The following is a 72,089-nucleotide window of genomic DNA, read 5'->3' as shown; positions in this document are numbered from 1 at the left end:
GGTGTATGTCCAAAGGAAATGAAATCAGTATCAGGAAGAAATATTTGCACTCCCATGTTCATTGTATCATGATTCACAATAGTCAAGATATGGAGAAAAACCTAGGTGTCCAATGAGGAATGAATGAATAAAGAAAATGTGACTATCTATCTATCTATCTATCTATCATAAACACAATATTTTTCAGTCTTAAAAAAGAAGGAAATTCTATATTTGTGACAACATGGATGAACCTGGATGACATAATGCTAAATGAAATAAGCCAGGCACAGAAAGACAAATACTGCATGATCCCACTTGTATGTGGAATCTTAAAAACTTGAACTCAGAGAAACAGAGATTAGAATGGTAGTTGTCAAGGACTGGGGGTATGGTGGGGTTTTAGTCCCCATTTAAAATGAGGAGATTTTAGTCAAATGGTACAAAATTTCAGTAGTATAGGATGAATAATTTCTGGAGATCTAATGTACAGCATATTGACTATAGTTAATAATACTATATAGTATACTTGAAATTTGCTAAGAGCATAGTTCTTACATGTTCTCACCACACACAAAAAAACTGATAACTGCATGAGGAGTTGATTATGTTAATTAGCTTAATTGTGGTGATCATTTCAAAATGTATGTATACACATATGTATATACATCTATACATACATATATATACATATATATCACATTGTACACTGAAAATATATACAACTTCTATTTGTCAATATCACCTCAATAAAGCCGGGAAAAAAAACTGAAGCTCAAGAATAGAAAAAAATATTCTAATAGAGGACCTAATAGTTTTACATTAGTTCAAGTGGGCCCAGAAAATTTGATTTTAAGGAAATAAAAGAATATTTAGAGGTGATCATGAAACAATCATCAGTAATGTTTATGTAACTGTGCCAGCTGCAAGTGTATATATTTTTTCATTTATTTAATTATTTGGCTGCGTTGGATCTTCGTTGTGGCGCGTTGGCTTTCTCCCCGTTGCGGCGCACGGGCTTCTCATTGCAGTGGCTCCTCTTGTTGCAGAGCACGGGCTCTAGGTGCGCAGGCTTCAGTAGTTGTGGCACACGGGCTTAGTTGCTCCACAGCATGTGAGATCTTCCCAGACCAGGGATTAAACCAGTGTCCCCTGCACTGGCAGGCGGATTCTTAACCACTGCACCACCAGGGAAGTCCCTGAAAATGGTTTTGACTGCAAGAAATACAATGCTCAAAGAAGGTGATTTGTGAAATAAAGATGTTTAACAACTTTGCAGATAGGAAGTTTTAGGCCTGATGTCATAACTCAACAAAATTATTAATGTCCTAGGTTCTCACTGTTTTTCCATTTTGCCATCCTCAGCATATTAGCTTTTATTAAAATAAATGCTTGTCACTTCTTAGCTACATAATGAAAAGCACAACTCCAAGCTGTCATATCGCCACAGAACTTTGTTCAAGGTAGGAGTGTGTTTATCTTGCTCTCTTTATATCCATGGAGCAAAATCCTTACCAGAGCCACCTTGACCCCAAGCAGATGTCTCCTTAAATATCTTCTTCTGTAACTCAATCACCTCATCATCTCTAAAAAAATCTGTGACAGAGTAAATGTGGTAACGAAGCTTCATTTAGATATTCATGCTTCATCCCCTGGGGAGTAGGGAAGGATGCACTTTCCTTGAGCATTTTAGCTCCTGAGAATATTGGGGTTCTATAAACAAATGAGGAAAGAGTATTAGGTAGGCCCAACAGTATCATTTTCCAGAGTATTCATGAAAGACAGATTTGTCAGAACACAAAGATAAACAGTGTGTGTTTTTTTTCTTAATTCTTTTTGTAAAGTTTCATTAGGGAAAATTCAAACATATTAAAGCAAAGTGAATAAATAAACGAAACCACCCCCTGTACCAATCTATCAGCTTTGATAATTTTCTATATTCTGCCAGTTTTTTTTCACCTATACACTTATCTATTTTGTGGAAGTATTTAAAGGAAATCCAAAAACTGAAATATTCCATCCTTAAATACTTATTTTTTTAATGACTATCAGATGAGGATGTTCAAGAAGTCTAACAAGACTTTTATCACATTAAAAACACATACTAAAGTATATAATTAAGGTTGTACAAAACTTCCTAATGGTCACAAAAATGCCTTTAACTTTTTATTTCAAAATAATTTTAGACCTACAGAAAAGTTGCAAAATTAGGACAGAAAAGTTCCTGTCTTTTATTCAGCTTCCCTTAATGTTAAAATCTTACATAACCATCATGCAATTATCAAAATTGAGAAATTAACATTAGTAAAATACTATGAACTGAACTTCAGACTTCATTCGGAATTCCTTAATTTTTCTACCTATTTCCATTTTCTGTTCCAGGATACCACATGCATTTATTTGTTACATCTCATTAGTCTCCTCTGATCTATGACATTTTATACAAGTTAGTATCTTCTTTTAGAACAAAAAAAGAGATTTTCTATAAAAGGCAGTATAATTTGAAAGATAGTTTGAACAACCCTATAATAAGATCATTATTTAAACTTGTTGCGGGCTTCCCTGGTGGCGCTGTGGTTAAGAATCCACCTGCCAATGCAGGGGACACGGGTTCGAGCCCTGGTCTGGGAAGATCCCGCATGCCGCGGAGCAACTAAGCCCGTGAGCCACAACTACTGAGCCTGCGCGTCTGGAGCCTGTGCTCCGCAACAAGAGAGGCCACAATACTGAGAGACCCGCGCACCGCGATGAAGAGTGGTCCCCGCTTGCCACAACTAGAGAAAGCCCTCGCACAGAAACGAAGACCCAACATAGCTAAAAATAAATTAATTAATTAATAAACTTGTTGCAATCATTTACTTCTTATAATTTTATTCATTCCACAAATATTTATTGAACTATAATATAGTATCTTTCACATATTGGGGATACGGCAACAGACAGACAAAACTCCCTGCCCTCATGGAGCTTACATTCTAAGATCACTAGTAATAAAACCCTAAACTAAAATAAATGTGTGCATATTTGGGGACAGCAAGGAATCAAAGAACCAAGAAAAGTCATTCTATACCATAGAGATTTTCAGATGAGAAGAATCCTTGCATAACTGGAAAGGTGGAAGTAACTCAAGTGAGTATAAAGCTGATGGATATCTGGTGATCCACAGGAAAAATGAAGGAACTCCTTGAAAACAGCCCCAATTTATGAAATGACCTCTGCATCTTTATTAAGATAAGAATTTTATATGACTGTACTACATTTAAAGTCAACCTAGAGGTGTCTCCCAAAATGAAAACACGGTTTACTAGTTTCCATTGCCAAAACTCCAAACCTTAAATCCCAGAGCAATTTCCCCTTTTTATTTTAATCAATAACTTGGATGGTAAGATAGACTGTATTATTGTTCAACAATATCTGGTGCCCCTTCCTGGGGAAAGATTATACTTCCTTGCATCCTTTAAAATAAACTTGGCCAGTGGCTTTGGCTAATAAAATGTGAGCAGAAGTAACAAGAGCCACTTTGTAGGTAGAAACATTAAGGAAGATTTTAAAAGTTAAGAGCATCTCACTGTTTTTTTTTTTCTTTTAAGCTTGCAATGTTTGTCTTTATTTTGTTCTTTATATTTTGAAAGTGAAAAGAAATAGTATTGAGTCAATTTCTTTTTGCTTTTTTAAATATTTGTTCTATGTATTTACAAGCCTTAAAGTTGCTCTAAAGTCTTCTTTCTTTTTAACAGAGTCAGCAGTTCTAGATACTGCTCTGGCACCCTGGGTCCCAGAGTATGGACCACAAAGATGTAGGAGAATGGGTTCATCTCTCCATTTACTTAGGTCTTTGATACACCTCAGCAATATTGGGGGGAGTTTTTAGTGTGCATGTGATTAATAAGCTTATCCACTATATTTGCTTTTTTGTAGAGTCCTTATGATATATTTTTTAACACAGATCATGACTCCTGTTAACAGAGATGGCTTTACTTCTTCCTTTCCAAATAGGATGACTTCTGTATCTTTTCCTTGCCCTATTTTATTCTAAGATGGCATGCAGAAGAATGAAATTGAACATTTCACACCACATATAAAAATCAACACAAAATGGATAAAAGACTTAAACATAAGATCTGAAATTGTAAAACTGCTAGAAGAAAACATAGGGGAAAATCTTCTTTACATTGGTCTGGGCCAATATGGATATGGCCCTTTTTGGATATGAACCCAACAGCATTAAACAATACAATGTTTAATGGAAGTGGTAAGAGCAGATATCATCACCTTGCTTCTGATTATAAGGAGAAAGGGTGCATTTTTTAACTAAATATAATTTAAAATTTCTGTATTTTTCTTTGAATTTAGATCAGTTTTGGTTTCACGTATTTTGAAGCTGTGTTATTAGGTGAATACATATTTAGGAGTTCTATATCCTTTTCATCAATTGACCCCTTTATCAGTATGAAATGTCTATTCCTTGTTATAAAGCTTACTTTATCTGACACTAATATAGCCATTCTGGCTATCTTTTGATTAGTCTTACGTGACATATCATTTTCCATTATTTTTCCTTTAATATATTAGTGTATTTACATTTAGAGTGGTTTTCTTGTAGCTGGTTGGAACTTGCTTTTATATCCAATCTAACAATGAATAACGGAGGGCATTTCAGACTACTAGTTGCCCCACATCTACAATGTTTTTCCCTTTTCCACAGTGAACTAATAAAGGTTACCAAAAAATGGGTTTGCTGAGTAGCTAGCCAGTCTCTGCCATGCTTAATAACAGAGATCTAGGCAGGTTATGGCCATGCAGATAAGAATTACATTTCCCAGTTTCCATGAAACTAGGGGTGACCATATGAGAACGTTCAGACTAATGTGAACAAAAGTAATGGGAAAAATGTCCTGTTATCATCATTTGAAAGACAGAGAGCTTATCCTCATCTTTGCTCCTTCTCCTTCAGATAAGCTGAAATGTGTTCATAGCAGTGGCACAGGTTTAACCATACAGATGGGGGAAACATCCAAGAAGAGAGCAACAGGAACACAAACAGGAACCCCAGTCCTTAAATGACGTAGGGGAAGCAGAGCTACTTTCCTGCCCTAGACTGCCACCCACCTCTACACTATTAGTTAAAGGGGACTAATACTCAACATCAGTATTGCCTGAGGCACTGCATTTTTCTCTCATTTAAAAACCATATGATTTCTAGTTATAGTGACTATCAATGAGATGATGCAAGAATCTAAAAACTTAATCTACCCTGTTCCTTTAGACTCACTTATCGAAACAAAATACACAACCTCTACAGTTTTAGTGCCCCGACCTCCAGACAGGGATAGCAAATAGTTCCATACCTTATCACTGAATCAAAAGAAAAACTGAGATCTTTGTGGACTCTCTCATTTTGGAAATAGTTTCCATATCATTTAAATTACCTTTACAACTTTTATTCATCTGAAACCAAGTAACAAGGTTATGTTACCACTGACCAGGTTCTTTCTATACCACACACTTAATATTCTTCTAACAAATATTTAAAATTAATTTTCCATTAAAGCAAAATAAATGAATGTAGCAGTTGTATGTCTTATTGAGGTGAGGCACAGTGGAAAAAGAGGCAGGAAAAAAAACAGAAAAGAGGGGGTGACTGAACTCACAACGATAACGATAAACATGCAACTTCATTCATAAGTTGTACCAAATTAGGACAACCAACATTCCAACTATAAATGGGCAAGTAAATCTGTCAGGGAGGATGGATAGGTAGGGTATACATATACAGACTTTGACTAAGTACTGCCAGATTGCTCTAAGAATGGTTGCAATAGTCAGACTTTGCACCAGCAGAGGTCCTATATCCCCCCACTCCTGCCCACACCCGCCATTCTCCAGTTTTCTACTTTTTTTCCAGTCCAATAGGTGTAAAGTGATACCTCAGTATTGTTGTAACATGTATTTCCCACTTATGAGTTAGAGTGTGTCTTCATATTTTTGTGAGCTTTTTGGATTTCTTCTTTGACAAATAAATTAGTCTGTTTTTTCCACTGGGGTCATATTTTATATAATTTTTAAGAGATTTTTGTATATTTTAGATCTTAATCCCTTATTGATTCTAGACATTAAAAATATTTTCTCTCATTCTGATAGTTATCAATTTCTTTACTATGGTATTCTTTGTTAAATAGAAATTTTAGTTTTGGTATGATTAAAAGAATCGATTTGGTTTGTGATCTTGAAGAAGTTGTTTTTCCCTTCTAGGTCGCAGAGATATGCGCCCTCCCTTAGTTTTATTATCTTTAGTATTTTACTTTTCCTAATTAAGACATCTGACATTAATTCATTGGACATTCACCTGTGAGTACTGGGTTAGGTTGGAATCCATTTTTAATCTTCTTCATATCATAAACCAGTTCTCCCAAAACTTTCTACTAAACAATATATTTTTTTTCTCATTGATTTGTTAGCACTGAATGATATTCCATTGTCTGGATGTATCACAGTTTATCTGTCCAATCATCTGCTTAAAAACATCTTGGTTGTTTCCAAGTTTTGGCAATTATAAACAAATCTGCTATAAACATCCATGTGCAGGTTTTATGTGGAGATAAGATTTGATGTCATTTGTTTAAATACCAAGGAGTGCAATTGCTGGATTGTATGGCAAGAGTATGCTTAGTTTTGTAGGAAAAAAAAGAAAGAAAAAAGAAATTGTCTTCCAAAGTGGCTGTACTGTTTTGCATTCCAACCAGCAGTGAATAAGAGTTCCTGTTGCTCCACATCCTCCCTAGGATTTGATGATCTCAGCATTCTGGATTTTCTCCAGTTCTAACAGTTGTGTAGTAATATCTCATGGCCATTTTAATTTGCAATTTCTTAACGATATATGATATCGAGCATCTTTTCATAATTTGCCATTTGTGTATCCTCTTTGGTCTATTCAGATCTTTTGCCCATTTTTATTTTTACTTTATTTTTATTTATTATTATTTTTTGCGGTACACGGGCCTCTCACTGTTGTGGCCTCTCCCATTGTGGAACACAGGCTCCGGACGCGCAGGCTCAGCGGCCATGGCTCACGGGCCCAGCCGCTCCACGGCATGTGGGATCTTCCCGGACCAGGGCACAAACCCGTGTCCCCTGCATCAGCAGGCGGACTCTCAACCACTGCGCCACCAGGGAAGCTCTTTTGCCCATTTTTAAATTGGATTTCTTATTGTTGAGTTTTTAGAGTCCTTTGTTTATTTTGGATAATTTTCCTTTATCAAAATGTGTTTTGCAACTATTTTCTCCTAGGCTGTAACTTGTCTTCTTGTTCTGACAGTGTCTTTTGCAGAGGAGAGTCATTATTTTTAGTCTTACTCTTTTTCTCCTTTCATTCTGGGACTCCAATGATATGAATGGTAGCTATTTAGTTTTTGTCCCACAGTCCCAGACTCCACTAACTTTCTTTATTCCATTTTCTCTGTTACTTAAATCAGGTAAATCTTATCGAATATGTCCGTAAGTTCACTTATTTTATCCTCTGACATCTCCACTCCACTACTGAACCCATCCAGAGAATTATGTATTAAGTTATTGTATTATTCAGTTCAATAATTTCCATTTAGTTCCTTTTTGATATTTTCTTTGCTGAGATTTTCTGTTTTTTTTTTTTTTTCCATTCATTACAAGAGAACTCTTAATTGCTTGTTTAAGTGCTTTTATCACAGCTACTTTAAGATCTTTGTCTGGTAATTCCAACGTTTGATTTGTTTCTTTTTTGACATCTGTTGACTGTCTTTTCTCATCCATAGTATGATATTCCCCTGGTTCTTGATATGGTTTTTATTGTATTCTAGACTTTCAGACATTATAAGACACTGGAATAAATAAGTATATGTGTATATGTTGTACTCATATTTATAGCAGACCTTTTCCATGTTGAAACATACACAAGGGCCAAGCAGGCATTTGGGATCAGCTTCTTGCTTGGCCTCACCATCTTACCTCACACAAGTGGGGTGTCTACTAGTGCAGCATTACCATCTCCAACCAGGGGTACAAACTCAACTCCCCGCTGGGCTCCCTGCCACTAGGGGAAGAGAGAGGGAGAAGCTGAATACAGACTAGCCTTACTTCTTACCACTTCTTTTTGCCTCACTGATCCTGGGTGAAGGTAGATACTCACCCTCCCCACTGAGACCTACTGATCTGGAGGAGAGGAGTGAGTAGCCGGCTTTGCACCACCTTGTTCGGGGTCTTTGATGCCAGGTTGCAGTGGAGGCTTACTTCACCACTGGATCACACTGACACTACCTGGCTGCAGTGCTGGAGGGACTGCTGCCTACTTCTGCTGGGTGTGGAATAGACATCAGTGCTCTGCTCAGCCCCACTGCCATCACCCCAGCGAAGGAATGGAAACACCTCCTGCTTCAGCTGGTTGAGGAGGGAAGGTCAGCTGCCTACTTGATCCTGTCAGCACTCGGTGGGGTGGGGGGGGGGCATTCAGAGCATCACTGGATTCTGTGAGGCAGGTGTGGCTTGAAAGATCAACCTCACCTTCCACTTATCTGGAACCATGGGGGCAGGGGCAGTTGTTCTGTTGATGTTTGAGTAGATATTGCCAAAAACGTTTTCTTTTTTAGGCTACCCTTTTCTTGGAAATTTTTAAAAATATCTGTATCCTTAGATGGCTCTAGGTTGGAGGTTTCTGCAACACCCTAACCAGATGTCAGGATGAAGCAATAAAGAAACCCAGGGAATTCACCCCCAAGGAGTCTCTCAAGTCCTGAGTTTCCTAAGCAACCTGTTTGAATAGAAAATTCTAAGTTCTTTATTTTGAAAACTTAAGAAATATTACCCCTTTGAAATTTTGTACCCAGTGGTGTTATTGAAATGCTTGATGTTCATCTGAAACTTATTCCTTTGTAGGTCTTTTCATTCTCCCTGAAAATATTTAGAATTTTCCCTTTGACTTTGATATTCTTAAAATTCACTATACTAGGTGTGAATTTTCCTTTCTCCTGTTTTGTACTCTCTGCATACTTGCAATCACAAGTCTTTCACATGTATTTTTCAATCCTGGGAAATTTTATGTAAATTGTTTCTTCAAAATTCTTTTTTTACTTTTATTTTTCTCTTTTTCTGAAGCTTCTGTGTGGATTTATGTATTTCTATTTCTGGCCTCACTCTCTCTTAGCAATTGTTGTATGTTTTCTATAACTTTATATGATCATGCTGCTTTTTGGGAGAGTTTCTTAATTTGATCTCTCAACTCATTCATTCACCAGCTACATCTATCTTACTATTAGTGCTCAGGGATACCTTTATTTTCCAGCTACCCTATCTCAGACCATGATCTTTAACCCCGATACCCGCTCCATTATTCTCATTTGCTTTCTATGTCTGTCCTGCCTTCAACGTAACTCACCCACATCATGTGCATCCTTTTATTTTATGCCTTATTATTCTATTAATCCTAATTTCTTTATGTAATATTTTGTTGTTTTAGTCCTTTATATGACACATCCAGCTCTTCCAAGATATCTAAACCTCTCCTTGAACAATTGATGCTTATGAAAATTTACATATCTATCTTCTCCTGTCTAGTATCTTTATAGACAAATCTGATGGAAGGGTTGCTATTAGCCAGTTTTTCATACATTTTCCATTCATGGATGTTTAGTCACCACTGATACTGTAAGACAGTGGTTTGTTGTTCTATCCTCACACAAATTCAATCACCTGTATACATTTTACTTATGGAAATGGTTTGCTTAAAAATGGCTGTAGAAAAAAAAGAATGGCTGTAGGATAGGAAGCATGGGGCATTAAGACTCCTAAATATTTTAATCTATACTTGTAGTTATTTTCAATAATGCTCTTGAAAAGATATTTGTCTTTCAAAGACTTATTTGTGCTTGATTCTCACTGTCATCTTTCTAAAAATGAATGCTTTTAGGTTTTATCCACTTCATTGTATAAGGTGTAGGATAAATTATATGCATCTAGAACATAACAGACACTCAATACATATTATTACAATGTTTATGTTAGTTATGGTTATATTATTTTCAGGAATTCAATTTTGCTTTACTTAGGTTATTACCCTACAATTAAATATTTTCAATATTTAAATTATCTAAATAATAATATATATGCTAAATTTTTGCTCATAAATAATTAGAACAAAGACAGTACTTCCTTGTTTATTATGGAGGCATGTTTCCCTGGAAGTAAACCTTCATCCTACTCTTGCTAGAACTGTGTTTCGTCTAAGTGTAAATAACCTGTAAAAAAGTCAATACTGTTGATACTTCTATCTAAAGACTGTTTTCATTGTATTGCTTTGCTTTTAAAATCCATGGAAGCAATCGTTGTGTGGCTATGAATTACACAAGAACATTTCTCGCTTTGATTCATCATTCTAAAATTTTTTAACTTTTTTATTTTTATGGAAAATAATTCTCAAAACCTTTCCCCTTGTTTTTTCCTGAACTTTTCCATTTCTCCTCTTTCACCCTGCCCAAGTTTTCACATCTATATCTGTTTCTCCTTTCCAGTCAAGTGCTCCAACCAGCGGGCAAGGCTGCCAGTAAGCAAAGATTTACTCAGCGTGCGACGACGTGGAAGAATATTTGGCTGCTGCGTGCCCAGGCTAGCTTTCTCTGGCAGTGCTACACTGAAGGCTACTGTCAAACAGAATGTCCTATTAACCAAAAGAGCTGGGTAAGAGCCATTAGAACCAGCAGAAATTATCTGTGGGTTGGTCTAATTTTTTTTTTTTCACTGTGGAGGAACATTCCTTCTTTCCTTTCGGAATTGTTATATTTCTTCAATTGCCAAAAGGAAAATGTTTAAATGGTTTAAACAAGATGACTCGTATAAAGCAGAAAAGACAATTTAACACATGCAATAAAGTTTATATTTAGCAATACCTGTTAATAAAGAGCACATGAATGATTTCCTAATTTATATTCTTATTTTCAAATGTTTGCAAAGTTTCACATTTACTGTATTACATGTGAGATGCTATAATTTCAACACTTTTCATCTGTGGTACTGTAAGGAAATAGAGTGTGTGCAGATAAAAAGAAAAAATACATACATAAAAAATAAATTATTGGTCTTGTGATCAGACATAAATTGTTCTTAATATGCATATACTATGTGTGTGTATTCTTGTACATAAATCAAAATGTACAAGTATTTATAAACTCTATCCTATGAATAAAAAAATTAATGATTAAAATATGGCAGTATTCAATGAAATCCTGATTTATAATGTAACAAGTCTCTTAAAGGCAGTAAAATCAATACATCAAAGTAGAACTTACATTGTAATGGACTAATATCCTCTTAAATAATCTTAGTTGGGTCCATACCAGATCACATGCATCACTACTTCTTTTTTACACAAAGCAGTTAGAAGGTCAAGCATTTTGGTTAATAACACTATTTCAACAAGGAAAGGTATAGTGATAAATTCTCCTAGAGTAATGTACACAAGACACACATGACACACTTACCTTTGTTGCATCTATCCTACACAAGCCTTCAGGGCAACTGAACCATATGTTCCTCTTTGACATCACAGACAAATAAACCTGTCCAGACTATTATTCTCTTCTGTATTCTCACTGTTTTTATTTTTCTATTGTTTATTCTACTTTATCAACTTTAGGTATTCCAGACTCTGGCCTAATTTATCAACCACCTAGTTTCCCACCATTTTTTGATCTTCCAGATCTTGGGTTCCCCCAATGACCTGACACTATCAAAGCTCTCAACTCTTAACTTCTTGTCAGCAAAATGACTCATTGACTTTTGATCCTAAGTGTCTGCCCTACTTATGTGACTGCACTAGCCCTGTATTTCAATATAGCATCAACCAAATGAATGAAGGATTATCTCCAAGCACTGAGGATATTTAAAACAGTCTCTAATCTGTATCTGTTAACTCTGTGAAAAAAACCAAATATACCAAGGGTCATTTGTCTTCCAATCATTTATAAAAGTAGCCTCTTCTAATTCTCTGCCCTTCTAATTCTTTTCTCCAAACATACCTTCTGCTCAATTTTTATCTACACTATTTCATTTAACCATTTCTGGGTGAAATATTTCTAATGATTTTAGACTATATGATAAGCATAAAATAAAATCTGAACTAAGATCCAATATAAATCCTTAAACTACATAATACTTTTTTTGGTACATGAGTCAAGACCAGAAATCTTCTCAAAGACTCAACATCAGTTTCAAAAATTATGTGGTAGAAATGTCTCCTTATTAAGTTGATAGATATTTCAAATAAAGTAGTAAATGACAGAAATATTTAGTTTCCCCTTTTGGAATGTATAATTGTAACACTTTTCTATGTCTTTGTGATTATCGATGGTTTGTTTTTTTTGATGTAAAAAATTTCACAGGCTCTAGATTGAGAAAAAAGTGGTATTTTTGAACCTCCTGTGACAATATAATATTCTGATATAAGTAACAGTTAAAATGTGTATGTCACTCTACTATTTCAATAATTTCACTATTTCAGTAAATGCATGGAAAATTTCAGAATCAGCTCCATAGGTTGTTAATATTTTTTTAATAAACAAAATTAATAGCAATCATATTTAAAGCAGAAGTGTCTTATTTTATTTTCAAATCATTTTGGAGTTCACTAAAATCATTTAACATCTCTGCTTTTGCTTTCCCCATTTGTAAAATGGAAAAATAAACATCTATTTCATGGACTTTTTGTCAAACTCAAATTAAATATTATATGTGAAAAAAGCTTGTAAATTTTAAGACACTACTGGAATTTGAGGAATTATTATTTGACATGTTCATCAGACTAACAAAAATCAAATTAAGATCATTTTCCTCTACTAAAGGATGTAAAAGAAAAATGTTAATATTAAATGAGTTTTATGGTATTTATTGCTTTCATAAAATGTAGGTTGGAATCATAAATTAAAAGGTACAAGCTGCAAAGTTTTAGAATTTGTGTATATTCCAGTGCAATGCATATTTATAGCAGATAGAATGGGAACCAGGAACTAAGTGAAAACATTCTCTAAACTCAGTGCACAGCTCAATGTTGAAAGATACTGGTTATGTTATTCTTTCTTGGTGGAGACTACAACTTGCTGCCTATTTATATCAAATACCTCTTTGTGATATGTTTTATACATTTATGTCTACTAAATCCTACTTAGAAGGATTAGAGTTATTTTGTAACAAGACAGAAAGAGAAAAGGATGATCTCTCCCAGAAGCATTCTGCTGGGCAGTGAGGATGTGTACAGTGGGAGCAGGAATGTCACCACATCACGAAGTGCGTATGACATATGACCTCACATTATAGGCTCTGGGGATATCATTGATCCGGTTTAATAAAAAGAAGAAAAATTATGGTAGCAGGAACTGTAACTATAACCAAAAGCATAAGGCATCCAATATTATACCTGTGTCTCAAACTGGACTATTAACTGACAAAAAATGACTTTTACACTTCCTATGAAAATATAAACATGTGAGACTCGCTGGCAATTTTTAAAAAACACAAGTAGTAAGCCATAAGCCATACCAAACATTAAAATATGTTACAAAGCAAATTAACAAGGCATGTTAGTATTGGCTGATAGATAGCTAGATCAATAGATCAGAAGATACAGCCAATAATTATAGCATTATTTATGGAAGTTTAGTTCAAATAAGACAGCATTTTCAAATTTATGTGGGAAAGATGAATTATTCAAACAACAGTGCTAGGAAAAATGGATAGCCATTTGGAAAAATATAGTTGGATTTCTCATTCCTCAGTCCTTATACCAAAATAAATGTTAGATTTATCCAATATTTAAACATAATAAATAAAAACTTTAAAGTGCTTGAAGAAAACGTTGAAGTTTTTTTTTTTTAATGTATGCTTGAAGTAAGAATGGCTCCTCTAAGCAGAATGACATCCGAAATCATTAAGGAAAAGATTTAAAAAATTTAACAACAGGGGCTTCCCTGGTGGCGCAGTGGTTGAGAATCTGCCTGCTAATGCAGGGGACATGGGTTTGAGCCCTGGTCTGGGAAGATCCCACATGCCGCGGAGCACCTAGTCCCGTGAGCCACAACTACTGAGCCTGCGCGTCTGGAGCCTGTGCTCCGCAACAAGAGAGGCCGCGATAGGGAGAGGCCCGCGCACTGCAATGAAGAGTGGCCCCCGCTTGCCACAACTAAAGAAAGCCCTCGCACAGAAACGAAGACCCAACACAGCCAAAAATAAATTAATTAATTTAAAAAAAAATTTAACAACATACACATACAAGTTTAAAAATGAAAAGAAAAATGGCTGGTCAAAATATTTTAAATTAATAAGGAGGTGTTAATTTCTTAATTAGACAGAATAGCATAATGGTTAAGAGTTCACATGCATGTATGCACAAATCCATAAATACAAAGACATGCAGATCTGTGACTGTAAATCCATATGAGGCTTGGTTGAATTTATAAAGGGAAACTTTATAAATTCAAAGTAACATCCTTTTCATGATATATCTTTAGAACATCTGAATTTTTTTATTGTTGCCATGGGCTTCATTACCTCTTCCAAATAAAATACAGCTTATAAAAACAAACATTTGTAGCTTTTTGGTTACAGCCAGTGTAGAATAGCCTGTTTTGGACTAGCCTTCCAGCACAGAACAACTATAAAAGCTGAAAAAAATCTATAAAACATGGATTTGGAAAGCATCAAATATAGGCAGGGCTTGAAGGGGTAAAACCCTTGTGAGAAGGGAATTGTATAATGAAATGTCAGACAAGGGAGATGATAGAGCAGAAGCAGAAAGTGTAAGTCTTACTGTGTTGAGAAGACTGAGGCCAGATGTTGGTGCTGCCATACTGGCTGGGATTTAATAGGCAAACACCAGTGGAGAAGGAAACCTCAGAGAGAGGGCTTAAAAATTAGTATACACATCTCCCCTAAATCATTGTCTGACCTGCTGTGCACTCACAGGGTAACACTCAAAAATGTTTTTAAAACTTACTAGAAGTAGCATCTGGGAGGTTAAAATGCTAAAGCAGACATGGCAGTAGCCACATGATTTAGGGAGAAAAGCTGGAGTTCAAACCCAGTCAAAATTAAGGGTGGCTTTCGTTACTACCCCGTGCTTTAATTTGAGACCCCAGAAAGGCTATGCTCTAATAGTGAGGGCTTTGGGAATGAAGACAAAAATAAAATAACTAGCCCTAACAAAGACGAAAACCAAGCCTTAATAGGACCAAGGTGATCCAATAGTGCTGCGGTTGTTTTGCAAAAGAAAATTTAGCCCACCTGGAGGAAGATAACATCATTTAGAATTTCTACAATTTTCCTCCAATTCAAACATATGAAGCATGCAAAAAGAAAAGAAACAAATGACCCCAAATCAAAGAAAAATAAAAAAGGAAAGAGAAATCTACAGGTGATTTAGGTATTTTAGTTACCAATTGGTTATCAGTCTGATTGCCAAAAAATAAAGATAAAATTTTAAGAGCGGCCAAAGAAAATCACACTTTGCATTCAAAAGGACAAAAATTAAACTTAAAGCTTAATGGTCATCATTACTATAGAAGGCAGAAGACCATGGAATATCTTTAAAGTGATCAAAAGGAAAAAGACAAGTTACTCAGAAATCTCTCTCTAGCAAAAATGTCCTCTAAAACTGAAGATGGAATAAAGACGTATCAGATAAATACAAGCTGAGCAAATACATGAGCAGTTGGCCTACACTACGGTATATTATGTTTTCTCATATTAAATAAAATATGACAATATATGGAAACACAGAACTTCTGAAGTAAACAAACCCTGGAAAAAGTAAATGTAAATAAATACTGACTACTTCAATGAACAACAACGTCTTATAAGGCAGATCACAAATGTAGAAGTAAAAATTATGATAACACGAGCACAAAAGGTAGGAGTGGTGGTAAATGAATTAAAGTGTTTGAAGGCACTTGCATTTAGAAGTGACAAATGTGCTAATTTAAGATAGACAGTAAAATAGTAAAAAATGCATATTACAGTCCCTATAAATTACTACTATGAGAAAAATAAATGAATATAGAGCTAAAAAGTTAATGGAAAAGTAAAAACAAAATGGAATAATTAAATATACCTGACTCATCCAAAAGAAGACAGGAAAGGAGGAACAAAGGAATAAAAAACAGATGACCAAAATGGAAAATATATATCAAGTGTAGGGGATTTCAGAGCTGACCAAGGAACAATATACAACCACAAGGTGGCAGGAGCACACACAAACTTTACTGGTCAAAGCTCTGACAGGTTTTCACGGGGTTGGGGAGTCCCTCACAACACGAGGCCAATTAGAGGCTAAAACGTGGGGCAGAAAAACAGGAAACTTACTTGTCTAGGTGATGTCGCTTATCCAGGTGGGGAGCTTGTTGGCCTAGTTATTGAAGCCTCCTCTGCAGTAGATGACTTTATAGGGCATTTGCTTATGATAAAAGTATCTTCATACCTTGTACCCATTCTGAAAAGTATATTTGCATAAAGAGATTAGGCTGTGTATACAGCTAATAAAAGATGCTGGCTGTGGGAGAGAAATAACTAATAAGAGGCCAGAATCTAGAGCCATATTTTAGGAGTTCAAATCCTGGCTCCAATATTTACTTTATGGGTGATTTTGAGGAAGTTATTGAACTCTTATCATCTATAAATGAACATGATAATAATGGCCCTCTCCTCACTGGACTGTAGTGTGGACTGTGTGAGTTTCCATATAAACTGTTTAGGACAATGCCTGGCACGTAATAAGCACTCTATGAAAATGGCTATTACTAGTACTATTTATAAAATCATTTGATAGGCCTCTTAGTATTTCACACAGCAATACCAGTTGTCTGGTGGTTTTTTAATGTCTTACAGACTTAGTGTATATGTTGTGAATTTTTTTTTTGTTTTTTTTTTTACTTTTTAAAAAAGAGATTCTGATGCAACAAACAAATATGCTTCTAAATTGATACATTAAATTACTGAATTAGGTTTATTCCTTATTAGTGTGGTACTCACCCTTACTGGTAGAGTGTTTGTAGTATAATCACTGACTGTTGATACTTTCTGAAGTGTGCAAGGATGTATTCAAAGCATTTAGGCATCGGGACTCTAACATTGGGTTTGTGTGCTTGTTCCTGGCTTTATCTCAGGGAAATATAGAAAATATGATTGGAAGTCTGAAGAACTTACTTAAAATTATTCACGGCTCTATAAGACTTAGGCCAAGTCAGTGCATATTCAGTTTTTCCACCTGCAAACTGAGATGATGAATGGTAGTTAGATGAACACTAAGACATTTATCTAACACACCATCATTCTATAAAAAATGTAAATTTACACACACATAAATTCATACACAACATAGACAGAGGTTGCCCAACTATAGTTCTCAAAGGAAGCTAAGATTTTTTTTTTTTGTCGATTAAAACTGTATCAAAGTTATAGAACAATTTCCAGCACATCTGCTCTGGATACATTATCATAATTATTTCCTTACATTGCACATCTCAGCAGTGCCAGAGCAATGAGCCAAGTAGGAGCAAAAATTTTATTATTAAGCAGTGACAACAGTTCCCAATTCTTTTCTTCTCTGATGTTTGATAACTGAAGTCAATTAAAGACTTCCAGTGGAATTCTTTAAGTTAAAAGGGGATCCCCTGGTGGCGCAGTGGCTGGGAGTCCGCCTGCCAATGCGGGGGACGCGGGTTCGTGCCCCGGTCCGGGAGGGTCCCGCATGCAGTGGAGCGGCTGGGCCCGTGAGCCATGGCCGCTGGGCCTGCGCGTCCGGAGCCTGTCGGGAGAGGCCGCAGCGGTGAGAGGCCCGCGTACCGAAAAAAAAAAAAAAAAAAAGGTTATTTGTATTTAACAGCTATAGATGAACACTCACCTCCCGGCTAAGTGCAAATACAGGATTTGGCTTATTTTTATGACTGCAAGGTGGGGCCAAGGTCCAGCCCGCTGCGCAGCCGGGTCTGGGCAGTGGCGGGAGAGGCCAGGCCGCAGGCTGGGAGTTCCGGAGCAGCAAGGCGCTGCCAAGGTCCAGCCCGCCCCAAAACAGAGACGCCTGTTCCCCTGAAGCCGATCTAAGGAACTCCTCAGTCTTGATGTCCAGGGCCCCGTGGGAAAGTCCTCTGCTGCTGAGAGATGCCTCGGAGGCCTGACTCCCACAGAGGCCGCCCTGTGTACCTTGCCGGCACAGGGCCACGGAGCGTCTAGCTCCAAGGACCTTACCTGCTCCACGTCGGGAGTGCAGTGGGGGAAACAGCTGACCCCAGGAAGATGGGCTGCGAGGCTGGACCGGCCCTGTTCACACAGCCCTTCAGCTCCTGGACGCCTGAGAGCAGGTGCTCCGTGAGGCTGTGGGGGGGGGGGGGGGGGCGAGCGAACTGCCAAACTGCGCATGCGCATCCTGCGACTCGGCATCCGGGCTCTTTCGGATCGGTCCCAGATCGACGCCTTGTAGGGATGGGCTAGGCTCATCTGGCCGGGGACTCCGGGCCAGATCTCAGGGGAACTCCTTAGTTTTGCCATCCCAGGCAGTACCGGGAAGTCGGCTGGTGAGAGACACGTGGGAGGCCTGACTCTGGCTCTGTGTACCTTCACGGCGCAGAGCCTTGAATCTGGCTGCAAGGAAGTTCTTCGCTCCTCTTCTAGAGTGCAGTTGGGGGAGCCGCTAGCCCTAGGAAGATGGCCGCTGGGCAAGGTCGGCCCAGGTTCACAAATGTTCATAGGATCCCCTGGAGTGTTTGCTTAATACCAGCCTGACTCAAAAAAGAGCAATGAGAGAAGAATAAATGGAACCTTTTCCAGAGCTCACCAGGACCCAGGAAACAAGTTCTGAGCATCCGGAGTGGCTATTCCTTGCGTATCAGTGGGAGCACTTCATAGAGACCCCAAAAAGGTTAGACCTCAGTATGAGACTAAACAATCTCTACATAGTGATAAAGAGAAAATCTTGAAAGCTGCCAGAGGAAAAAGAACCATTATGTAGAGACGGATACAAATAGAATGATTGCAAAGCTCTCTTCAGAAAATACATAAGCCAGAAGGCAATGACATGACATCTTTAAGATGCTAAAAGCAAACAACTGTCAACACAGAATCTTATATCCAGTGAAAATAGTTTTTAAAAATTAAAGCAAAATTAGGACTTTTGAAGAACACTTGTAATAAAACACAAAACAAAACAAATTAAGCTGCACTCCATCAAATTTAAATTTTCTGCTCTCCAAAAAACATCATTAAAGTAGCAAATACATATTTACATATATACTGCTTAAAATACATATCCTTATATGTATATGGATGTATATGACAAAAGCCTTATATCCAGGATATATAAAAAACTATTATAATTCAATAATAAAAAGACAACCAGTCATTTAAAAATGGGCAAAGGGTTTGAATAGACACTTCACAGAGTAGATATATAAATGGCACATGAAAAAATGCTCAACATTATTATTCATGAGGTAAATGCAAAGTAAAACCACCATAAATGAGAGAGGATTACACATGTATTGAACAGCTAAAATTAGAAAGATTAAATGTAATCAAGTTTGCCAAACATGTAGAGCAACCAAGAGCTCTCCTACATTACTTGTGGGACTGTAAGATGGTACAACCACTTTGAAAAAAAGGTGAGCAAAAATATTTTAAACACATATTTGCTATATAACCCAGCAATTCTTCTACCTATGTATCTAAAAGAAATGAAAATATGTGTATAGGCAAAGCCTTGTACATGAATATTCGTAGCAGCTTTATTCAATATTACCTAAAACATGGAACATTCATCTGCAATAGATGAATGGATGAGTAAATTGATGGAAATTCATACAACAGAGTACTATTCAATGTTTAAAAAAGAAAAATTACTGATAAATATAACAACATGAGTAAATCTTAAAAACATTAAACATGCAGAGCAAAAGAAGGCACAAAGCAGTACATACTATATAGATAATTATATTTATATGAACCCCTAGAGGTGTTCAATCTAATCCTGATAAAAAGCACAACAGTGATAGCCAAATCTGAGGGCATTTGGAGGATTGACTGGAAATAAGCAACACAAAATTGGGGGGGGGTTATGGAAATGTTTTATATCTCCTTATAATGGTAGTAAATACAAATGTATAAATTTGTCAACACTAATGTAGTTGAATTGTGTTCTCCAAAATTCACATGTTTAAATCCCAATCCCCAGTACCTCAGAATGTGACCTTATTTGGAAATAGAGTCATTGCTGATGTAATCAGTTAAGATGAGGTCATATTGGATGACTTGTGTACTTACACAAAAGGGAAATTTGGACTCAGGCACACACATAAAGAGGATAACGTGTGTATATTGGGTTTATGCCACATGCCAAGGGAATACATAAAAATGTCAGCAAACCAACAGAAGATAGAAGAGAGGCATGGAACACATCATTCCCTAGAGCATTCAGAGGGAGCCTGGCTGTACCAATACCTTGATCTGGGACTTCTAGCCTCCAGAACTGTGAGACAATAAATTCCTGTTGTTTAAACCACTCATTTTGTGCTACTTCATTAGAGCAGGACTAGGAAACTAATACAACTCATCAAAGTGTATAATAAATGCATACACATTCTTGAATGTAAATTATACCTTAATAAATTTGATTTAAAGTGATTGAATCTAGTTCATTAATATCTGAAATAAAGTCCGTAACTTTATTTAAATAACTTCTGAGAGTTCACATGGAGATAAGTTACTTAACCTTTTAGAATCTACACTCTAATACATAAATTTGGGAAAATAATCTTGCCTCACAAGTTGTGAGAAATCAAATAATATACATGAAATCTAAAGCAGTGTTTCTAACACATTGTTGGTGCTCAATACATGTCATCCCTTCTCCTAGAATAAATGAAAGCAGAAAGCTTCAGGAGGGGCTATTATCTGTTCATTTATTCATGTTTTTCATTGTATTGTTCCTAACCAAGTTGTTCCCATACGGCTTTAAAAAAAAAAATCTTGGTTTTAGCATAAGTTAAGAGCTCAGTCAGGCTGGGATTTTAACACTCCTAATGTTATTTTAAATCAATCCATACACTTTTAAATATTTATTCCTGATTTCTATTTCATCTTACATACACATCCCTTTTTAAAAGTGAGCTTATCAGATACAGCCCTGTGTAGGCCCTCTGTTTTCATCTTCATCAGCATAGTCATAAATATAGTCGACAATTAGAGTTTTAATTAGAAGGTATTTTTTAGTAGTCGCTGAAAAATTAGTTTTCACAATTTAATGATCTAGTACAAAGATATTTGCTTATCAGCATTGTTTTACACTCATTATTTTGCAGAACATGACAGGGATCGGAGAACAAGAAAAAAAGAGAATATCTAACTGGTAGGCATAATAGTAGAGTTCTAAAAAGTTTGTCTTTTAAAAATCTCAAAAGTATAATTTAGCCTTTAATTCCAGCAAATTAGTGAAAGAGGTTCAGGTAATTTGACTAAACTATTTCTTCAACTCCTAAATATTATGGTGCCAGGGTTGAAATACCACATCAGATAAGTGTTTTAAATCCACCTGAACAATGTAATTCTTTGTGCAATAAATTAGCTTAAACCCTAAATCTTGAAGTTTGGTATGTTTGCAAAAATCATTGCTGTTTCTTTTTTAGCTCACCATGTTCTTCAAGTGAGTTTATATTTAAGAACATAGTAGAAATGCTAGAGAAAAGTCAAGACTTCAAGTTACAATATTGAATAGAAAAATAGACACTATAGCATGCAAATTATCAACAGATTTAGGAAAGAAAAAAATTTTGATTACTCTGCTTTACTTGAAATGCCCACATTATTTTTATTAGATGCATAACATTAAAGTAATAGTTAACATGTGGTCTGTTAACCTTTGAAAGCTGAAATAATGATGTTAATATTGATACTATTATATAAGCATTGAACTCTGTTTTAAGTCCACATTTAGAATGTTTATCAATAAACTATTTTAACTAGCTATAATATTTTATTTCTGCTGTGACAACATGCACAATGTTTACTTATGTCATCAAGAATAAAATTAGGAATTGTTGGACTATTCATTCAACAATACTGACCCACTATTTTTAGAGGATAAAAATTACTGTGTCTCTGGGGTACAGAGATAGATAAGAGTATTACCATTATCCAGGAGCTTATCCTTAAATTTAAAGAACTAAATATAATATAAGGTAAAATTTAAAAATTAATATGGTTAAGTTAAAAAGGCATATTAGAGAGCATTATTTTATTCTTACCAGGAGAGTTGCAGAAAAATTCCTGGAGGATTTCACATTTAGTTAAATGCTGAAGGATCAGTAGTGTATTATGACAGATGCATAGTTTCCCCATGGTAAATAACAACAAAAATGATTATAAAGATATTAGTAATGAAAACTAACGTATATTGACCATATATTGTGTGTTTAATGTTCTTTTAAGTAGGTTATACATAATATCTCAATTAATTCTTAGAGCAATCCCTATGAGGTATTATTTGTCCCATTTTTCAGGTGAGGTAATTGAAGCATAGAAAGTTATGTAACTTACTCCAGGCCACACCCTGTAGAACAGCAGAGATAAGCAATATGGAGCAAGACTATGGAGGGTCTTAAATGCTTTTATAAGATGATTTGGTTTTCTTAAATAACGGATTTATGGAAGAGAGTAATTCCAGTAAAAATTAATGATGCACTGAAAAAGAATGGAGAGGAACAAAATGAAAAGGCTCCACTTGGAGACATGGCAATAGTACAGAAAACTGATGATGAATAGCTAAACGAGAGACAAATATAACAATTCTTATACTGACAGAATTAATGGGGCGTCCCTACTCGGGGTGGGGGGGAGGAGCGAGGAACAGAAGATGAATCTCACTATATGTGTTTACATTTCAATCACAGTATTTAGGAAGGTGTCTGTCTTTTGGAAAAAAATATGATCCCACAAAATTTGCTTTAAGTTTTGACATTTTTAATATATAAATGGTTACTTTTTGATTACCTACATTTTGAACCAATTCCCAGCCAATACTTGATAACTGATCATGATGTTAGTTTCTTCACCAATTGCCTCTCCAGCAGCTGTTTATGTGAGCCCCTCTTTTCTTTCCTTTTTTGGTATGATCCAGATCTCTTGCTTTCTCTGATCCCTCCTGTAATTTATCTCTCTTTTATCTGTTCCTAAACACCTACTCATTTCCTTTCTAAAAATATTTGAAGTATTTGTTGCCCATTTTTCATAATCACTTTGTATCTTTCAGATTCCTTCCTTCTAGTTTATAAATAAATCTCTCTTTTTTGAAATTTCCCTTAATATAATGTTTCTAAATATATATTGTCTGTCTCATCTTTCACAAACAAATAACTAAATAATCAGGGTGACTCTGAAACATCTGATATAAGGGGTGTTGTTTAGATTAATGTCAAAACCCAAATTCAAAAGACTTACAATAATTTTGTTAACTGAAAATGATTTCTAAATCAAAATAAGAATACAAAGGGGACTAAAAAAAATACTTTGAAACATGATTAATTTTAATATGTTTACAAGGAAAGAGTAAATTCACCAGCAGAAAAAAAATTACCAAAATTAACATTTTACAGTTTTTTAGTCTTAAAGCACAATACATTTTTCATACAAACAAATATATCACCATTATAGATACCATAATATGGCAACATTTATACACAAGGCCATTTACCATTAAGAAAATCAGTGGCAATGGTGATGCAATACATCAGTTCATGTTTGTTAAACTTTTTGCTATTATACTTCCTGGCCCGCAGGAGTATTTGCCAGGATACAATATAAATGTGTGACCCCACTTTGAACAATACATAGAAAGCTCTGGTTGCCCATGCTTAATCCTACATTTATTATATGATCACTAGAAATGTTTTCGTACCACTACTCTGACGTAATTCCATTTACTATTAAGACCGTTCCCAAGAAATCAAACATTTTAACAGATTCACTTGGATATTAAGGAATTATTTTATACAAAATAAGTGCAATATCAGGACTTAATATTCTATATGCCTAAACTTAATAAAAGAGAAAAACTATACAGGTATTATGTGGAAAATAATTTGATATTACATGGAGTAGGTAATCATAGCATTGAACTTGGGAAAATGCAGTATGTGTTTTTTTCATTTTTAGAGTTACTATTTTTATTATTGTTTTTAAATGCACCAGATGATTTTCTGAGGAACATTCACATTCAATGTTTAGTTTCATTTTACTAGTGGCATATACAAAGCACCATATAATATAACATATGAAATGTAGAACAATTATGACTATGTAATACTGTAGAAATAACTGCTAAGAAAATATAGCAATATTTAACACAGGATTTCTAAAACCATTACATATTCATTACTTTTCCCTAAACTAATAATGTCCCATGTTTTATTTTATAGATGTAGTCTATCACAATTTATATGCATTTGACACTCATGGGGGGTTGAAAATAGTTGATATCTTCTGTACAGTAATGTTACAGTTTTATACAAACTTCAGAAATATGGCATTTGGAATAGTGTTCCTCCTCCAAGTGTTCCATTTCACACAACAGCAAATACTCTGAATGCCTTTCCTCCTGGAGGATTCTGTAAACTGCAAAAAATACACAGAGTGTATTGATGTCATCTCTATATATAATCCTTCAAACAAATCATGCTTTCTTATGACAGTCAAGAAAGCAGCTCTATGAATCCAGATGGTCAACTTTCTTAGACTACTATAATTTATAGTTATTGGAAAGCTTGAGTGAGGATGACATAATTCTTAAAATCTTGGCTGTACACAAGTTTGCTAAAAAAAATGTAAGGTGCATAGTGGTAATAATAGTCCTTTATATAGAACGTTATAGATTTCAGGTCATGTTTTCATATATTACCACCTTTAGTTCCAATAAAGTACAGTTAAGTGGCTCTTATGCCATTTTACTGGGGAAATACTAAGATACAGGTTTACAACTGACCGGCATGGTTAAAAGCTAACTGCAAGTTAAAGAGATGGAGATACTTAGGAGATACTCTGGAATACTAACTTATTATTCCCTAAGTCTGACAAAATTTAAATTATATAGCTAGCATACTTATTAATATTTTAACATCTGTGGTTTCAAAAAAATCTTAGTGAGGAAATTTAATGGTCAAATCTGGAAGGTCCTAAGTATTTCTTCACTGAAATGGAAACATACACACACACAGAGCACTCAATCTCATTTCAGAAGTATTTTAAAACAGGACTTTAAAGCAATGCAAAACCATTCCTTTTACTCTTTATTAAATTATTTATATTTTATTTGACAATATTAATCAAGGTATGTTTTGCTTAAATGCCTCAAGTTAAAACTGGTTGATAATGGCATTAATTATTATTTATTCTAATCAAATGTAAGCTTTTGAAGTCCATATTTTTTGCATAAAGTATTATTTTCTTAATAATACAAAAAAGCTTTTAGAGATACACACAAATGCTAAGAGAGAGACAAAGTGCAATTTCTTTTACATATTTATTCATGTGTAAGGAAAGAAAGGGGAGAATTTTAGAAGAAGAAATGAGAATGTCACAAGTGTGCACACACAACATTACACAATAAACACACACACATACACAAGCCAGGTTTTTCATACAAGTAGACGGCTAATTGAAAGCCATTTTTATTTGTAGGAAACAAACTGACAAAGTGCCCTGGAAAGTGTCTTTTTACACAGTGATACACCGGAAAAATACACATTTTTGAACTTAACAGAACTAGTTCTGAATCTGAGCTCTGAGACTGACTAGTTATATGACGTTGGGCGTATCATTTAACCTTTCTGAGCCTCAGTTAACATGTCTGTAAATTAGAGTTTAGAGAACCGACTTTGTAAGGCTACTGGTAGAGCTGAGTCAATATACTTAAAGGGCCCTCGAGCATCTGGAAAATTCATAGTAGATGTTCATAAATAATTATTATTCTCAGTTTTCTTAGGATATCATCTACCTTATAGGTTTAAAATAAATTTAAGAAATATGACAGGTAAATGAAGCCACATTACTCAGTTTAGCTTATAAAACTGCATATCATGCTCTATAACTCCATCTACTTTATATATTGTGCCTTTCATATATATAGACAGAGAGAGAGAAGGAGAGAGATGGGGGAAGGGTGTGGGGAGTGAGCTCTGTGTGTCTGTTTACATTTCAGTGAAGAAATTCTTAGGATCTTACAGGTTTGACCATTAAATTTCCTCACTAAATTTTTTTTAGATGTTAAAAATATTACTAAGTATGATGGCAATACAAGTTACATTTTTTCAGACTTAAGAAACGGTAAGTTAGTACTCTAGGGCATTGATATGAGCCAGCTAAGTCAGGGTGTGGAGAAGCCACCTCCTTAACAATGGCCTCCTGATACAGTCTCATCTGAAAATAGATGCTAAGTACAAAGCTGTCATTTTATGAGGATGGCTTATGTGGAAGGCAATCTAGGTATCCTGCATGGCATATCCTTTTGTGTCCTTTACAGAAACTTTACCACATGTGCAAACCCTCCACTGGCAATTTTGAAGAACCTAGTAAATGTTTAAAAGTTAGGGATTTATCTGTATCTATACAAAATACATGGGACTTAATATTACTTCCCCAAGTACCAATGATTTAAAAAAAATCACTACAGGGTTTTTTTCTCTTAACTTTTATTATTACTCAATAAAGTAAGTCACATGAATTTTCTCAAACCACTGAAATATATAATACTAATGAGCCAAATACCAGATGACCTGAAAGAGTTCATTTACATCATATTAGGCATCGAACTTCCAATCAAAAAGAGAATTTGGTGCCGGGGAAAATCAGACTCATTGCTTTGGTCAAATACTTTGTCAGATAACTGGAGTAGAGAAATATTCAGTGCCTCGCTCACCTAGAAAGAGTTACATGTAAAAACTAACCTAGAAAATTTAAAAGAGGATGAAAGAAATTTCCTTATTATAAGATCAATTAACAAAAGAGTGGTTCTGACTCATAATCCGATTTTCATGTTGATTTTTATAAGCCTGCAGGAGACAGGCATCTCTGGTACTGCAGCTTCTCCCATCCCTGGAAGATGTACTATTACACAGCGTGCAAAGGAAGCACACTGGCTCAGTCACGAAACCTCAAAGCCATGCTAAGGAGAGTTGGTTGTAAAGCCAGCATAATGGGAAAGATGATATATCTAAATACATATATGTTTATAAACATATATATCAATTTATTTACCTTTCTGAGAAGATTCCATTCTGAAAAGAAGCAGTGTAAGTCTTTCTTTTGTCCACAGGCATCACGTCAACATAACCCCCGTGATTTTGAACCACGCCAGCATGTACAGCTGCTCTGCAGATACTGGACAGCTGAAGAAGAAAGGAAAAAACCACCATCATTAGAAAACGTCTGCTGAACTTGTCCAGCCTACTCTCCTATTGGACACAAGGTCGCTGACATCTGTCTCTGTGTGGATACCCAGTGAGCAGTTACAGGATGATGTTTTGTGCATAAAGGAATGTTTTAAAAGACACAAAGTTAGAGCCAAGCAAGTCGCACCTGAAGGTAGATCTTAAGGGTGGCTGCAAGGATAAGATCCTTTCACCAGCTAATCTGTCCAAACAGCAAGCTTTTACTACTGTCCAAGCAATAAAATGCAAATTGGCTCCTTTTATCTCTTCAAGGGCCTACTTATCACTCTTAAATTTCAGCCTTTGCTAGTTCCTACTCAGGTCACTCTGACCAAACGTTCACAGGGGGGATTATCTGGACCTCATTTATATTCAGTTTTGACTTTGAGCAACTCAAACATAGTTCTGTATATCTCTACAGTCCCTTTTCCAAAATACAGGCATACATTAAATGAGGAGGTTTTTCCTATTAGATAATATAACCTATGTAGAGAAAATTTGCCCAAAAGAATAAGCCCAAGAAGAAAAAAAGATGAAGAATAACCATCGCTTCTACCTAGATTTGCAATGTACATCACTCTGGTTTGAATGGTCTGACATGAGGTACTAAGGAAGTTCTATTTTTGCATTGTACCAGTTATATAATCTGAATTGAATGGAATTTCTATAAAGGAGAAAATTGTATCAGGTCCAACAAACGCTTTCCATTTTTTTAACATGACTGAGTTCTAGAAGTCAACGCTTTTCTTTTGGCCAATTAAAGTCTTCTGTAGATTTTGACAATTGCTTTCATCCAAATGTTCTACCAAAATTTATCAATAGCTGAGCATAGCCTGACAAAATCCTACAAAATGAAACGCTTGAACTGTTTCAGTATAAAGCAATCTACCCCATATCCCAATGGGTCTTTTCTGAACCCACTGGTGTATTCTTATCTCTATGCACATGTGAGTGACCTAATGTGCTTTTCTAAGTTCACATAAGCATGTGCATCTTACGTGACCTTGCTTTATTACTGTGCTCTGAACTCTGTGGCATCAGTCAGTATTTATTAGATCAGAGAGACCGAATGCCAAGCTGTCTAATACCTTTCATGTTTTTGCTATATCACAAAATACCATACATCCAAAACCCCATATCCTTACTCTGAGGACACATTTTATTCACCATTTAAAGTCCCTCACTGAATTAATATTTGTGTCCGATATGGTTCATAACAGATGGAATTAAAAATAACTGTACACTTTTCAGTATTTATCCTGTTCTGTTAAAAGGTTATCATCAGCACTTTTCCCAAGGCAATAAAAGTGCTTAGATATAACATTCACTAAATCCAAGCACTTAATATGGTTTGAAACTATTGTTTTGCCCATAACTATGCAGTCAGCAGGCATTACGATTTGAGTTCAAAGGTCAGAAGAGATTTTCTTTTCCTACCCGCACATTGTAAGAACTAATATACCACGAAAAGAAAAAACTATATCTGTGAAAACAGTGGAACATTTTTAATGAATGCAGAAATTAATTTCATCTGTCATAAATGAGAAATAAAAGCTGAAAGCAATAGAATGTACAAGTTGTAACTCTATAAATGGAAAGAGAGAAAGATGGGGGAGAGAGGGAGATTGATAGATTGTTTCTCATTTTTCCATATCTTGTATTTAAATAGATAATGTATTTTGTAAGGGATGGGAAGATTGCTTAATTAATGGCTGAATCTCTGATTCTGTATTTAGCACATAAAAAATATATATTTTCAACTTGTTCTACATAGTAATACAAAATTTCTTACCCCATTTCACTGAGATAGAAAGATAAAATGATCTCAGGATATAAGTTCTAATAAAAACCTGAACTCTAGCAAAGAGATGGCTTATAGGTAGAGAAGTGTATAGGATATTTTGAAAGATTTTCACCAGACATGAGTAAAATTAAAAGTTTTTTTACTTAAGGGGACAAACTGGGAAGAATGATTTCTTTGGAAATCTCTGATGATTCTAGATTTCCTCATTCATATATATTTATTAATTTTTTTTAAACAAACATTTATGTTTCAAGGTGTTTGCCAAATGTCTGATATCACTGCGTACTCTAAATTCTGTTAAAGCAGGAACTAGGCCTGTCTTGTTCACATCTTGGCACATGTAAAATTGTTGATGAAAAAATAATGCATAATTTGCCCAGCTGCTGCCTTCAAGAAACTTAAAAATTAATAAAAGAGGTGGGGAAACAATCATAACGCCTAACAGAATCAGTTAAGTGCTAAATAAAAGGAAAAAACAAAGTAATAGGGTTAAAGAAAAGCAACACCGGGCTTCCCTGGTGGTCCAGTGGTTAAGAATCCACCTGCCAATGCAGGGGACACGGGTTCGAGCCCTGGTCCGGGAAGATCCCACACGCCACGGAGCAACTAAGCCCGTGCACCACAACTACTGAGCCTGAGCTCTAGAGCCCATAAGCCACAACTACTGACCCCACGTGCCACAACCACTGAAGTCCGCGTGCCTAGAGCCCGCGCTCCGCAACAAGAGGAGCCACGACAGTGAGAAGCCCGCGCACCGCAACAAAGAGTAGCCCCCGCTCGCCACAACAAGAGAAAGCCCACGCACAGCAACAAAGACCCAACACAGCCAAAAAGTTTAAAAAGTAAATAAATTTATAAAAAAGAAAAGCAACACCATACTTGGGTTAGGAGAACCAGCAATACACTTCACAGAGAAAGTGGCAATAACTCAGAAGGTAAAGAATGACCATGATGTTCACAGAAAAATTAGAAAAAGCATGTTTTCAGAGACAAGAAGATAAGCACAAATTGTGAGGACTACCAAATTCTGATACCAACAGGACATTGAAATTGCAGATAAGAATACTGCAAACCTGGAGCTGGGAGAGAGACTTAGATTCGGAGAATAATTTTAACGGTAAAGCTGAACTGAAAAACAAAAAAACCTGAACCCGAAATGAATTCACCAAGTGGTGGTAATACTCACATTTCAGGACTCTTCACAATTGTATTTCCATAGTATTCTACTGAATAAGTACATCAAGAATATATTTCTTTTGGAACTCTTTGGATTAGATATTGGTAGTGGTTTCCAAATGTCTGCCACATAAAATCTAAACTTATCAGCATGTATTTAGACTCTCCAATTACATGTTTCAAGAGCCGGATCCCTCCCTCCATCCCTCACACTAAGTTGGCTGCAGCCTCTTTTAGCTTCAAATCTCACCAGCTCAGATACAAGCAAACCTACAAGTCATGCCCACTTTCAGCTCACTTGCTCTCACCTCATCTCCATGTCTTTGTAGGTGCCATTCACCCCACCTAAAATGTGCGCTAATCCTCTTTACCAACCCACACTTGAAACCTGGATCAGAAAGCACTTATCGGCTCTGAAGCCATCACAGCTAATCTTCCTCGTCCAACCCCAGTTCTGGCATCCATTACAATACACCCTCAACTGGTTTCCTTTTGTATGTATTTTAATGATTACCTGGTTTTGATTCTATGCTACTTGCTAAACGCCCATTTGGCAGTGGAGATATTGTTCATACATTTGACAAACTCTTAATTATCCAGTTTATACTTCAAGTACTGAAGAACCAAAAGGAAGGTTAAAGAAAAGTAAAATGCTTTTTCCTTCCCAAGGATGCATCCAAGCTATTTCATTTAGTATCTGATATAAGAGACATAGATAGGATACGAAGAAAAATTTAGTTAAGATAAATGATTATGCATGCATATTTGCATATAGATATTTAGTTTTTAGTGTTATTGATGATTGACCTTTCCGAGAATATGTATATCAACACAGAATCTGTTCCTTTTTCTGTATAGAAATGTACATATATACATTTAAACACGTGTGCATGCACATAGATAGATACTGAGAGCTGCATAAATTAGGGTACTTACATCAGAATAAATTCGAGTTCCAATTACACGAGCATAATGTGGATTTGCCTGCATACAGTTCCGAGGACAGTATACTCTAAAAAATAAATACATACTTACAAATATTAAGTAGCTGGTTATTTCAGTCTTTCTTATTAGTAAGATCATAGACATGCAAACACAAAAGTAAACTCAGCATTCTAAATCCTACTCATTATTTTTTATTGAAGTATAGCTGATGTACAACATTATATGTTACAGGTATACAATATGGTGATTCACAGTCTTTAAAAGGTTATACTCCATTTATAGTTAGTATAAAATATTGGCTATATTCTGTGTTTTACAATATATCCTTGCAGCTTATTTTATACCTGATAGTTTGTACCTCTTAATCCTCTACCCCTATACTGTACCTCCCCACTGGTAACCACCAGTTTGTTCTCTGTACCTGTGAGCCTGTTTCTTTCTTGTTATATTCACTAGTTTGTTGTATTTTTTTTTTAGATTCCATATAGAAGTGATATCATAAAGTATTTGTGTTACTCTATCTTATTTCACTTAGCATAATGCCCTCCAAGTCCATCCATGTTGTTGCAAATGGCAAAATTTCATTATTTTTTATAAGTGAGTAGCATTCCAGTGTATATATACACGTTTTCCTTCTGAAATAGGTCAATTGTACAATCCCGGCAGTAAGCACAATTGCTTCTGCTTACTTTACCTACTTCCAGCTTTTGGCACAGATGTGTTTCTTTTCTCTTTCTTTTTCTTTTAAAAAAAAAAAAAGCTTAGCCAGGAAGCTTTCTAATTTGGGGATCCAAAGCAGAAAGAAACATCAGGAAGTATCTCTCTCTCCGTATCTGGGAATTTGGTACCCAATATGACTGCAGAATTTAGTAAACACATAACTTGGAAAAACTGAATCATTGTCTGCCACAGACATCTCATAGGTTCTTTTCTCTATGTTCACATCTTTGATATCTCATCCAATTTCATAGCTTTGATTATCATCTATAAACTATTGATTTCCAAATTTGTATCTCTAGTTGGGACCTCTTCTCTTAATTCTAAATCTGTATGTCCTATTGCTTACTGAATATCTCCACGTAGACCTAATAAATATCTCAAATTTAGCATATTTGAAACCAAATTCCTAATCTTCTCACCCAGTCCGCAAATATCTTCTTTCTGTAGGCTTCCGACAATAAATATCAACTCCATTATTCAGGTGCTCAGGCCAAAAAAAACCTTTATATTCTATCCTTAACTCCCTTCCTTACCTCAACCTTATATTCAACCCAATTTCTATTCGTTGTACACTGAAATAAAATCAGAGCATCCTTAAGCACCTCAATCACTGTAACTCTGAGCTCTATCTTCCAATATCTAGCTCACTGCAATAGGCTCCCCTATGGTCTCCCTGCTTCCGATTTTGCCCCCTCCAATCTATTTTGCCACACACTTACACTGAAGAATACAAGTCTAATCATATCATTCCTCTGCTCCAAATATTCTAGTGGCTTTCCATCTAATTCAGAACAAGTGACAGGATCCTTATAATAGCCAATAAGCCCTGAGTATTCTGTCTTCCCATTACCTCTCTGACATTATATCCTACCCCTCTTTCACTTTCTCACCCAGCTCCTGTCACACTGGCCTAATAGTTATTCTTCAAACATACAGAATAATCTCATCCTCGGGGCCTTTGAGTTTATCTTTCCCTCTGAATGGAAATGTTCTTTCTCCAGATATCCTACTCCCTTCCTGATACTTTAGCTCCTTTTTTCAAAGTTTCCAAAAGTTCTTTTATTTAAACATGGGGTCCAATTATCAGTGTTCGGTCAGTCACATGATATTTTTAAAAATTCACTCCCAGAGTTTAAGAAACTGCCAAGTGGCACTTATTTAAATTGATTGGCTCTTCTGGATTCACATACACACACGCAAGTACACACACTCATACACTAAAAGGAAATCAAAGCTAAGACTGGAAAAAAACATAATTCATTCTACACAGTAAATCAGAGTCTCAACAAAATGACTATATGAAAATCATTGTTTGATAAAAGTATCAATTAGTTTCCTAAAAGTATTCTTAAAAAAAAAAAACAAAACTTCATTGCAACTACCTTTACCAATTGAAGCCGATCTTCTTCAACACAGTTTTTAAGAAATGGCTACATTTCTTATTTAAATTTCATGTTCCTAAAATTTGTATAACACAGTACACTTTAGCATCTAAACCAGAACCACTTAAGTATAAGTAATAAATGAATGAGTTTTTATAACTTTGAATTAAAGGTTGATTTTTATAAAAAATGACTTCTGTAGGAGGAAGGGTGTCCCCATTGACTATAAAATTTTATTTTTGCATTTGAGAACTGCTGCGCATTCATTGCCCACCCTATGGCGATAAAACCAGCTGTTCTGCCCTTAGGATCATGCTGTGCACGCTCTACCTTAACCATATTTAGCACTTGGTCTGTGGAAGGCCAAGATCAGTAGATTCAAACTGAGTTCATTTCTTCGTAGGTAAGTTCAGGTCAAAGAAAGATTGCAGGAGCTTTTTGCTTGTCTGAGTTCTAGTCTCTGGTTTTAACACCTTGTTATATATTTGTGAGAATGTAGATAGTGATCTAGTAAACATTCCTTCGTCTACAACTTCCGTTATGCTTTGAATAAAAATGCTGACACATTTTAACAGTACCTGCCTTTACATCTAATCATAGGGAAAGGGGCTGCTTGGCCCTGATGTGATCCATTAAAGAGTCATGCAATGACCAGACAAGTGCCTGACGTGCGTAACTTGTAACTTACTGGGTGGCCAAGCCTCATAAAGCTGTAGGGGAATGAACATGTGATTCTTTCTTTTAAATGCTAAAATAAAGATTTTCGTGGAGACAAAAAACAAACAAAAAAAAACACACACACATTTTTTGGAGAAACTACACTAGGAGTGCCTAGAGTGCATGCAGTTTGTGGTGTCCATTGCTCCCTGCTGCTAGCAGTTCAAGATGATACATCTTCTGAGTCCTAGAGACACCAGAATCTCAGGCAAAAGCAGTTATCCAGGGTAAAAGTCCCCCTGTTTACAGGTTAAAAACGGAGAAAATCTAGAAAACAGTACCTTGGGCAATGTGAAGCAGGCTTATGAAAAGGACAGAGCTGTTCCACAGTTGTTTCACAAGTGACAGCCTGAACTGAAGAATTCAAACACAAAACAATAAGCAAATCCTTTAGAAAGAATAATGTGCAACAGAGTGGTAAGAAAATAAGACGAAAAAAGTGCTAACCTGTTACTTTAGAGACTGTGAAGGAATTAGCAGACTGATACTTGCTGAAGATAAAAACATAAAAATTCAATCATCAACATCTTACATGCATCACCATCAACATAAATTCTTATATTTTTTAAGTCTATGAATGTTTGATTTTTTCTTAAATGTTCTTATTTAAGAACATTTTCTTAAATGTTTTTATTTAATGTATTGCTTCACAATGGGAAAAACTATAAATCTGTACATTCTTAAAGAAACTAGAAAATTTAGAGTGTTAGCATGATCTTTATAAGCAAAAGGGTTCAACTTTGAATTCTATATCTAGACATGTAGCAGTATAAGAATTAATCATCTGTTTTATGCTAAATTCATATTACGTTCAAGTATGAGCCAAATAAATACCATTCTTGATATCAGAGAAAAATCTCTTCATCATCAATCTCAAAAACTTATACATAATAGCATAAAATAATACACATTTGTATCTATATATTTGTTTCCTATTAAAATTAAAACTCTCAATATACTCATTCCCTGTTACCATGGAAGCAAACAATTTAATCTTTCAAAATAGTCAATACAAGGCAGTGTAAAAAGACTACTAAATAATAAGGACCTTAAAGGAATATGTATCATTCATTTTTTTGTTCCCCCTAGTATCTAGTAAAATGTCTACAATAAATGAATGAATTCCTCCTTATATGTTTTATTAAAAAGCAAGAATATAAGAATAGGTATTTTAATTAGTTTATCTATACCCAGGCTTTCATAAAAAACATCTATTGCAAAAGGTAATGCTTATTTGTGATGGTACTTTAATATGACACACACACGTTTCAAGAGAGTTTATATAATAAACAATTAAAAAACAAGTTAAAAGAAAAAGGTAAATAATAGGAAATAAATGTTCTTTAATGCAACACCCAATGTTTGGCTTACCAAAGCTAAAAACTAATATTTATTATTTATTTAAGATAAGTATCTGTTGAGTGAATAAATTAATCCATAAGTGTTTCTGTAAAGCTTTTACTTAAGAGATTAATCACTAATGGCTAAAAACCACACATCAGGCCTTTGAATAAAATTGTATACAGGGGGCATCATTCCACCAATTTACAAGGATTCTTAACAAATTCTTTCTTATCATTATGAATTCTATACTGTGGAGTTTCATGCAATCGTTCAGTTACAAAGGAAGGGAGACTATCATATTTCCTAAGAAAAGGCATTCCATTATGAGGTTCAATAATGTCTATTATTTTACATAGGAGAAAGAGAAACTACAAAGATATTTCAAAAGCCTACATTTTTCTACTTTCTATAGAGTATATATGAAAATATGTTGTTTTATAATAATACATTTAGTATATTTAATATGACAAACATTTCAAAAGTTAATCAATGCTTTTATACTGGGTCAAATTACATTTTAACAGACAAAAGAAAGGTGACATAGTGTATTACATATTTAGAGACTTTGCAAAATGCTCTTTTACCTAGTAATCTATCTTATTAACAAAGTTACTGTTGCATGAAATAAATAATTCTCCCAAACAGGGCAGGAAGAATAGTGAAAATCAATTAGCCTTCTCAGGCACTTTTTATCATAACTGAAAAATGTATTGCTTCACAATGGGAAAAACTATAAATTTGTACATTCTTAATGAAACTAGAAAATTTAGAATGTTAGCATGATCTTTATAAGCAAAAGGGTTCAACTTTGAATTCAGATACTTTTCCTTCTTTTTGCCCATGGAAATTATGTAGTTGAAATGAACCTTGAAAATTAGCTTCTCTCTTTATAAACTAAATTCTTCTATGCTTTGCTCTAAATGAATGTAACTTATTGTTACAACTTAAAACCTCTGGTCCAAAAGATTATTTAGGTACTTACCCAATTGTTTGAACACCATTTCTATTGGATTTGATGAAATAATGTTTTCTTCCTTGTCTAGTGATATCCACCCAACCACCATCATTGTCTATTATACCATAATGAATTGCAGCTCTACAGATGCTGGATTGCTGGGAGAAAAGGAAGGGATAAAAGGATGTTAAAATGATAAGAATTCTGCATAGGATACAACTTGTTACTATGTATGACTTTAAACAATTCTGAGCAAAATAGCTATACATATATAAATTGTTATTTTTCCCATTAAAAAATCAAAATATTATATGAAAGGATCCTATCCTCAAATAATGACATTTATAATACCTACCATTTCATAATGTACACTGCCAATAACTTTAGCTTTACTATCCAAACAGCCAGCAGGGCATTCATATCTAAATAAAAGAAATGGGGAACAAAATTTAGCTTCTCTGAATGTCCATATAGTATGAAAATATTTTTTATATCTTGCCAGTTAATTTTGAGAGTAATAATAAATATTACCTATTGCAGGTTGTGCCTTTGCACTGGTCTCTTAATCTTATTTCGCAAGAAACAATTTGAGCTAAAATTTAGAAAATAATAATAATTTAGATGATGCAACAGCTGCTCTAATTCATCCCATACAGTCTAACGCCAAGTTTTTCCCATTCTAAAAATGTTCAGATTAATAAAATATAGTTGAATATGCCAGCAATGTAAACTTTAAAATATAAATAATGCGGAGATCTTACACATTTGCTGTGTGCTTATGACTTCGTTTCTGTTACTATCATCTGCTATTGTCCGGATGTGGGTGTCATGGACTTGTGATTGCTGCCGTTCAATTTCATTTGTTTCTTCTTCTTGAGGAGGGTAATAGCTATCTGATCCTTCTGTTAGAGAGAATGGATTTAGGAAATATGAATCCATCTTAAATGTGCACAAATTACCCATGATACACCTTTATATGCCTGTTTAACACTGAAAGCTACTAGAAAACTCAGTACTGTATATTGGCACAAGTTTTGGCTTCAGGTGGTGATCTTACATACTGCATTGGAATAAATAAAACAGATGCATAAACCTTTGAGCCCTTGACTCATTTATGCTAACATTAAATGGAATCATTTCTAAACTTTACTTATATTTTAAAGTATCAGTATCAGTGATTACCTTTCATAATGACATCATGAGGTCTACACAGTGATCTAATGAAGCCGGGCTTAGTGAATTTGAATTTGTTTTCTCAAATGAAATCATATTTTCAGGAGGATAACACTTAAAATTCTCCAAAGGATCACATTTAAAATTCTCCTGAAAGGAGAATTGTGCTATTTACCACAATATCAGTTTCCATGGAAAGGTTTCTACTGCAGAAGGAAATTCAATGTGCAGAAATTTAAACTTAACAATGGAAAATATGCAAACTTTGAATTTAATATTTTTTCCAGGTTGGCTTGTATTAAGGGCTTGACAGGGGCACATTTTGGAAATGTGGTTATTTGCATGTATGTCTAAGAATTCAGAATCTAGAAAAAGGAAGTATGAATTCAGAGGAAAGTCAGCTTTAGTAAGACACTGTGGTCATTGGCAATGGAGCAAGCAGGTTGGAGGTTTGGGGGATGGAAAACAGACTCAGGCACAATGAAAAAAGCTTTCAGGAATTAAAAATGGCTCATATTACACAGTGAACTATATGCTTACTTCTTGTCTACTTATTATAGCTAGTGAGCACTCAATCATTAAGGAAAAAAGATATCTCTTTATAAGTACTGAAAAGTGGCTGCATTTACACATATTTTCAAATACACCTGGTCTGCATTATTCTTCATTTAGTCATCATTAAGAACAAAGTAGTACAAGAGTGTAAAAATGTTCACTTGGATGCCCAATAAAAAGCATGACTTTCACAAAGCTTTGTCAGGTAAGTTTTATCTTCATGTGTTATAAAAAGGACATCATATTTATATTTATTTTTGAGGACATCCAGTACATTTGAGACAGTATTTTTTACAACAGTTTTATAATACTATTATATATATATTTTTTTGTTGTTGTTGTTATTTTGGCATGACAAATTGTATACTCTGCAGTAAGAAGCAGAGAATTAGTATAATTCATTGGGCATGGTTCAGTAAGATTCATGGATAGGTATTTAGGCAAAAACTCTTAAAGTGCTTAAAATAAATTGTGTTAAACTGCTTAATTCTTCAGAAATCATGACATTTATGGAAATAATTCTAGTCAACACTATATCAAGATGGCTTTTAAGAATGAAAATATACTTCTCACTCTGGGATAATTTCAAAGTAGAATTAAGTGGTTATCTGGAATAATCATGAAACTTTCCTTTAAATACATGTTGGTATAATAGACTTATTAATATTATAAATTTTAAAAAAATATTTTAAATGACTTCTAAATATTTGAAATAGAGTTTTGGAAACTTTTCATGTAATAATTAAATGTGCTTTGGGCTTTCAAACACAAATTAATGCAGAAGTTGGATGAAAATATAAATCAAACTGAATATTACAACACAATATCACATACCTTTGTAGCACAGATTTTCTCTACAGCCTCCTCCAAAACTAGGTGGGCAAGCAGAACAGGGCCGGCCATGTTTGTAGGGGGCGTGGCCCCACCAGTTTCCCCTTCAAAAGATAATACATTCCATTAAGAGGTGGTCTATTTTTAGTTTTTTGAGAAACCTCCATACTGTTTTTCTACAGTGGCTGCACTAATTTACATTCCCACCAACAGCGGACAAGGGTTCCCTTTTCTCTACATCGTCACTAACATTTGTTATTTGTGTTCTTTTTAATGATAGCCATTCTGACAGATGGGAAGTGATATCTCATTACTAAGTTTAAACATACACTGCTACCTCATTCTTTTGAAAATATTCTAAATAATGTGTTATGTATATTGCTAAAAACTGAAAAACCAAACTTCTGCAAAACACTAACCTCTGCTATGGAATATTCATCTATATCCCATCTGTTTTAATAAAAACAGATTTTAGACGTAGATTTGACCCTAAGTTCAGTTGTACAATATTTTCAATGTAATTATTTGAAGGGTCTTTACATAGGTGAAAATACATTTCTCAGTCTATAGTTTCTCATCTCTAATAAATCAAAATTATTAAACATTTACACAATATAGTAGTGCAATAAATAAAACTGAAGCCCTAAAAATATGATTCCTATCTTTACAAAGATTATATTTTCAATTTTCATATCCCTTTTAAGCACCAATTTTACACATCAGGCAACCATAATTGTTGCCATATGACATAAACTCAGTTAAAACAATGCAGTTTACTCAATAATACACACTGAAAATAAGGAAAAAAATCAAAACATATAAAGTTATTTTTATGTTGTTAAGAAATACATATGCAAGTAGTGTTTTGTTTACTTACTTTGGGGAATAATTGCACACCAAGTAGACAGCTTTGGGCCATATCTGCCCCCAGATGTTCATGTTATGGCACAAATTAATGGCACAGCCTATTCTGCTACTTGTTGCCCACACCACCTACATTAGAGAAAAGCAAGGCTTAGAAAAAGTAGGCTGAGATGAAGTAAGACAGCAACATATCTGAGAGAAAATGCATAAAAGTAAACTGGACAACCAACAGTTACTATTCAAAATGAAATGAGGCAATGTCAGAAACAATATTTTTCCTGAGACTTGGGGAAATACTTAATTTAACTTTTAAAAAAAAGAGATACACAGGTATATAACTCTATCCAGATATAAGACATAAACATCTTATTTATTACTAAATAATTCAAATGTTACATCCTCACAGTCCTAAATGCCGTATTAATTTTCCTGTGAAGAAACTTACCTACCAAATGAACAGAATTTCTCATCTTAAAGCAGAAAGTACTGGAGCAAAAGTTTAGGTGTTCAAATTTCTTATACAATGTGACATTTTCACTGTGCCACTGGCTATCAGGGAGTCCAATACTGATCTTAATCTTGTCCCATGCAAAGGCATACAGAACCATTTGCTTTATAGTCACTAATAATCAGTCATAGAAATTCTAGAAACTCAGATCTGTAGTGAGCTTTATCTAGTCAAATCTGCCATTTGTTATTTGATTTAGAAGTTTTAGAACATGTCCAATACCCAATCCAAACACTGAAAATTTAAAAACATGATAAATGCTGCACACATGTGAATATTGAATGTCATGGTAAATAAAACCATATTTTTATTTTTTGAAAATAAAAAAATTGACATCTGAATTTGAAGATGGTAAATTTCTTCCCTTTTGCATTTACTGGGGTCATATTAAAGTATTTTATATGTAAAATCATTGAAATAATATTTTTAAGGAAATGTCTGTACTTTTTTCGATAATTATTCTTGTTTATAAAATTCATAAGCTTGTTCTACATAAATCAATATTAATATATTTTTAATAACCATATAAATGACATAAGGAAGGCAAATGTTCAGTATCCTAAGTTCTCCCACACACACACACAAAAAAACTTTGTTAGTTTACACGAACTCAAATTAAACGAATAAAGTGTAATATACCCAAAACATACCTGTGTATAATGAGTACATACAGGACCAGAACATCTGAATGGACAATACGGGTTGCACTCATGTTCATATGGGTAGCTAAAGTCTTTGACTTCATCATACCATGCTTGTACATGAAATGTTGGGGGTCTATATCTATTTGAAAGAAAATAACCACAAAAATCAAGTAAGGCTGGAGAAAATATAAAACCAAATATTGCCAAAAAGACTGATGAAGTTGGGTAGAGAGGCAGTTTTGGGTAACTTATTAATATTAAACAATTTTGCACTTTACATCACTAATATATCAATTACTTGAAACAAAAATAAGTTTAAAATACTACTGATCATTCTGGCAGGATATTTATTTTTTATTTGTCTTGGTGTGACTGCTTGTTTTCCTTTTAGGCACTAAGCCTTTGAAAACTTACAATGATGAATTAGTAAGTATTTCATTTCAAGCTCTTATGTTTTCAGAAACAAGAAGTTGTATTTTAAGCTACCTTCCCCAATGTGCTCCCAAATTCTGTCCAATTGATGGAAGCATGCTTGCAGGTCCATGTTCCCACAAACAAGTTTCAGCCCAGGATTCTGCAGATCTTTCCAGTTCTACATCCCATGTCTACAATTCAAAACAAAAACAAAATACAGACACGAACAGATAATGTATATATACAGTTTGGATATTTCTTTAGAATATAGTGTTACTCAGTTCTTATGTTTTCTCCCTTCTTCTTAGCAAAGTCAGCATCTTAGTCTGGGTTCTCTCCATCTCTCATATAGATTTTTGCACTAGCCTCCTAATTAATCTCTTTTCATCCACTCTCATCCCTCCAATCTGCTCTACAAGTGATTAGAATTACCTAAGTGGACACAAATACGCTTAAGTGATTCCTCTAACCACATCCAACAAATCTCTGTATATTGTTCCCTGTCATAAAACATGTTATTCCTTGCTTTTGCTGGCATCGTTTCCTCTGCCTAAGACTTCCTTCTCCCAATTATTTGTTAAACAGGCTCTAACTCTTACTTCACAATACAGCTTTATGTAATACATTCTTGACACATTTTCAGTTCCCTTAGAAGTAAGCTATTCCCTACTTTGGACTCTTAAACCTTTGTTGTGCTCCTTTGTTTAGCAGCTATTACACAGCAGTGTTAGTATTCGTCTACATGTCTCTTTCATGGGACTGTGAGTTGCTTGGGGGCAGTTAGTTAACTCACACTGGTACCTTCGGCCTATTATCTCTGTCTGCCATATGGCAAGGTGGTTAATAAACATTTGCTCAATACATGAATGGTTAATGAATCTGTATCCTATAAAATATAAATGCATTTTTGTGTACAAAATTCAATAATATTAATTCATATTTTAAAAATAATTTATAAAGTGATATTTTAAATTATAAAATTATTACTGATATAATTTCATATGTCCTGGGTTTAATATTCAATTTGTTAATTTGAAAATCAGGCAGTATAGTGAGTGTGGTGGTAAAAACAAAGAGCTGGATAGAACTGGACTCAATATTGGCACAATTACAGGATTCTGGGCATGTTAAGAGGGTAGAAAAATAGTCCTGGAACTAGAAAATGAGGACACAACCTAAGGTGATAGCAGTGAGACTGGAGAAAAGCAGACAGTCTGAAATAATGTTTAGGAATTTAAATTCGTAGAAGTTGACGGATGACTGAAGGAAGGTGGTGAGGGGGGAAAAAAAAAGGGTGAAGACTGATGAGGTTACCAAACTGTGAGAAAGAAAAACAGAAAGAGAAATAGATTGTTGTAAAGAAGTGTATGTCTATTCACTTCAATGCATATTTCAAGGATGATGTGTGAGGTGTCTGTGATACATGCAGTATATATGTCAAGTAGAAAGTGAAAATAGATGACTGGGGTTCTGGGGAAAGAAATACACTCTGAAGATATGGATTTTGAAGTTATTCACTCAGAGATCAATTTCTTCAGGAACATGATACAGAATGAGAAAAGAAATGAAAAGAAAAGTCTGGGGTTATCAAAATTGAAGGGGAGAAAAAAACAATGAGTTAGTAAGATGAACTAGGGAAAATGGAATCAGAAAGGTTAAGAGAAAACTGAAAGAGGATTAAATTATAAAAGTCACAGGACAAGAGACTCCAGGAGAAGAGAGTGGGCAATTAAGGTCAAATGTTACAGAGAAGTCAAGGAAGATGAGGTCTGCTAGGTGTTAATTCATTGTTAAGAGCAATTTCAGATCTGTCCTAGGCAGAAAATCACAGCACAGAAGGTTAATAAGTGACTGGAAAGAGAAAGTGGAGAAGGCAAGTGGGACTTACTTTGTTAATACTTTAGAGACGAAGAAGAAAGATGGGCAGAAGCCAAAAAAGATTTGATGCCAGGCTCTAGAGAGAATTTTACTTTCTTTGATTTTTAAGGATGGAAGAAACCTAATCATGACTATAGGCCAAATGGACAAGACACTAGAAAGAAGCACCAAAAAAAAAGTATGTGTGGGGAAGGGAAGTTTCTTCACTCTTCATATAATCTTTTCATATTAAACATTCCTCCTCATTCACTTGTGGATCTGAAATACATAAAATCATGCTTTCAAAGCCAAAAAGTAAAATGTATACAAAATTAGGATAAGTATATTTTCGTTATAGTGCATCTTTATTATCTAGCAAAAACACACACACAAAAAAGTGTATTTACATGCCACTAAAAAATTAACAGCAGCAAAAGTATCTGGTTTTCGTAAAAACTTGAATTTCACTTTGAATTAATATCAAATGTTCAAGATGACTGATTTTGTGATACAGACATCAGTAAGTATTTATCAGGCAAGCACTTTATTCGCCAAATACAAGCATACTATTAATTAAATTCATTACTTAAGTTAGACCTAATTTTTATAATTACGTATTATGTAATATGCAAAGGCATAATTCAACTTGCTGTCATTATATCCCCAGACAAATTAGGTAAGAAACAAAGAATTTGGCTGAAGTCCCAGAAAATGAGTAAGATGCTGATTTCCTTTTGTTTTCAGAAGGTTGGAGAGATGGTCATCTCTCAAAAGCAAACATGTTCCAAAGTAGAGTTCCCTGGAAAGTAAGCTGTCCTTAAGAGACAATCAAATTTTTGTTTTCAATCTTGGAAATCAGGTTCTCATATAATAGTTTAGTCATAAGCATAGTGAAACTATACTTATCCATAGGTTTCTAATCTAGCAACACAGCAATCTCATAGTCAAAGAGCAGCCGGGAACCAGAAGAAAAACGTAAACGTTCCTAGATGGAAAAAAAAAAAAAAAGCCTTGAAACCACTGGGATGGTTTTAAAACACTCTTCCCACAAAGGGTGGAGTTGAATTCCCTCCCCTTCACTTCAATTTAAGCTAGATAGTGATTCCCTTCCAACAAACAGAATGGCGCTGTGAGACTTCCCAAGCTAGGTTAGGAAATACAGACTCTATCTGATTCTTTCTCTTTTAAAGACACACATCTTAAAAGACCTGAGTCCACAAATTAGGAGTTCAGCTACCCTAAATAGGTAGCTGAAAAAAATAAGATGGAGAGACCACACAGAGACAGACAGAGATGCAAGAGGAGTTCCCACTGTCTGAGTTTTCCTAGCCCAGTCAAGAGATCTGTGAGTTTGCACGTCCAGGTCACTGCAAACAAGTGAGAGACCCAGAGCAAGAAACCCCACCAAGGGAGTCCTTAAGACCCTTATTCAAGGTCAATTTAGTCTTGTTTTACACACAATTCTACAACCTTAGATGTCAGTTTTTCTTACGAAATTAAAGATGGATCGTTTTTAGAGAAGATATACAACCATTTCCAAATTCACAAATATGCTGTATTTCCAAAGTTTGTTTATATATCTGTTGTGTAGAAACTGGAAAAAAAATCTAACACGTATCATTAAAATGCTTTAAGCTATGTTTTCTTATTTGTAAAATGTGTCAGTTGACATAGACGATAACTCAGGTCCCTCTGAGTTATCAATTGTTGAGTATATATTATGGATAAGTTGTTTTATAGCATAACTTGTCTTCTATTTAATCCATTAAAAATGGGGGGTGGAGCATATAAAATTAACTATTATAATATTAAAATAGGGACATACATTATTTTAATATAAGAACTGAGGCAGAGGGCATGCAACTAAAATTTGCTATCAATATTTAATAAATATTAGTTAGCGACAATTTTAAAAGTAATTACTTGAAAAATCTAATCAAGCATTGGTGTTTAGGGCAAGTTCAATAATACAAATCAAGGACATTCTTTTTAAACAAATCACTGAAAATATAGCTGTCCTGTAAGAAATACCATCATTTAACATGACAACAGCATGGAATGTATATTTTTATGCTACAACATAATGTTTTAAGACTGGCAATAATTCATACCCATCCCATTTAAATGCAGGTTACTCTCTATACATTTCTATTTAAATTCTAGATTGCAAATTAAGTCAAGATGGCCTAACCGGCTTCATTTTTTCTCTCTGAACTATTCACCCAGGACTAATTTAAAGCCAAGCCACACTTAAAATTACCATTTCTTTATAGAATGGGTACTTGAGGTGTGCAGAAATAAAAACCACTCTATTTTCCATCTACATAAGTAAGCTGTTCCTTCCGAGAACATAGTAAAGTCTTTAACTGAAGTTTTATTACTAAAAGAAACGTTTAGAATACTATTAACATACTTTGTCTCCAGTGACATTTTTCAACCAGTTCACCATAGTGGCCCTATCGTTTCCTCTGTGTGTGTACATAAGAAACCTTAAACCTTGACAAAGGACTTTCAAAAGTAAACCTAGGAACATATAGTCATTTCAGCACTAAAATACTGTTTGTAAAAATCAAAAATTATGCAGCTAGACATGTACAGAAAATTCCATTGACTGCTATCGTTTGTGAAATATGGTGGGCATAAACAATTCATATTCCTATCAGAATACTTGTTATCCTATTATAATAACAATGACAGTTGCAAATCACTCAGGATTGTAGTTTTTAATAGGGTTAATATTGCTAGCTTACCAGAAGTTGTATCCCTATACATTAGGCAAAAACAGTCATTAGTAATATGACTCTTTCTTTCTCTTTGATATTGAGAATAGCTTCTCTCTTACAAAGGATTAAGTATTTTCAAATATATTCTTTGATTATTGTAAATGTATAGCTCTTTCCAGATTTACATAATTCTAAAATTCATGTCCTGGGAATCACTGGCTCTTTATAGCGTCAAAATTATTATTGTAGTACATTAAACAAGAGTTGAAAGCCAATGTTAATTAGTCACTATGAATTTGTCTGAAGACCATTTTCTTAAAACTGAGGCTTCAAAAATATTAGTATACAAAACTAAAGTGAGCAGTAGACTCTTTTTCAAATATGTCAAACATTAATCTGAACTTTTTAATTATTATTATTTTAGATTGCATTAAAGCACATGAAGTAAAGTTCTGTGATACTATCTGCTTGATGCAAATTTGTGTAATTAGACTCTTCATACATAAATCCTCAAAGATCAGAGGTAGGGATGGAGATAATGGAAATCCCTTTATCCACAAAGGTATTGATAAGCACTTCTTGGTGAAGGTATCATGATAGTCTACCAAAGGAAATACTCTAGGTGACACTGAAGCTGTGAAGTAGTTTATTTTATATAGTTAAGTTCAGCAATGAAAAAATATATGAGTAAACAAAGAAATTTTAACAGGAAATTGACCAGCATGATCTGATACCTTTAAATGCACAGAGAAATAATCTCCTGCCTGGAAACTCTCACATAATTTAATAACTGTTCAGTGTCATTCTAAGCAGGGAGAAATAGGATTGCAAGATTTTCTACCATTCTCTAGAAATAATGTTTTAATTCATTATAACTTTTTGCAGAATTGATACAGCTTTACTGGATTTCCAAGATAAACGCAAAAAAAAAAAAGGTCTTTGACTATCTTACTATTAGGTATCTTAATTAAATGGCAATTAACACCAGTCCATGACACAATTTGCAATTTAATATGGACTTTTAAAATATGCATTGCTCTCTGGCAAAGTAATAACATCAAAGCACAGTGGTGTTGAAAATGCAGTTACGCTGGAAATCCAAATCTAGGCTGAAAGCTCTGGTCTTACCTTCCTACTAAAAATGATAAATAACAATGATATTATTTTTAAAAAACTATATAAGCATTTGCAATAAAACCTGAAAATGAATCCCACAAAGATTTGTCTTTTTAGACATATACATATGCATACAGAAAACCACCCTCATGTCTCTAAGCCTACCTCAGTTCTGAGCAGTCACTGGCTGTCAGAAGTAATGATACCATTGCAGCTTTCCATATATTGAAAATACCTTTGAGTATTGAAAATACTCTTTCCTTAGGGCTATTTCTTCTAGACATATGCAAGCAAGGTCATTAATGATAAGTGTTTCTTTCCTTTTTTTATATAGACAGAGATAAAACTAAGCTTGCACTTGTTCCAATTATTCAAACTAAGGTTAATTAAAATACATGATACACCCTGGAAGAGCCTTCTTTCCCATTTAAATTGTGTACTTTCAAATTTATCTCTTTGATTATGTCAAGTTTGGCTTCTGTTTCCTTGTCTCTGACATTAGTAAGCTGGAGTAAGTCTCTTCAATTCCTTTTAGCTTTAAAATTCTATTATTTTGTACTTATAGTCTCTTCTAGAGTGCCCTGTATTGCTTGTAGAATCCCACGAAAACTTTCAAACATAAAATAATATTTCTGATGACAATAGAGGCTATTTCTTAGCTAAGAAGAAAAAGTTGATTTGTGATTTTCAAGACTGCAAAGCCAAGAAGGTTTCAAATCTTCAAATCATGAGTCTAGAGGAGAACTGTTTCCGAATCACCTCTACTGGAGAAAGTTTTAATATTGTCCAAAACAGAGAAATACAACTGAAAACCTTCCATAAAACTTCCCAGTAAAACTTCAACATAATTGAATACGACAAGAAGACATTCTCAGTAAGAAGTTCAAAATGGGTCTCTCAGGACTAAGTCTTCAGCTTAGTCCTGAAAACCAAATGGTAAAATCTTTGAAATAAGGCACAGACTTCCACACGTAATTTTTCTACACAGCTAAAAGGAACACCAGGATTTTTCAACCAGCTCATGAATATAGAAGCAGTTGAAGAAAATCAAAGACATATAGAGCTATCTCTTTCTAAACACAACCTTTAAAAGATAATTCTTAGAGTCCACCTGCCAATGCAGGGGACACGGGTTCGTGCCCCGGTCCGGGAAGACCCCACATGCCGCGGAGCGGCTGGGCCCGTGAGCCATGGCCGCTGAGCCTGCGCGTCCGGAGCCTGTGCTCCGCAACGGGAGAGGCCACAACAGCTAGAGGCCCGCGTACCGCAAAAAAAAAAAAAAAAAGATAATTCTTGTCCTGTCATACCTTCTGGAAAAACAGGTTTGTAAATATCCATCATATGTCACAACATAAATCCCTCCCAAACCACTGTTGTTTTCCTACTTAAACCAGAAAGTGCAATCCCAAAATCTTATGGAATAAGCTGTCAGTGTTATCCTCTCAATAGCAATAACTTGATCTCCAGGAAAGAATTTGTTTTCTATGGAAGTAACACATTTGACGGTTCACAAAACTTCAAATTCCAAAAATAATGCCTCATTATAAAATCTTAGCCACCTTCTTTTCTCCCCGATGGTGGAATTATCAGAACTATAACAAAGAAATAGACGTCAATGAAATCAATTAATCAATCATTCAATCTACGCTGAAAGAGTGTATGAGGTTTCTGTGACAAAGTCATCTGGTATAAAAAGCACTACGGAAAACAGTAGTACATTCCTTACAACTCAGATATTACCTCAGGTGTTTAACTTCTGTGCTTCACCTCCTTTGAAAAGACTGTAGTTACAGGGAAAATGCACGAGGCTCAGATTTCAAAGGGAACACCTGTGTTTCAGGACATAGAGGCTTTGCCAGGTACTAAGAAAGTAGCAGCATTACCTCAGGGCAATGCACATATTAGGGCCTCCTGTAAATTACAGAGATGCAAGGCAGATGCGGCAGAGTTTTACTTAAAATCTACTTCAAAACAAAGCCTTAAAAGTCTTTAAAAAGATAATTTAGGGAATTGCCACTTCCTTTTACTAAAATTAAAATAATTTTTGGAATGAAAATTTAATGTGTGGATAAACTGACAAGATCATTTTAATTAAACCCATTGTTTCAATATTATACAGATAGACCGGATGCATGGTGTAGGGCGGATTGTCTTTGTGAGGCAGCCTAGACATTAATTCAACAAAATCCTTACATTTCTACAGAATATCTGCTGATTCATCTCTCATCTCCCTGCCAAGGCCCTCTCAAGTCTGGCGATAACTTACCTACCTCACTTATATAACCCACTCCTCAACATGGGTCCTCTACTGCTGGCTCTCTGGAACGTTAAAGTGCTGGTAAATCATCAGGAGATCTGATTCTGACTTGGTAGGTCAGGAGAGAAATCAAAAAGTTATGACATTTCTAACACTGATGCCAGAACCATACACTGAATACTTCAAGAAGCAAGGTTCTAGTACCTGTCTGTTCATATTTCTCGGCCATTGAATCCATCAGAAATTTTCCCCTACAGGACTGTTCTTTCTTTCCCCCCCTCCTTAGTTACTTAAACTTTATCCTTTCACCAAAGTCCTGTTCACAATCACTCTCCTCTTGGAAGTCATTCCAACCACAATACATACTCCATTTATCTCACCCTTCTCTGAACCTTCTTAAACATATAATTTACCAATTACTGTATGTTCTCCTAGATCTGTTTCTACTACTTTTGGTCTTAATTCTCAAACTAATATTTTAAATCAAAAACTGTCTCATACTTTTTCTGTGTTTTCCTAATGTCACCTAATATACTTGGCATATAATATGTTGCCAATATGTACTCATCGATTATCTCTAGCCTCAGCTGGCCTGTCCTGGGCAATAACTTGGATCAGAGATACAGGAACCTAAATTCCCTGCGTCAAACATACATGTGTGATATAAACTCGGGTGAAAGGGTGTTCATGATGTACCTAGGCTAAACAAAAGGTAATTCTTGAAAAGCTGAACTCGGATTATTTTTGTAAAGGTCATATATATCTAACTTTGTATTGACTTTGTGATAAATTCAACACTATAATGCTTTCATTATTTTTGTTGTCATTTAGGAGAGAAGTAGTTAATCTTCAAGACTATATTTTGAATGTTTAAGGAGACCTCAAAGGAGACTTGAGAAAGTACAGTACCACCTATCAGTTACTTAAATAACTGATAGGTGAGCCAATTTATAAAAATGAGGACCTATGTTTTAGTTTATTTATAGCTCATAAATTTAGATAGATATATGATTAATCTAAAAGTCAAGCCTAAAATATGCATGCTAGGAAAGATAAACTTTCATAATAAATCACTCTGCATGCATCAGTTCATATATTTAAATAGCAAACTGAAAGTAACAAGTTTTGCAAGTAAATAAAATATTAATTGCTTTTATTTATTGTACTTGGGGATGTCTTTTTAATTTTCAAAAAGAAAAAAGAGATGGGTTAACGAATGAAAAACTTCTTTTTGGAAAAATTAGTAAAAGATAAAGTTTTTGGACAAATAGAAACCGAAACCTAAAATTTAACACCATTACTTCAACTTAAACCAAAGGCTAATATAAGAATCATTTAAATGCATATGTTTACATACTTTTAATGAAACTGCTATAGTAAGTTGCTCATTGTTCCTATATTGGGAATTCTGTGTTAAGTTTTCACTAATTCCTGCTTCAAGAACAATAAATTATTATGCTTCCAAACAGTCATTGAGAGCTATGTAAACCATATGGTCTCCTGTTTTCCTTGGCTGCTAGGAAACTCAAAGCTTGTTTAGTAACCATAGCATGGTCAATCAGATGTTTAGGTGTCCCTTAGGAACTTGCCTATACATTTGTCTTCAACAACTAAACAATGACTAAGAAGATGATGTAAAAACAATACGGTTTACCAAAGTCTTTATTTGAAAATTTGAGAAAGAATATTGTGTTAAATATTCTTCATTTTTTCCCACATGGTCACTTCTCAGCCACTTGCTGCCATACTCTGTGTTCCAAGACGCTCAACTCTACACCCTGAGTTACTTCAGGCTCTCTTGGCTCCTGGGTTCTAGTTGAATTTGGCCAGTAGAAGACATGGACAGGAAGTAAGACGGTGAGAAGTGAATTTAAGTATGTATTACCCCCTCTTCAACCCCACTCATCCCCTGAGTACTCTGCCTCACGGTGATGGCGCCTGTGTCCTTTCATACAGCCCTACTATCAGGCTCTGGTCCTCGCCAGGCTGTGGTACCACGATTCATGCCTGGGTGTCCCCCATCCTTGTGGCTCGCCTAAGCCCTGCCCACAACTCTGCATACAGAGCCTTCATTAATTTTTTCCCGTTAAATCCTTGTTATTGTGGCATTTGTTTTCCTAATGAGAAATAATATCTGAGAATAAAAACATCTCACAGAATGTGTATTAGTAAGCTGCCTAACATATTACCTGATACCTAATATATCTTAATAAATGTTCTCTTATTCCTCTGTTCCTCTAAGAATCTGCTTCATTTGCTGTGATTCACATAATCTTTTTATGGCACCTTGTTAATATTCACGAGACTAAGGAAGAAATTTAAATCCCAAATTTTGAATGATTAAAAAAAGATAATCACTGTCCCCTAATTTCCAGTGAAAAAGTAAATTTCTTAGAATTCAAATTTAACACACTGTTAGTTATAAAACGAAGTTTAGAGTAAGTTATGCCTGGCTTTGCTTTGAATCTATTGATAATCAACTCTCTAAGTCAGGACCTTTGTTCCCATTAAATTTCCAGGATGGTATTTCCACTGAAGCCTCCAAGTAAGTACCTGTGTAGTTTAGGTTTAGTTTAGTGTACACACACACACACACACACACACACACACACACACACACAGAGGAATAGTTTAAAAAGTGTTAATAAAATCAAAGTTTGGAAATCCTTTGTAATAACTGTATAACTTACAAAAGTCAAACTAATACCAAATTATGTCAAATAAAATGCTTCTTCATAGGTATGCAGAGAAGGAAAATGTATAGGGCTATGTTGCTCAAGTCTGCCATGAGTCGCACTTGATAGAGCAAGATTATTTTCATCTTTTCAGCTGTTCTCACAGATCATGACGACCATGCCCTCTTCTTTGAATCAACTGTTCACACATTCTCATATCAACATCTTATCAGTTAAGGTTCTCATCATCCAATGCCCTCAACCACGGCCCCTACCACACATTGACTATAACGTCTTCCAAACACTATTTCAAAATGTACCTCTTCTAAGAAGACTTTCCTGGTTACTGCTTTATTCTGAAATACTTTTAGATTTATATACAGTTTAAAATATATTCGTTTGTACTTCTTATCACACTCTAATTTACATTTTGAAAACAGTTCTCCAGCAAAAGCCATGGCATTCTGATCATTGTATCTCCTGGAAGACTCTATCCCTACTTGCTGAAGGGTCTGGGCATCCCCACTTCATGAGACAGCGGTGTCGATAACCCAATATAACTCTGAAAAGTCACTAAAATCCAATGCTAATTTAGCCACTTGTCATACTTATTAGAATGATTTTACCCTAACCAAAAAGCTAATGTACTTAAAAATAAAACATAAACACTTTGAAATGAATGCTTTTGCAACTTTCTAATAGTATTTTCTTGTCAAAACAAATCAAATCCTCTTTCATTCTGCCCATTTTAGAATCACTGTTGAAAATCCAATCATCTATTTTTTCATTCATTCATTCCATTTTTTCCCTTTCAACTAGCATAAACTGAGCTTAGAGCATGTGTCAGCCTCTCAGCCGGGGAAATGCAAAAATTATGAAAGCACAGTTCCTTCCCACAAAGGAAAGTAAGGCTAGAGAAAGAGACAAGGATGTAAATAACAGAGGCAAAGGCAGGTAGGAAACGCTGTGGAAGCCAGGGAACTGGGGTGAAGTGCACCTAACTCCATACAGGAGTGTTTAGACAAGAGCAGATTCGTCTTTAGAGGTGAGTCTTGAAGGAAGAGCAGAAATTCACTAGAGAGAAAACGAGATGCACATAAGTCATTCTAACATCTGCAAAAGCAACAGGGCTTGGCAAGATCCCTACAGCATAAAAAAAAATCCAAGGTATATGGAATAACAGTACGGATGTTCCTGTGAAATAGCACCGCTTTTTATTTGTTTAGATGTATTCACTACGTTCACGGAATTCAGTTCACAAAGCTCTTCTCTCAGCCCTTTCTTTCTAGACAGGAGTTCTGATGCTTTTATTCCATCTTCATTCAAAAGCCTCCCTCATGCCCCCCCCCCTTTTTTATCTCTTTGGTTTCCTGCCTCTGGACAACATCTGATCTCACTGTAGCTTCTTTTGAGCATATCAGTCAATCTTTCAGTATTTCAGATTTGGATTTGCCATGTCTTCAGCAAACATAAGATATAGTTTTATATTTTATTCCCCTGTTTAGATGGTTACTTTGTACTGTTTGCTTACTTTGTACTGTTTGAGTTGCAACAATAACGCAAAGGGGAGAGTTATAAAGAGTAACTCCCATGCTTGTTCTTGGGTCTTATCTAATAGCTCATTAACTGATCTAGCTGACCCTTCCCAGCCCCACACTGCCACCTCCTTTCTTGCTCGCTTTGGAATTCTACTTCCTTCTCACTCATATGGCCGTTAGGGTCTCTCCTGTCACTGACTGCACTTCACTTTCCACCATCCTGCAGAACTGTGCCATCAGCTAAATTTGACATTTCATTTTCTACCCCTCCTCCAAGCTGATTTAAACATTGAGTCTTGGGGTCATTTTTTACCCCTCCTCCAAGCTGATTTAAACATTGAGTCTTGGGGTCATTTTCTACCCCTCCTCCAAGCTGATTTAAACATTGAGTCTTGGGGACTCTTACTGTTCAAGCTTCTTTATCTTTGTGGTTTCTAAGCACTTCATGAAAGGGAGTGAAAAGGAGTTTCTATTTTCCTGCACTAATAGCTAGAGTTGCTATAAAAAGGAGAAGGTGAATGTGAGAGTTGAGATGAAAAAGAAAGAATCTGGATCCTCGCGTCAACTTGTCTTAATTTAGACCTCGCTTTCTCCGGAGAGCCTAAAGCTTTCTACTCAAAGTTCCAATCCCAGACAGCAGCTGCCTCTTCACCTGGGAGCTGGTTAGGAATGCAGAATACTGGGGCCCACCCAGACCTACTGAATCAAACTCTGTATGTTAACAAGGTTCCAGGGAATTCGTATGCACAGTAAAGTTTGAGTGGCACTAGACTAAAGCACCCCTTATTTCTATTCCCCAAATCATACCTAGCTGCTTTCCCATGAAAACACTTGCTACTCAATTTCCTGACGTTTGACTTCAAATTTTTCTTTGATTAGAAACAAAATATAAAGCATTTAATATAGACTATTAAGTAGATTGTATCCATATTCATATATTGCCTTTAGGTTAATGAGTTTCTAATAGAGAAAATCTGTTGCCTTTTTCCCAATAAGTTATATCTAAGCAGCTGACTTAATTGCACCTCATTGATTCTGTTAACTAGTTAAAAGAAAAAAAAAACAGTAAGCTTCACTGGATCATAGTTCCAGGTTCTTACATTTGGTGAGTTTAATAACCCACTAATCCAAGTCACATATTTGGGTCATTCCCATAATTTAATTTTTAGAGTTCCCATCCAACTATGTGTATTTAACCTCACTCTGCAATTTGAACCTGAAACACATTATTTGGTCTATATCTGTATCTGTACTTGATCTGTATTATGTACTATCTGGATACTTAAACAATCCACCGCCCTCCCCCCACCCGGGCTAACATGCCTTTAATGTCTTTCACATCTCCAGGAGCTGCCTAGTCAAATGTCTTCAGAGGTCAAGCAAGTGACACCACATGACGTGGCTGGAAAGAGTGGGGTGACCTACGGCAAACCAGAGAAATCATTACTTTAAACCTTCCTGCTTTTTGGAAATACTTTACTACTACATACTCTAGTAACACATACCCTAGCCAACCTCTTCCCTATCTATTAGATTTTGTAACCTAAAGCATGGTGAACCAAATGAACTTAAAGTACTTCCAAACATCTCATACATTTGACTCCACAGAGATCTTTAGATAGTAACTCCAAAATTACCATTTCATAATATCCTATCCTCACACCCCTCCATTCCTGCCTTCTCAATCTCAGCTGACGATCTTGCTACATACTTCACTGGGAAAGACAGAAGCACCCACATGAAAATTCTTTTTCCATGAAATACACCAAACGACCTGCTTGTGTACCTACAACCTCAGCCTGTCAAAATAAATGAACTGACTTTGGAGTTATATTTTCTCCCTTCCATGTCAAGTGCTTTCTCAACTTGTGCATTTCCATCAACTTACAAGCATGCTCTTTAAAGAACAAAACCAAGAGCACTGCCATATACCCGTGTAGCGCTAGCTAGTTCCATTTCTCAGATCTTCACAGCAACGGTATCTTGAGGAGTTACTTAGTTCCTTCTCAACTTCCCCACATTTCGTTCTCTTCCTCCCACTTCAGTGAGACTTCGGGTCATACTCCACCCCTGAAATGACTCTTATCAAAGTCACCGGCAGCCTCCGTGTCCACAAAACCATTGTTGACTTTTCTTCCTCTTACTTCACGCCTCAGCAGTATGGAAGCTGTTGAACTCTCTTCTCCTGGCTTCTGGGACACCAGGGTAGCCTGTCTTTTCCCCCAACCTCACTGACCACTTGTTCTCAGCTTCCTTTGCTAGCTTCTCCTTTCTGCTCAACCTCCATATGTTGCTGGGCCAGGGCTCAATTCAAGGCATTCAACCTCCGTCCATAAAAATCTTCTCAGATGGTTTTGTTCAGTCAGTTAAGATGGTCCCTAATAGCATCTACATGATTTCCACATTTTTATCTCAAGTCCCACCTCTCCACTGACCATTAAACTCAACTGAGGATGACATGGCATCGCAAGATAAGCTTGGCCAAAAAGAAACGCCTGATTTCATGGCCACCTTCTCCTTTCTGTTTCTCCTCCTGTCTCAACGAATGCTTCAACTATCCACCAGCGTGCTTGAGTAAAAATCTAAGATCCTTATCCTTCACCCTTCACATTAAAGCTATCAGAAAACTATCAGCAATACCATCTAAACATACCCTGAAACTACCCACTTCTCTCCATTTTTACCACTGTCACCCTGGTCTCAGTCACTATCATCTCTCACTCAGAAGATACCAGTGGCTTCCTAACTATCTCTCTGCTTTCAGCTGTGACCCTCCTGCAGCTCACTCTCCATAACATAGAGTAATTTTATGAAACAGGAAATATGACCGGGTCAATCCCTTGCCAAGAATTTTCCAATGACCTTCCGTTTCACTCAAAATAAAATCCAAATTTCTCTTCACCAATGACCCAAAAGGAATTCTCGCCCCTGCTTATATGTCTACTTCATTTTCTAACACTTTCCTCATTTCTAAATAAAATTCAGCCACCCTAGCCTTCTTTGTGGTCCCTGAAGACTCCTACCTCATTCCTGACTTAAAGACCTTTTGCCCAGTATTCCTTCTGCTTAGATCTCTGGAGCTTTGTTTAGCTGACTCCTTCTCGTAATTCAGCTCTCAGCTCAAAAGCCACTAACTCAGAGAGGTCTTCCGCAACTGTTTAACATGTTAGCTCCACCTTTATCATTCTCTATCATCTCACTTTGCTTATTTTCATTAGATGTTGAACCTTTTACACACTAATGTATGCTTCAGCACCAAAAAACAGTGCCTGGCACAAAAATGCTCAATCAGTAGTTGTTGAATTAAATGTTTTTCTAATCACAAATTTATCAATGAGAATAACAAATTGTTTTAATCAATTATAAATGCCTTTCTGTAACTTCTTGAAATTATGAAGACAACAAATACTTAGAAAAATAAGGAAAGGGTTATTAAGCATACTTACTGTAATACCTTCACCAGACAAGTCATTACCACTTCAATTTTCACATTTTCTTCCAATGACCTAAATGTTTTATGTTATATATATATTATATATATATAAAAGACATAATAACATATAAAACGAGCATAGATTTATGCTAGTTTCATAAACTTTAATTCAATTAGTCAAAATCATCAAAAATACGAGAATTTAAATTTTAAATCATGTACAGTTACGTGGTTGTATAAATTCCTAAAAGAAGTATGTGAAAGAACAAAGCTGAACAGGAGCAAAGAATGTTCTTGAACTAAACGTCACTCTTAATTGTGATTATAAATGATTATAAATGACCACGTTTGCTTTTAATGAAGGCATTCAGTAAAGGTAACTACAAAAACAATTAAGCTAAGAAATTGCATTTTCCTACTGACCATAATTATAAGTTTGGGATATGTTCCCTAACTAAACTACCTCTTCTACAACTAAGTTAAAACTTTTGGTTAGAAGAGAGTTAAGGCTGCAGAGCCCACCTGGCCCAGAGGAGGTGGTTCATTCTTCCTTGAACCATCCTAGGTCACTATGATGCCACCCAAACTGTTTTATCAGACCTCCAGTGTGGCCTCCATATCTCAGAATTCAAGGGTCCTCATTTTACTTGATCTTTGTAAGCAACATTTAACAGAGTTAATAATCCTTTCTGCCTTTCTTCGCTTGGCTTTCAGGACATGTTGCTTCCCTGGTTTTCTTCCTGCTCCTCCATTCCCTTTGCTGCGGCTCCTCTCCTTCCCTACATCTACACTGTAAAGTATGTCGAGGGCTCACTTCTTGAACATTTCTTCTTTCTGTACTCATTCCCTTGATGATCTCATCTCTTCTACTGCCTTTAAATACCATCTAAATTCTGATGAATCCTAACTGTATGGTCCAGATTAGACTATATATATCTAATTGCATACATGACAAATTCACTTGGATATTTAAGGGAAATCTTAAATTTAATCTATCCAAAATTGAGCTCCAGCTTTCTCTACCAAAAGCTGGTCTATCCACATCCTTTCCTGTCTTAAAAAATGGTAACTCCAATACTTCCAGCTCCTCAGGCAAAATCTGTACAGCCACCCCACATCCAAAATCTGTCTGTGTTACCTCCAAGATGGAATAAAATCCCAACAACACACTCCATGATAGTGCCACTAGTACTTAATGAACAGGAACTGGGCCACTGACCTGTTCTGCTAAAGTTCTCACCCTCTCTTGTTTTTAGGGGGGGTGGGAGAATAGGCTGGAGGTGAGCGCAGACCACGTGGAGAAACAGCAAGCACCTTTATCCTGGGAAGCAAGGAGGCAGAGTTTGCTTCCACCTCCTCTCATCTCTTGGAATTGGGTTGACAAAATGGGTATCAGTAACCTGCTGATTTCTAGAATCTCTGTAACCTCTGTAATCTCTGTCAGTACAAGCTGAAAGTTCCCCATCGATATTTAAACCAGAATGGAAACTGCCACCAGTTTTCAAAAACCGCAGCCAGGGCTTGGGTGGGTTTAGACCTTGCACCAGATGCAGTAACTCCCAGCCTATTGGCTGCCTGGCTGGCCAAGTCAATTGCACTAGTCTTGCAACAAGGCTTCCTTGAATTTATCAATATTGATGTCATGACTACAAAGGAGTTTCAGTGTGGATTCACACCATGCCACTTCTCTTCACCTTCAAGGCTACCATCCCACTCCTAGCCACCATCAGTTGCTGGAATGATTGTTGCAATAGCCTTGGATCCCTGCTCACACCATTGCCCCACCTCCCACCACTTTAAAGTCTGTTCTCAACAAACCAAATCGACTCTGAGTAAGTATAAGTAAGACCATGATATTCCTCTGTTCAAATGGCTCAAATGGCTTGTCACTCAGACTCAGAGTGAGTCTTTAAATTGACTACAGTGATGTGTATCTGTTCTCCTCAGATAAAGCTCTGACCTCATTTTCTGCATTACTTTCACACTCACTCTGTGTCAGCCACATGGGCCCCCTTGCTGAGCTGGGATATGAGGATCTTTACACCTATTCCAGGAAAGGAAGAATGTTTGTTATGTTTACTGCTGGGTCCTAGACAGTGCCTGGCATTTGATAAATTCCTAATACCTGCTGAATGAAGGAATAAGCAACAATAACAATTTTAAAATTTTGTGACACTTTTCTGGCTCTGGGTGTTCCACTCTCCTAATGAAACTGCTTGTCGTCTCTTGCCTTTCTAAGATCCTAGGTTTGCTGCTTACATTTAATGAGGAATCTTAATCTCCCAGAACTCCAGGGTAGTAGAACTGAGCTACAATGTCACTACTAAATTCAGTAGAACTGAGCTACAATGTCACTCTCTTCCTATAGGTACTGCCATCTACAGTGGAATTTCCAAAAAGGAAACTACATTAAAGTGTCAATGTCTTTAAAAGAACAAAAACAAAAAAACAAACAACTATGTATCAAATTAAGGTTTTGAAAACTTTTAAATTCAGTAGAGGAATAAACAAAACATAGCTTTATTGTATCTAAACAACATTAGTGAAGTAAACAACATTAGTGAAGTAAAAAACACTTTAAGAAAATTAAATGTTATTTTAAATATAGAATAAACTTTAAATAAGAATAACATTCTTTGAAGCAAGAAAGATATTTCATGTACCTCTAAGTGCATATGGATTATACTGTACGTCATTAAGAGATGCAAATATTTAACTTTTGAAAGCTACCAGACAAGTGTCAGTATACAGAGGGAAAAATCATTGTTTTAGGAATCAAGAGTTGCAATAAAACCTTCCTGATAGTGAATTCCTGCCACTTTTAGCAAGATGAGAAATGTGTAGACACTGAGCTTTGGTAAATAAGTTATGATGCCATCATTTCATTCTTTGCATTTATTCTGGATATATGTCATTGGTGGCAAGTAATGTCAGAAAATGTGAAGTTACGAGAGTTGTTTTGTGAGAGCAACTCACAAGCTAAAAATCACTTTTTCAGGCTTGGATTCATGCTACAGAAAGTCAGAAATAGGGCAGAACTCAGACTAGCATCACCCTGTTCAGCAAACTAGGTTATCCCCTGTCCAGTTTCTGGAATTATCTGCTGCACTGAAGCACAGAAGAAAAATATCTGGATTTCCAGTGTTAAGCATGACCATATAAAGAATATATGTGACAACTGGAACTAAGCCATTGTTTGCATCAATATGTACCATGGACTGCAAGTACCACTGGCTATTTGGCTTGGAGCCTCTGGTTGCCCAGCAAAAGGATAAATATCCAGATATATTTTGTTCTACATTTGGAAAAATGCTGTGCAAAGTTTCTGCCCCTAGTCTCACCATATGTGAAGTGAGAGCAAGCAGGCACAGAGCAGAGTATCTGTTAACGGGGGGATGGTGGTGGTGGGATGAACTGGGAGATTGAGATTGACATATATACACTAATATGTATAAAATAGACAACTAATAAGAACCTGCTGTATAAAAAATAAATAAAATTAAAAACAGTTCTCTAAAAGACATGGAAATAGTTATAATAGTGGGAAATGGCTTATATAATTAGCATGATATAATGACACATGTCATTTTTAGGTAACGTGTCCTTATGTTGCTAAAATACATTCTAGACTTAGGTACGCTTTCTATCACAGTGAGCTATTTTGGATTTTAGCCAATCAATAAGTTTTAGAGGCTCTATTAAAAATTTGTTAGAAGGGGTAAATACTCATTAATTTAATTATGTAATTAAATGATTATTTAAATTAATTTATTATTTAAATTCCAGAGCATTTGAGTATTATCTCAGCAGCTCTATATTACAGGACGATTTTTAGTATAGCATGAATATTTTTTTAAAAAATCCTGGATTATTTATTCCTTCATCTCTGGTATTTCCAGTTTCCATGTCACTATCTCTGGTGTTGGTGATATCCTACCTTCCGGAACTTTTATTATTTTAATTCCCCTTTCTCACCTGTCTTTCATATTTATCCATATATAATCTTACCTATTCTTCCATCCCTCCCTTTATTCAACACATATTTACTATCACTCAGCAATGTTCAGTCAACAAATATTTACTGAGTACTTCTTTGCATCAGGCACAGGGTTATAAATATAAGCAGGGTACATCCTTACCCTTCTAGGAATTCAGACTTGGAAAGGGAAATAGACACGTATATATCGAATTGCAACAAAATTTCAATACTATAAATAGGCTTGAATAAAATCCTTTAGGAGTACAGAAGGAGTGGGGCAGGGGAATGAGCGCATCAGAGGAAGCTTTACAGAAAGACAGAGTCTGAGCGCACTCTTGAATTTGTCAGGAGGAGACAGGATGCACAGGCATTCCGGGCACAAAGGAAACTGAACTAGCAAAGAGGCACAGAGGCATGAGGAACACCACCAGCTCTAAGAACAGTGTATATTTTAAGTGTGAACACAGATTCAAAGATACGCAAAGGAGTTGAGGCTATGGGGCATACTGGGCTAGACCTTTTGTAAGTTATTCAAGGTGGGCTTTAGCTTGCGAGCAGCCAGAAGTTCACAGAAGCTTTGGGCAGCTGAGTGACCACCAGAGATTTGTCTGAGGGAAAAGACAGACTGAGTAACAGAGAGGAAGGCGGACTAAAGTAGAAATAAAGTAGGACTAGACGGTACAGTCCATTGCAGGGGAAGCTGCGGTACCCATCACGGGGGCGGTGGAGGAGGGCGAGACCACGAGCATCTGTTAGGATGAAACAGAAGACATGGATTCAAAAGACATTTCTGAGACAGAATCTAGAGAATCTGGCAAGTAACTGTGTATTTATGTTTGTGCGTGAATTTTACGTGGAAGTGGGTAGGGGGAATGAGAGCAAGGCAGCAGCTGAGGATGTGCCCAGTTTTCTTTTTGTTTGTTTGTCTTCTGTTTAGAGAGGACTAAGCCGATGTCCATGACATCCAGGGAGAAAAGTAGGACCGTGGGCAAGGATGGAACAAAAGCAGCTCATTTGCTTTTTAGAAATCTTAAACTTGAAGTAACTGGGGAGTCAAATTACATGGAGAGGACCCAGTGGGCAGTAGGAAATAGGAAAACAATGCTCAAAGAGGACTGTTGGATGGAGTGTCAACTACAGAGCCATCAATATACGGATGGTATTTAAAGTCAAAGGAGTAGATAAAGTCCTGTAGGAAGGGAGAAGGCCGAAAGTGAAACCGTTGGGGCCAAAAGTAAAGTTTTAAGAGATGAACAGCAAACAAGAATATGCTGAAGAAATAACCAGAAAAATAAAAGAACCAAGTGATGGGGTCAAAACCCATGGAAAGCAAAGGCTTGAAGAAAATTAAGAGTGTGCTCAACAGGGTCAAATCTCTTACCTCATTGCAGCCTGTGGGTTTTATATTCCTACATCGATTTTACCGATGAGAAAAGCAATGCCCAAAATGATTGCTGACCGTCAGACTTCGCATACCAGTAAGCAGCAGAGACAACACGAGAACCTAGGTCCAGCGCCAGTGTTTTTCCCTCAAAAATCCATTGCCTCTTCAGTAACAGCTTCATTTGATGACCTAAAAGCCCCAGTTTTTCAATGTATCCTAAGTTAAATGCTGGTAATCTCTCTCCTTAAGTTCACTGGTTTCTATCATTAACAACTCGTTTCTCCCCTTCCTGATTCTGCCACAGGGCTTTGCTTTCATCAACCTATTCTGCTTCTAGTTTCCTACAACCAGCCTGCCACTTACTCCACGTGTGTTGGTTCCTCTTCTTCTAACTGAGAAATGGCCTCCACTCTTGGCCACAATTTGTGGTCCTGATCACCTTCCAGGAACAACATAAACCTCATCTTCCCCACTGATTAACTCTCTCGCTTAGGAATATTCCTAAATTATTCTCCATTATTCTGTGCTCCCCTGGCATTATTCATACATGTGAACAAAGAACTCTGTGTCCTTGCTCACTTGAAAATTTTCAAATATGTCTATTCTTTCTTCTCAATCAGCCTATAAGCTCTTCAAGGGAAGAGGTGGCCTTGCAGAAGCCATTTTTAACCCTATTAAATGAGCATTAGAGTACGGGTAGCGTTGTGACGTTAATAAACGTGGATGTGACTTGGCTGCCGGAGTTCAAGCACAAAGAGTACACTAAAATAACCACCAAATGTAAATAAGGTAACTGGCTATGCAAATTTTTAACGTAATATGACACATAGAGTGTAAGTGGCCAAAAGTGGTGGCACTTATCACAGGGCATTGCAGATTTTATAGGAAGTGGCTCTTCAGTTAGTTTTTTTTTTTTTTTTTTTTTTTTTTTTGCGGTACGCGGGCCTCTCACTGTTGTGGCCTCTCCCATTGCGGGGCACAGGCTCCGGACGCGCAGGCTCAGCGGCCATGGCTCACGGGCCCAGCCGCTCCGCGGCATGTGGGATCTTCCCGGACCGGGGCACGAACCCACGTCCCCTGCATCGGCAGGCGGACTCTCAACCACTGCGCCACCAGGGAAGCCCTTCAGTTAGTTTTTAATTTTGTTCTATCAAAATAAATACACTTTAAACAACTATTTGAATAAATTTTGTTTTCACGGGTTGATCTACATCTGTACTTCCATTATTAATATGTAAGATATAAACCAACAGTATTTCAAATAAAACAGTATTGTTCATTTAGACTTTCCCATAAATATGTTTTCTAGAAAATGTGTTCCAGTACTACCACTGGGAAATAAACTCCTCTGCAGCCCAGTTATTGGCCAGGACATAGTTCCAGTACTAACAGTATCTAAGGGCAACACAACATAAACCCTGGCTGGTTTCTGAATCTACATTTCAAGGACAGAATGAAACCAGTGAAACTAAAAAGAAACTCATATAAACATCCTAGACCAGACATCATACAATAGGCAGTTATTTTCTTTGGAAGTCAGACATGAAAACAAATCACAGAATGTTCTTTCATTATTCCCATATTACTTAAAACACACACAAATATTCTCAGATTTCTTTTTGTGGGTTTAAACTCTCAAGTTCTTCCTTATTTTAAATAAAAAGCAACTGAATACCTATCCACATGGAATAAGCATACAGTGGCCTACTTGGAAAAGCTCCATAATTGGCTCTTTCTGTTTGAAAGCTCACAGATGAAGAAGTCATAGAATTTTGTACTTTGAACAAACACTTTAAAATACACAAAAATCAGAAATGTGAGACATTACAGATGTCATATAGTGCACAGAATTTTGAAAAGAGCGAACAATTTCGTCAGATATTCTATTTAAACAGTATAAGGAGACATAAAATTGGTTATATGTCTTAGTAACATGTACTGGGACCTTGTAATTGCAATACGCCTGATAATGAGCTAAACTTTACACAGGTCATCTCATTCCTCACATAATCCTCACAACAACCCTCTGAGGTGAGTGCATGTGCTAGACATGAAGAAACTGAAGTAGAGGGAAATTTATAAGCTGCCTACAGTCACCTAGCTAGTATCAGTGCCAGAATTTAAACCCTGATGGCCTGATGTTTGGGCCCTGATTCTAAATCTCTGATGAGTTCTCTTGAGTGCTACCTACTTTCTTTAGGGTAAAATATTTTTCTAGAAAAAGTTAAAATAATATAATGAAATATTTTGTAATGGGTAATGTTACCTTAGAATTTCCATGTTTCATGAAAGTTACCTAAATAGAGAATACCTATCAAAACTAATGTAAATGCAAAAATAAAAGTAAAAACCAGAATGTGTTCAAATTAACTGTACCCTGCAATGTGTCCAAAGGAGAAATGTTAGCACCACTGTTCCTTAAGTTTCCGGTCACCAATGATTATTATCAGCCTTTGCTAGTGCATTCCTAATTCATGCAAGTAGTATAGATTTTTGAATTTTTTTCTGAATATTTAGGGTATGAAGTATGCTAATATTAATGAGTTATAGTCTTACAAGAGTAATAACTAATAGTCTTTAAAAAGTAATTTTGTTTCCCCAACTTGCTAATTTACTCTGAGTGAATATAAGGTTATTACGGATAAGTCACATATTTTTATTTAATCCTTCACCCAGGCTTATTTTCACACGTCAAAGTTCACAAACAAATCCAGAAGAAGAAAAAAAAGCCATTGCCAAAGTATTCCTTAACAAAAAGCAACCACAGAAATGTACACTTTACAATATGTCATTTACATACTTCTAAGAAACAATGGCCCATTAGAAATGATATAGTTTGCAAGGCAGAAATAGAGACACAGATGGAGAGAACAAACGTATGGACACCAAAGGGGGTAAATTGGGGGGTGGTGTGGTGGTGGTGTGATGAACTGGGAGATTGGGATTGATATATATATATACACTAATATGTATAAAATGGATAATTAATAACCTGCTGTATAAAAAAATAATAAAATTCAAAAAAATGTAGGGAAAAAAGGTAATATGGGGGCATTACACAGTTAATAAAAATACTCTTTTCTAGAAAAAAAAAGAAATGACATATATCTATATCTATCTACCTATCTATCCATATATGTATATCAGCCATCTGGAAAGCACCTTCAAATTATTGATACTTGATTTTTTTCAGATCCACCATTCATAAGAAGATTCCATCGGTTAGGAATTAGGAAACAATTATTCTAAGTCACTTAAAAGCAAATACACCAACCATCAGCACTTTCAGGATAGGAATCTTTCTCCTAAGAGTAGAATTTAAAGTACTTAGTAGGAACATTAGACCTAAAGGTATTTACTTCTACTCTGAAATTCAAAGAGCTCTTAGAATGAAAGGAGCACTAATAAAAGAGTATGAGGAAGAAGATACTCTTGAAGAAAATCTTTTTTTTTTTTGAAATTTTATAGAGGACGAATAGTAAAAGGTTAAATGCTAGCATGATGGAATTTAACCATGGAAGCTAAAAGCATTATTAAACATTTCTATGTACATACCATTTAAAAATTTTTCTTACCATATACTCCATATTAGAGGCTGCTGGATACACCTGACTTCGTAACTTATTATGAAGGTCCAGGATACTCTGCATGTCATTGTCCGTGATGGCCCTTTTCCCTCTTTGCTTTGCCATCCACCACTCACCATCCTCATCCATGTACTTTTCCAAAAGTTTGTCCAATAAAGTGGCATTAGGAACCACCATGGCTGGAATTGCTCTGGCCATGAATAGCACTGTGGTTACTCTGAGCCACTCCCGCGCAGTACACTTCATAATGAATGATCTCAGGATGTCCCCGGGAAAAGCTCCAAGAAAGGTTCTTCCACTCCGTCTGGCTATAAGGACATGCAGTGTAATTAGGGTGAAAATCCCAGCAGATATTAATTTTCTAATAACAAAACTAATCCAACAGTTACAAAGGGATGGAGCCAGTTTGATTTGTTTATATAATGCCAGCAAATGGACATGCACTTTTTTTTTTTTTTTTTTTTTTTTGGTGGCCTCTCCCGTGGCGGAGCACAGGCTCCGGACGCGCAGGCTCAGCAGCCATGGCTCACGGGCCCAGCCGCTCCGCGGCATGTGGGATCTTCCCGGACCAGGGCACGAACCCGTGTCCCCTGCATCGGCAGGCGGACTCTCAACCACTGCGCCACCAGGGAAGCCCGACATGCACTTTTTGAAATAAATTTTCTCCCATCCATTTTTCCTCCAGAGGACTTTTCACAATTGTTTCCACAAAACAGACAGCAACATTTTCCAAGATAATGTGCATGACGCCAAAAATAAATGGCAAAAAAAAAACAAAACAAACAAACAAACAAACAAAAATAAATAAATAAATAAATGGCAAAAGTAACCGAGAGGAGCCAAAGCTTGAAAATAATTTCTGAATTACAAAGCTTTAAATGGCTAGATATTACATACAGCCTGCAAAGCGTATGATGTCCCTAGAATGTTTTATCAATCAATCCAGAGCTTCACGTTTCTCTCTCTGTTTTAAGGTATTATCTCAAGTGTCCCATCTCTGGTTCAGAATGTCAACGAAATTATGAAATTGAGGGTGAATGTTGTAAAGAGGTACAAACTGTTATTCACACATATATCCATGGGTACTTCTAGAGGGACCCCTGAATTAATGCGAGTGAATAGTTACGGTCGCTGGGGGAAGTCTCTTCTTATACAGCCACAGGTCAAGAAGAAAATCTTTATTTCCTAGAAAGTGTGTGCCTAACCTGTGGCCCGCACCCGATAAAGCCAGCAGTACGCGGGGCAGCTTCACAGCCTCTCCTCCCACCCGCCGCAGGCGCGCACTGTTCACTTAACCTAAACCAAAGGGCGCGACGGGAGGAGGTGAAACTCACAAACTCAGAAGGAGCTCCCACAAATCTCCATCGTGGCTGCTTTCCGAGCAGCCCACCCACCCTCAGTGACCGACCATTCTCTGCACGTTGATTTTTTTATTTTTTTTTAAGTAGAGTTTAAGAAGCCAAAAGTAGATTGGAGAAGGCGGTGCGGTTTTAGAAATGCCCTTACCTCTCCAGCGTGAAGTTCCCTACGAGAGCTGAGCCGAACAAGACGGCCGGCTTCCCGCAGCCCGCACGCACGACTGCACATAGACAGCCCGGTTCGGGCAGGACCCGGGCACGGCGCGTCCTCGGGCGACGGGGGCGCTGCCTGCAGGGGGACGTGGGCCCCGGCCTCCGCGGCTCCTCCCTGGACCTGGAAGGAGGAGCAGGCAAAAAGTGCTCCAAAGTTAAGAGCCCGAGGCTGGGGCGGAACAGCGGCTGCCCGGTTAGCTCTCCAGGGTGGGCGCCCGAGCTTCTCGGAGCCTTATCAGTCGGCGCGAGGGGCGGGGACCCGGGCCAGGCTGGGCGGCGAAGGCTGGAGACGACCTCGCTCCCTCGCTCGGTGCAGCCGCCCCGCGCAGAGCCAGGCGCCGAGCGCTTCCGCCGCTTCCTCGAGCTCCCGGGCATTTATTGCGGTCCTAGCGCGCGCGCACGTGACGTGAGCTCCCCCTCCTCGCCCACCCCACCTCTGCCCGGCCCTGGACGGGGGCCCGCAGCGGGAGCGACGAGAGGCCGCCCTGCTTCTCCCCACGCCCCTCACCCCTCGGCCCAGCGAAGCCGGGACACTTGGCCTTTGTGCGTGTGCTTTGGGCTTCAGGGACCCGGGCGTGGAAGGTCTGGACCCTGTGGGAGGCGTATGCAAGGAGGCCCCCAAGTCCTTCCGCCCCTCACAGCTCCCCTGCTTTCAGAGGTCCTTCTCCTAGTTCCTTCCTGACTCGATGCTAAAATGGCTCTAACAACCCTTACAGAAAAGGAGCTGCCCCCTAGAGGGCCTGCGGAGAGGGTGGAGGTGGGGTTAACACGTTGGGTTTTGGAGATTTAGAAGGAGAACTGGCGCGGGAAGAGGGGGCTGGGGAGAAGGTAGGCTGGGGAGCAGAAGTCTTTTCCTTTTATTTTCTCCAGGGCATCACTTCCATTATCAAGACCCATTGTCTAGAATTGGAAAGTTGTTCCTTTTGGCTCCGTTAAAACCTTGATGATGATGACCAAATGGGGAGGAGGTTTCATAGAATGGTGGGTGATCTGTGACTCAGGATTACCTGACAGTTGAGAGCTCCACTTCATGCATAAAATGCGTTGCATTCGGGTCCTAAGGTGACCACAGAACTTTTTTATTTTTCTAATGATGTAATCATTTATGGAGTTGATATGAAGGGTAGCTTCAGTTAATTTATCAGCGCTACCTTGACAGGAATTCAAAATCCAAACCTAGAACTGATAGTGAACTGAGTCAGTTTCGCTGTTGTTCACGCTATACTTGGAAGCAGGAAAATTACTCATTTTAAATTCACAAAGGCTCACCCTAATTAATGTGGTGCTCTTCTACAGATATGTTTTTTATTAAGCATTTATTTAATTTACTTACCTTTGCTTCCCTTCTGTAGTGAGCCATGAACTCAATTTTTTTTTCTCTAAGTGCTAGCATCTATGGCCTATGGTCAAAGAAAGTAAAACATTCTGATAGTAATTCCCAAATCATCCCAAGTTGCAACCTGTCTCTTTCCACACCACCCGATTACACTTTATCAGATGAAAAAATTCAAATCTAAGCCCCTGGTGAATGTGAGACCTTCCTTCGTCTCACAATACAGAAAAGAGACAAAAGGGAAACATGATCTATCAGAAGGGCACAGAAAGTGAAGTTTTGGTGCACGTACCACTTTCATAGAAGGTGTAATTTTGCAATTTTGTAGCAGCTTAAGCACAAAAAAAGACTGACATCTGCACTTTTCAGAGTTACTTATAACTCTCATGCATTGGTTTTCCTTCCTGGAAACTGATGGAAGACCCCAAAGTATGTGGTAAAAGAACTGTCATTTGTCACATTGGATGAAGAACACGTTTATATACTGAAATTTTAATGTGGCATTGAAAAGTATACTGAGTATCAAATAAAAAACAGTTAAAAGTAATAACATTACTTGAAACATGTTCAAAGAGAATTTAAGTTGTGAAGAAGGGAATTGAGATGCTAAGAAGTGAAAAATGCACTGACTCTTGAATGTTTCTATCATAAACCTTTCCACACAATATACAAATCAGACACCTAAAGGCTTACATTAAAGAAAATTAGATTTGTTTTTAAGGTTTTAATTCCAAAACTTTCTCCAGGTAAGGAAAAAAAAAAAGTTTGTATTCCTTTTCTCAGTGTTTCTGTCAGCTTCCAATTTGGTACTGCAGGTCATATTTTTATATAAAAGAATTAAACATTCACAATATTAAGTATTAACACTTCAATAATACATCGTGTCATGTCTGATTTAATATATATGCTGAAAATGTCATCTTCAAGAGTAATCAAACACAATATCCTGGAATACTCAAAGATGATAGTGTTCGCTTTTTAATTTGTTGTTGAGAAATCTGTGTGTAGACAGAAGAAAATGTCACAGAATTCATGTAAAAGGGGCACTTTGGTTTGTGGCTAAGGCTGTTGCTTATAAAGCCACAGTCGCTTTTAGCATTACTACTTTCTTGTGGCAGACACTGTTGGTTGCCTAACCCAAAACCAGCCTCCCACCCCCTTTCTTCCAAGCCCATAGCCTCCAATTTACTGGGGGTGTTTGCCATCTCACATCCTCTCAAACTGGCATCCTTAGGAGGTGAATGTTGATGGGTCAAAGGCAATCATCACATTCCATCCCTGCTACCAGTAATCGACTTAGCATGGGCTTGCCTTGGCTACTGAAAAAAAGGAAGAAATCTGCTTGGGGGTGAAGAGAATGTTGGCAAGGGTTTTCTTTTGTGATAAAAAGATGCAAAAAGAAGAAATGTCCCTTCAGGCACTGATATATCAGTTTGTGAAATTGAAAGATGCACCTGTTGTTGTGCAAAGAGGGACAAGCCTGAAGACAGACTTATCACCTTGGCTGAGCAGAAAGGCAGATAGTGCCTGAGTCTCCCTGACACTGAACAATCATTGAACACCTAGCCTCTGTTTTTCTAGCCATAAAAAGCAGTAAATGTATTGTTTAAGCCACACTGACTTGGGAATTCAGTTACTTGCAGCTTAAAGCATTCTAATAGATACATTTCCACAAAGAAGGTACTTTCCTCTGGCAATGTCATGTTTTCTCCATGCTGCTGCTGCTATTATGTTCTGCTCATGTGCATACTTAGGAATTATCTTTAAGTATATTCTTATGTGTTTTTTCTATCCCCATGATTGCAAACTCGGGTATATATTCCTCTCTGGGTATTTCACCCACTGTATAGTTTCATGACCCCAAACCTCAATCTCAAACTGAGGCACACTGGGCTTCCCTGGTGGCGCAGTGGTTGAGAGTCCGCCTGCCGATGCAGGGGACGCGGGTTCGTGCCCCGGTCCGGGAAGATCCCACATGCCACGGAGCGGCTGGGCCCGTGAGCCATGGCCACTGAGCCTGCGCGTCCAGAGCCTGTGCTCCACAACGGGAGAGGCCACAACGGTGAGAGGCCCGCGTACCGCAAAAAAACAAAAAAAAACAAAAAAAAACTGAGGCACACTGACTGTTCTATCACCATATTGTTAGTAAATCCATCTTCCACTGGAGGATGTAAGAATAGAATTTGTGTTATGTTTCGTGAGGTGGAATCAGTGTAGTACAATGTTTTAAAGCATGTAATTTTAAATTAAGATGCCCGAGTTAGTTTCATGACGTGTCACTAGTCCTTGGACCCTGATTATGCTACTTGGCCTCTACCAGCCCTGGATCCTTTTCCCTTTAAAGAAAATAATAACTGTAGCTATCTCACTTTTTCACTTTGTGTATTAAGATTAGTTAATACATGGAAGCACTTAAAACAGATAAACAGAAAGTACCCAATAAGAGTTAAATATTATTATTATGAGAACTAAAGTAGAGGATTTATAGTTGCTATTTTATAAACTCAATGGGCTTTAATCAAAGTATTGTGCAGTATAAGAGTTTAATTTTTAAGTAGAAGATAGAAATAACTGGCCATACACGTGATAAAAACAATCTATAATGTTTCTTGCAGTGCTTAGTGAATTTTCCTCTCACAGCTGTTCTGTTTACAGTAGATCACAGTTTCCATTTTTCTCCAAAGCAGCCATTTGTCTCTGCCTCAAGGTAGTCACACATAAGTCCTTCTACTCTAACTACAAGTGTTCAATCATTATAACCTTATTTTTGAAATGTAACATACATGCATTGAAGTGCAAAAATCTTAAGTGTACAGCTCAATGAAATTTTACAAAGTTAACACACTGTGAAAACCACTGGGATCCAGATAGAGAACATAACCATCTTCTAGAAGTTTCCTTTGTGCCTCCTTCTTGGTGCATTCTCCCCAAAGGTAAGTAATATTCTAATTTCTTACCCAAAATTGGTTTTAATCTTTATGTGCATGGAATCATACAGGAGACAATTTCATTGTCTGGCTTCTTTTTTTTTTTTTTTTTTTTTTTTTGCGGTACGCGGGACTCTCACTGTTGTGGTCTCTCCCGTTGCGGAGCACTGGCTCCGGACGCGCAGGCTCAGCAGCCATGGCTCACGGGCCCAGCCGCTCTGCGGC

The 72,089-nt window shown here is 36.4% G+C and overlaps 1 protein-coding gene across 2 annotated transcripts; it reads right to left on the bottom strand.

Annotated features, from left to right (window-relative positions):
- Positions 1-23,590: 23,590 nt before the first annotated feature.
- Positions 23,591-67,648, bottom strand: CRISPLD1 (cysteine rich secretory protein LCCL domain containing 1). Of its 2 annotated transcripts, XM_060127596.1 has the most exons (15): positions 67,540-67,648; positions 66,022-66,341; positions 41,557-41,675; positions 41,077-41,209; positions 39,932-40,047; positions 39,058-39,158; positions 37,257-37,397; positions 37,027-37,087; positions 36,851-36,917; positions 36,523-36,653; positions 34,644-34,687; positions 34,478-34,550; positions 31,369-31,444; positions 27,280-27,410; positions 23,591-24,642 (listed from the first exon to the last, which is right to left on the bottom strand). In XM_060127596.1, the coding sequence occupies exons 2-15, from the start codon at positions 66,277-66,279 to the stop codon at positions 24,591-24,593; spliced, it is 1,503 nt and encodes a 500-aa protein (XP_059983579.1). In that variant the 5' UTR covers positions 66,280-66,341; positions 67,540-67,648; the 3' UTR covers positions 23,591-24,590. The 2 variants fall into 2 exon arrangements, with proteins under 2 accessions (XP_059983579.1, XP_059983580.1); XM_060127597.1 differs by lacking the exons at positions 39,932-40,047; positions 41,557-41,675; positions 66,022-66,341; positions 67,540-67,648 and having other exon boundaries at positions 41,077-41,144.
- Positions 67,649-72,089: the final 4,441 nt, after the last annotated feature.

The sequence above is a fragment of the Lagenorhynchus albirostris genome, chromosome 17, assembly GCF_949774975.1.
Source record: "Lagenorhynchus albirostris chromosome 17, mLagAlb1.1, whole genome shotgun sequence".
NCBI classification, from domain to species: Eukaryota; Metazoa; Chordata; class Mammalia; order Artiodactyla; family Delphinidae; genus Lagenorhynchus; species Lagenorhynchus albirostris.
Note: the sequence above shows the minus strand (reverse complement) of the source record. Positions and strands in the feature narration are given on the sequence as shown.

Coding starts and splice junctions, on each gene's coding strand:
- CRISPLD1 (XM_060127596.1), bottom strand. CDS start 66,279: ATGAAGTGTACTGCGCGGGAGTGGCTCAGAGTAACCACAGTGCTATTC. Junction 34,551..34,643: donor CACAGTCTCTAAAGTAACAG/GTTAGCACTTTT, acceptor TGAATTCTTCAG/TTCAGGCTGTCACTTGTGAA. Junction 24,643..27,279: donor AATGGAATCTTCTCAGAAAG/GTAAATAAATTG, acceptor TATTTTTTGCAG/TTTACAGAATCCTCCAGGAG.